Source organism: Perognathus longimembris, chromosome 11 (assembly GCF_023159225.1).
Source record: "Perognathus longimembris pacificus isolate PPM17 chromosome 11, ASM2315922v1, whole genome shotgun sequence".
NCBI classification, from domain to species: Eukaryota; Metazoa; Chordata; class Mammalia; order Rodentia; family Heteromyidae; genus Perognathus; species Perognathus longimembris.
Genome location: NC_063171.1, coordinates 8,584,115 through 8,656,203, shown reverse-complemented (window position 1 = coordinate 8,656,203; position 72,089 = coordinate 8,584,115). Strand labels below are relative to the sequence as shown.

The 72,089-nt window shown below is 36.5% G+C and overlaps 3 protein-coding genes and 3 pseudogenes across 3 annotated transcripts; 3 read left to right on the top strand and 3 right to left on the bottom strand.

Annotated features, from left to right (window-relative positions):
- Positions 1–3,190: 3,190 nt before the first annotated feature.
- Positions 3,191–4,137, bottom strand: LOC125359870 (annotated as a pseudogene).
- A 16,111-nt stretch (positions 4,138–20,248) lies between these two features.
- LOC125359869 lies at positions 20,249–21,162 on the bottom strand (annotated as a pseudogene).
- Positions 21,163–26,961: 5,799 nt separating this feature from the next.
- LOC125359867 (olfactory receptor 2G6) lies at positions 26,962–27,903 on the top strand. Its single transcript, XM_048357739.1, has one exon. It carries the CDS (start codon positions 26,965–26,967, stop codon positions 27,901–27,903), a length of 939 nt encoding a protein of 312 aa, XP_048213696.1. The 5' UTR covers positions 26,962–26,964.
- Positions 27,904–42,921: 15,018 nt separating this feature from the next.
- Positions 42,922–43,896, top strand: LOC125359866 (olfactory receptor 14K1-like). Its single transcript, XM_048357738.1, has one exon. It carries the CDS (start codon positions 42,922–42,924, stop codon positions 43,894–43,896), a length of 975 nt encoding a protein of 324 aa, XP_048213695.1.
- Positions 43,897–51,426: 7,530 nt separating this feature from the next.
- Positions 51,427–51,743, bottom strand: LOC125359865 (40S ribosomal protein S27-like; the record flags this gene model as incomplete). The annotated part of the gene is made up of 1 exon (XM_048357736.1): positions 51,427–51,743. A coding segment is annotated over one exon (288 nt), but the record flags the coding sequence as incomplete, so codon positions are not given.
- Positions 51,744–54,700: 2,957 nt separating this feature from the next.
- On the top strand, positions 54,701–55,496 carry LOC125359862 (annotated as a pseudogene).
- Positions 55,497–72,089: the final 16,593 nt, after the last annotated feature.

Here is a 72,089-nt window from a genome sequence, read left to right as displayed (position 1 = left end):
ATAACACTTTTAGAGTTGTTACAGTAAATGAGGTGCTGTATATAAAACTCCCATTATATGCCTGGCTTTGCTCTACCCCTTCCATCCATGTGGGGAGGGGTCCTGGGCTTATCTATCTCTTCCATGTGGGCTCCATACTCACTCCTAGACATGGAAGCTCGGTCCCGGGTTAGCCTCCATTAGCGTGTGGTTGCGAAACCCCATGCTCGCCAGCCCAAGGAAAGACACGAGCGCGCGGTGGTCTCGGAGATCGCCTCTAGGATGTCTGTTTATTCAAATGAGGAGCCCACAGATATACCCCCAATGGTGGGCACAAGAGAGGGATTACAGGTTGGCCACGAAGGCTGTCCATCAAGTGATGTCAGGGGGCTTCCTTTGTGGGCGAGGCCCAGCCCCCCAAGGACTGGATTTCTGGGATTCCCCCCCCCCCCCGCCATTGCACACGTGCTCGACCCAAGGGGTGGGGGCTTCTCTTCCTGTTAAAGGTGGAAGAAGAGGGGACAGGCTAAAGCCAGCTGTGGCCTCTTAAAGGCACAGCTGACTCCAATATAGTAGACATTTCAGTAGGCGTGCCTAAATTATTATTTTAATTGATTTATTGATTTGATTGGGCTGAATGGAAGCAGTATTTTGTGACTATTTTGGCAATATAAGTTTGGGTCTTGGACATGCACAATAAAGTTCTGAACCAGTGGATTTATAGAGGTTTCTTGTGCATTGTAGTAATGCCAAAGTCTTCACTGCCATATATCCCTCACTGAATGGTAGAAGTTAGAAGGACAGGATTGGGCAGTGGCTGTGACTGTCAGAAGTTCTAGCTATGTGATTAGAGACTTAAGACTACTTCTATTTGTGGATATCATTGGTAAATGTTACTGCTTGAGAAATCATTTTGTTGATATTTATTCCTAATTAAATAGTTTGCATTCTAATTCTTTTGCCCTTGTTTATCTTAGTATTTTGCTGGTCTGATTAGTTGACTGTGTTTGATTTATTGACACTGCTAGTGTTCATCTATTCCTGTCATAAATTTATTGTTTCCTGAGGTTTTGTTTTATGACTATATTGTTCATGTTGTGTAACATCCCTTCCCCAGTGCTAGCTCAGTGGTCATGAATTGCTCTGGTTTATGCTTATCTTGCAAGGTCTTTATTTCTTCATTATTTCTAAACAACAATTTCCCTGGATTTTAGAAATGATGGTTGGTAATTATTTTCTCTCAATACTTGCAATGTATCATTAAATGCAAATGCTTTCCTGGCTTTTAAAGCTTGTCTTGAAGGATGATTAATCTGATATGTTTGCCTTTCTTGGTATTTTTCATTTTTATCTTTCAATATTCCTTTTTTAAATTTTTGTCATTTTGTTGTGTATTGGAGAGATTGTTTTATAATTATGATTTTTGTGACATTCCCTTGTACTTGTGTGTCAGTGTCTTTCTCAAATTTGAGGAAAAAAACTGCTATAGTTTTACTGAATGAGGTTTTCTTTATCATATGTTTTAGATCTTTTATCCCATGGAATGTAGGTTTGGGTTTTTTATCTTGTTCTTTTCTTTTTCTTCTAATGTCTAAGTGTATTATTTCATTGATTTTGTGTTCAGTTCCTTGTCTCCTAGACAGTACTGTATCCTATTGTATTTTTAATTTAGTTTATTGAGCTTTTCCTAGCAAAAAATTCTAATTATTTATTTTTCACCATTTCCATTTTTTGTTGATGTTCTTATTGGTACTGTTGATTTTATTTTCTAGGTGTTAAATTCATTTTCTTTACCTGTTTGAATCATCTTTGAGATCATTTGTCACTTTAAAATAACAGATTTTAAATAATACATTTTGAAATTCCCCCAGTCACTTCCGCCTCTTTTTTTTTTTTTTTTTTTTTTTTGACAGTACAAGGGTTTGAACTCAGAGTCTTGCACTTATTAGGTTGGCACTCTACAACTTGCACCATGCCTTGTATCTGGCATTTTGCTGGTTATTTTGCAGACAGAATCCCGTGGACTTCTATAAATTGGCTGGTTTTAAACCAGAAATCTCCGAATCTTACTCTTCCTACTGAGCTAGGGTTACCTATATGAGTTGCCAGAAGCTGGCACTGCAGTAACTTTCTACTCAGGCTTTTGAAGTGTTCTGAGTATTTGTAGAGTTACATTGCCCTGAATTCTCATATTTATTTGGTTTCTATGTTGTGGTTTGTAAGTCTTCAAATTGGATGTTTTTCCTTGCCATTCAGAGGAGAGAAAGCAGGTGCAATAACAAAATCAGTATTTAAAAATCATATTAAATAATTATATTAAAAAGTTGTAAACATCAACTACTACCCCAATATGTTTACAAATGAAAGTTGTAATACTTAAGGATAAACTAGTAATTTAACAAGTTTTAGCAATATATGGCATTAGAAATTGAGTAATAAGGGAAAAGAAAAAAAACCACAACAATAACATTACATAAAATAGAAATAAAGAAACAATTCAGTTAATATTTCTTCCTTGTTGAACAGTAAATTGGATCTTCCTTCCTCCACAGTAGTTTACTGTTTTTTGGATTTTTTAATCTGAATTCATTAAAACAAAAGCTTGGAGAGGCATCTTAGTGGTACCAGAACATCTGCCAAGCATACAGAGGACCCTGAACATACCTTCATTACCACAAGAAGACACAGAAAATGTTCAAAAATTGATTGTGGATTGTATCACCTGGCCGTGATTTCTAGACCTGCACATGCCATCTGGCTTTTGACCTAATACCTGTCAACTCCTGACTGACTTCCAGCTCAATTTGAAGTAACTCCTGTTTTTCACAGGCTCGAAACAACTTCCAACTTGCTCCACACTCATCTCATCCTGTTCCCTAAGTTTCCCCAGCTCCCATCTTGATCCCTACTTTATTTACACGATTCCAGATGCTCTCAGATTCAGGCTGACTCACAATTCACTCTTCATTGGACTCTGGATTCTCAGTTCACACAACCTTGTAGTGACTCTCAACTCACTCAGCTCACAATCACTTTATACTAAGTTGAACTTGGAAACATACAGACACACTGCAGTTAATTCCAGAGTGGCATCTCTGACTTGGGCTTTTCCTTCTCCATCAAGGTAGTTTTGTGTTCATGAATTTGAGTCTTAGGCTCAACTAGTGTCCTGGCTCCACATGTATTTCCAAAGTTAAAAAATGATTATTTATTATCTGTGAGGCACTGTCACTGACAGACACTTGGAGGTGTTAAAGAAACTGAGCCTCTTGACCTGGAGTTTTTGTTGTAACCTGATCAGAGCCCATTTCATGTCACTGTTTCTAAGGCTGTAGATCACAGGATTAAATCACAGGCAAGACAGTATAAACCACACAAAGCAGCCTGTCAAGACTTGATGGTTCATCTGAAGGTGGTTTGAGATAAACAAAATATGCAGATGGGGGAGGCATGTACGGAAAGCTTTTGACTGACCTTTAGTGGTAAGAATCTTCAGCACAGTAGAGAAAATATAAACATAGGAGATCACAATGCAGATGAAGCAAGACATGCTCAGACAAGTACCAAATCCAATACTTACATATACTACAATGGGCATTTTAGAACCAGACATCCTTAGTAATGATGGAATATCACAGAAAAACTGTAATCACATTGGAGCCACAGAAAGGCATGGAGAATGCTCAAGCTGTGTACATATCTCCAAAGAGTACCCCACAGGCCCAGAAAGTACCTGCCATCAGTGCACAGGCCCTGCCATTCATGATGGCCTCATAGTGCAGGGGATGACAGATGCCACATAGCAGTCATAGGACATGGAAGTGAGGACAAAGGTCTCTCCTGCAGAGAGGGAAGTCATTAAAAGTATCTGGAATGCACATCACAGAATGGAAATGGAATTGTCTTCAGTGAGGCTGTTGACAATAACGTTTCGGGTTGGGACAGACACAAGGGAGACATCAGAGACAATTTCTTCAGGAAGAAGTACATGGGTGTCTGGAACTTCTGGTAAAGGGTGATGAGAGTGGTGACGAGGAGGTTACTCATCAGGGTTGCCAGGTACATCAGCAGGAAGAGAACTCTGTGCAAAGTCTGAAGATCCTGAACATCAGAAAAACCCAAGAGGAAGAATCCTGTCACCAAGGAGACATTGGCCATACTGGATTCTCTTTACTTTCTGTCAAGAGGGAAGATGTGAAATCCAATTACAAAGTCTACAGAGAGTCACATTCTATATTTAATTATTTAGTTGAGAGGAATAATGTAACTATGTTAAATTCCTCTGTAATTAATAAAACTATACACTGTTTCCTTCCTGCTTCCTCTTTCTCCTCTTTCTTTTTATCTGCCTCATCTCCTATCTCCATCTTCTATCTATATCAATATATTTTTGTAAGGGATTCAATTGAAGGCATTGCACATGCAATGAGGACAATTTTGAACTATAACCTCAAATTTCATTCCTTAGGTTTTTAATGTAAAGCAATTGATACGACTACTATGTGAAGTCAATTAGTCCTGTTTTTTCTTTTTCTTTATCTTTAATTAATTAAATTTTGTTGACAAGGTGTTGTGCAAAAGGGGTACAGTTACATAATAGGGCAGTGAGTACATATCTTACACCCTCGTTTTTCTTTCCCTTCCCTAGATCAGGTAGGCATATATACAATACCCAGTGTACCAAAATCATATACAGTAACCACGTGGCGTACACCAAAGGAAATTCATGTAGAACTTTAAATGTAATGTCAACAATAGAGTCCTTCTGTGTCCTTCTCTTGGAGTTGTTTTTGCTTATCCTTGTCTTCTATGATCATATGAACATAGCTGTTGAGCTATTGTGATTCACTGATAGGTCTATTCTAGACCTTTGCATGTTAAGTAGTTGTTTGGATTTAGATACATAATGTAAGGTCGCTAAGCCAAATCTGTGGAACTACCATTTGACTAGAAGTTTTTTGTTTCGCAGACCTGGTCTCTACACCCCTCCTCCCCCCCAAATAGCAAGTCATATAGCAAGGAGACCATGCCCCTTTGTTCTCTGTGTTCTAGGCTTGTCTCGCTCATCATTATTTGTTCAAGTTCTGACCATTTCCCTAAGAATACCAATATTTTATCATTTCTAATTGCTATGTAGTATTGCATTGTGTATAGGTACCGCATTTTTTGGATCCATTCATCTGTACAGGGGCATCTGGGTTGTTCGCATATTTTGGCTATTGTGAATTTTGCAGTGATAAACATGGAAGTGCAGATGTCTTTTTGATATCCTGAGACCTGTTGTTCAGGATAGATGCCTAAGAGTGTTATGGCTGGGTCATTGGGTATGTCTATGCTGAGCTTTTTGAGGAAACTCCAGATTGTTCTCTAAAGTGGTTGTGCTACTTTGCACTCCCACCAACAGTGGAGAATGGTTCCTCTTTCCCGCATCCCCTCCAGCATTTGTTGTTGGCTGAGTTCAGAGTATAGGCCATTCTAACTGGAATGAGGTAGTATCTCAGGTTTTTTTTTTTTTTTTTTGCCAGTCCTAGGCCATGAACTCAGGGCCTGAGCACTGTCCCTGGCTTCTTTTTTGCTCAAGGCTAGCACTCTGCCACTTGAGCCACAGCGCCACTTCTGGCCATTTTCTGTATATGTGGTGCTGAGGAATGTAACTCAGGGCCTCATGTATACGAGGCAAGCACTCTTGCCACTAGGCCATATTCCCTGCCCCTCAGGGTTGTTTTTATTAGCATTTCCTTTACTGCCAGGGATGTTGAACATTCCTCATATGTTTCTTTGCCATTTTTATCTCTTCTCCTGTGAAGTCTCTCTTTAGCTCCTTTGCCCATTTAATAATTGGCTTACTGGGTTTAGAGGGGGTTAGTTTTTTGAGTTCTCTGTAGTTGACGAATATTAGGCCTTTGTCTGTTGCTGTGCTGGTGAAGATTCTTTCCCATATGGTTGGCTGTTTTTCTAGTTGGGTGGCTAGGTCCTTAGCTGTGCAAAACCTTTTTATTTTGTAGTAGTCCCACTTGTCAAGTCTCTCCCCTATATGTTGTTCCCCTGGGACTCTATTCAGGAAGTTCCTTCCTGTGCCTATAAGTTCTAGTGTCTCTCCTACTCTGTCCTTCAGTAGTATCAAGGATTCAGGTGTGATGTTGAGGTCATTAATCCATTTTGAGTTGATCTTGGTCCATGTTGATAGGCTAGGTTCTACTTTGAGTTTTCTATATGTGGCTGCCCAGTTTTCCCAGCACCAGTAGTTGAAGAGGCTATATTTTTTCCATTGTATGTCTTTAGCTCCTTTGTGGAATACCAGCTGACTGTAAGAATGTGGCTTCATTTCTGGGTCTTCTATTCTATTCCATTGGTCTTCAGGACTGTTTTTATACCAATACTAGGCTGGTTTTGTTATGATGGCTCTATAATAGAGATTGAAGTCTGGTATTGTGATTCCTCCCGTGCTGCTTCTTTTGCCTAGAATTGCTTTGGCTATTCTACGTCTTTTGCTGTTCCACATGAATTTATGGGTTGTTTTCTCTATTTCAGATAAGAATGTAGCTGAGATCTTGATGGGGATTGCATTGAATTTGTATAACAATTTGGGCAATATGGCCATTTTCACTATATTAATTCTGCCTACCCATGAGCATGGGAGGTCTTTCCATCTCCTTGTGTCTTCTTTGATTTCCCTTTTTAGATTTTTATAGTTCTCATTAAATAGATCTGTCACGTCTTTAGTTAGGTTGATCCCTAGGTAATTTATTCTTCTTTTTAGCTACTGTAAATGGTATTATTTTCATAATTTCCTCTTCTGCTTGTACATTGCTGGTGTACAAAAAAGCTGCTGACTTTTGTGGATTGATTTTGTATCCTGCTACTTTCCCAAAAATGGTTTATTAGGTGTAGGAGTTTGGGGACTGAGTTGTTTGGGTCCTTCACATATAAGATCATGTCATCTGCTAATAGGGATAGTTTGATTTCTTGTTTGCCAATGTGGATCCCTTTGATGCCCTCCTCTTGCCTTATTGCTATTGATAGGGATTCCAGCACTATGTTCAATAGAAGTGGGGGGAGTGGGCTTCCTTGTCTTGTTCCTGAGTTTAGGGGAAATTGTTTTAGGTTCTCCACATTTAATATGATATTAGCAGTTGGTCTGTTGTATATGGCTTTTATTGTTTTAAAGAATGTTCCTTCCATTCCTGTTCCTTCCAGGGATTTTTTTAACATGTATGGGTGTTGTATTTTGTCAAAGGCTTTTTGGGCATTGACTGAGATGATGATGTGGTTCTGGGTCTTACCTCTGTTGATGTGGTGAATTATGTTTATTGATTTGCAGATGGTGAACCATCCTTGCATCTGTGGGATGAAGCCTACTTGATCATGATGTATAATTTTCTTGATCAGTTGGATCCTTTTAGCTAATACTTTGTTGAGGAGCTTTGTGTCTGTGTTCATTAGTGATATTGGTCTGTAATTCTTTTTTTTTGTTGGGTCTTTGCCTGGTTTGGGGATGAGTATAATATTAGTTTCGTAGAATGAGTTTGGGATTTCTCCGTCTGTTTCTATTTCATGGAAGATTTTGAGGAGTATTGGTATTAGCACCTCACTGAAGGTTTTATAGAATTCATTGGTGAATTCATCCGGGCCTGGGTTTTTCTTTGTTGGGAGGCTCTTGATTACCTCCTGCTTCTCATTGTAAGTTATTGGTTTATTTAGTTGATTTATTTCTTCTTGATTCAATTTGGGCAGTTTATACTTCTCTAAGAATTGTTCCATTTCTGTAAAATTTTCATTCTTTAGCGAGTAAACGTTCTGGAAATAGTTCCTTATGATTGAATATCCTGTGTATTTGTTGTAATTTTTCCGGTGGAGTCCCTGATCTTACGAATATAAGACTCTTCTCTTCTTTGTTTTGTAAGTCTTGCAAGGGTTCTCTCAATTTTATTTATTTTTTCAAAGAACCAGCTTTTAGTTTTATTTATTTGTTGAATGGTCTTACTATTCTCAATCAGATTTATCTCTTCTTTAATCTTTGTGATTTCTCTCCTCCTAGTCCTAATTTCCCCTTTTTCTCCAGACATTTTAGCTGCATCATGAGGTTATTTACCTGTTCTGATCCATTCTTTTAATGTGTGCACTGAGGGCAATGATCTTGCCCCTCAGGACTGCCTTTGCTGTATCCCATAGGTTTCTTTGTGATGTGTTTTCATTGTCTTTGTGGCTTATGAATTCATTAATTTCATCCTTAATTTGGTCTGTGGCCCAAGTGTTAGATAACAGTGAGGCGTTTAGCCTCCAAGTATTTGTATAGCCTCTGTGATATCCTTTGTTATTGAGGGTTACCTTGATTCCACTGTGGTCAGATATAATACATGGGATGACGTCAATACTTACCTCTCAGATTGAGTATTGTGGCTGAGGGGTGGCTCGCCTACCTGTGGGGAGTATTCCTGTCAGAGCAGGTGTTGCTGTTGAGGGGTGGCTTGCCCACCTGTGCAGAGTGTGCCTATTAGAGCAGGCGGTGCCGCTGAGGGGCAGCTTGCCCACTTTTGTGCTTCCATGTGGGAGTGGGTGTGGGATCCTCCTGCTGGAGGGTTAGAACGCTGACCCATGCGGGCCCTCTGGGGGGCGCGTGCGTGTGAGCTCTTGTGCTTCCTTTGGGGGTCTCAGTGCCTCAGATTGTTGGAGGGTGCTTGTGCCCTCTCGCAAATCTACTTTGGGGTGTATGTGTGGTCCCTAGCAGGTTGAAGTGTCTGGGCGTTGGTTGGTGCCCACGGACTCTCCGTGCCTCTGCTGTGAGGGGGGCATGTGCTCAGGCCCAGGTGACCCTGCTAGGCTGGTATTGCACACCAGCAAGCCTGTGACTGTTGTTCAAAAAGTCTGCAGTCTGCACAGACCAGGGCACCTCAAGTGTTGGTCAAATACTTACCAGATCCCGGGTCCCTGCTGGGGGGGTTGGTGCGGACTGATTCAGGCTCCCAATCTGGGGCTTTAGGGGACACTGGCCTAAGGTGTCTCCTGGCCACTTTGTTGGGTGCTGCTCTGCCCACTGCTAGCTCCTGTGTCCTCCCAGGAGCTGTAGGGTCCTAGAGCGGCCAGATTTGGGGCCTTTTGTTCCCTCAGGGCAGGGACGGGGAGGGAGGGAACTTTAGTTTCTTTGTCCCCTTGTGATGAGCTCTAAGTCCAGTTTTGGGTCTCTGCCAGCGCTAATCTCTCATTTGGGGGTGGGGGAAATGGGGGAACTTACTGGTCCTGGATTGTGTGTGTGTCCTGTGCTGCTGTGGGCTTTTCCGGGCTGGGGTGTGGTTATCGGTCTTTTGGCAGCGGTGGTCCCTGCTCTCCATGTCCGTGGCACCCAGTCCCCTGCTGTTGTCTGGTTCCGGCCTTTTGGTCCCGTGGCACTGGTCCTGTGCCACCATCTGGCTTGGTCTGGTCTGTGGCGCAGTCTGGGGCCTATGGAGTTCCTGCTGTCTGGTATCTGCACTCAAGGTGGGACTTTTCTGCTGTTGCTTCTCTGGTTGCTGAAGATCTGTGATCCTGTTCACTGGCACCGAGGCCCTTTTCCCAGTCTGGCCTTCTTTGGGCCAGGGTGGGGAGAGTACCCTGGAGATTTTCCGGCTCCGTGCAGATTATAGGGTTTTCTTTCTTTGTTCTTTTTTGTTTCCTGTGTTTCTCTGTTTGTTCCGGTTGTTGGGTTTACCAGTCTCATGGTGGGGCACTGGAGTTCCCAGCTCACTATTTGGTTGGAGCGAGGGGTGCCTCCCTATTGTGATGACACCATCTTCCTCTCCTGTTTTTACTTTTAGAATTTTTTTTTCACTTTTTGTCTCAGATTTACTCTTTTGTTTTTTTTTAAAGTTTTTATTATCAAACTGATGTACAGACAGGTTACAGTTTCATTCGTTAGGCATTGGATACATTTCTTGTACTGTTTGTTACCTTGTCCCTCATACCCCCCTCCCCCACCCCCTTACCCTTTCCCCACCTGAGGTGTTCAGTTCACTTACACCAAACAGTTTTGCAAGTATTGCTTTTGTAGTTGTTTCTCTTTTTTTACCCTGTGTCTCTCAATTTTGGTATTCCCTTTCAATTTCCTAGCTCTAATACCAGATTTACTCTTTTTTAAAATAACAATTACTTATTTATTGTCAAAGTGATGTACAGAGGGGTTACAGTTTTGTATGTAAGGCCATGGGTACATTTCTTGTACTATTTGTTACCTCCTCCCTAATTCCTCCTCCCCCCTCCCTCTTTCCCTCTCTCCCCATTAGTTGTTCAGTTGGTTTACACCAAATGGTTTTGCAAGGATTGTTTTTGGAGTCATTTGTCTTTTTATCTTTTCTCTCTCAATTTTGATACTCCCTTTCACTTCTCTAGTTCTAATACCAGTATGTAAAGTATCCAGAGTACATAGATGAGATACAGTGATAGCGGGTGCACAACCACAGGAAGGGAATACAAGAGGATTATCAACAAAAGAAGCTACAGTTTCACATGGCATGTTGAAAGTAATTAAAACAGTGATTTAACATTCTTTTCTATAACATGGAGTACATTTCACTTAGCATCATCTTATGTGTTCATAAGGGCATATCTATGGGCCCTTGTGATCCTCTGCGGTGACTAGCCTAAACCTGTGCTAATTATTCCCTATGATGGAGACCATAGAGTCCATGTTTCTTTGGGTCTGGCTCACTTCACTTAGTATAATTTTTTCCAAGTCCTTCCATTTCCTTATGAATGGGGCAATGCCATTCTTTCTGATAGAAGCATAAAATTCCATTGTATATATGTGCCATATTTTCCTGATCCATTCATCTACAAATTCAATGCAGTACCCACTAATATCCCAACACCATTTTTTAATGAAATAGAGGAAGCGACCCAGAAATTCATATGGAACAATAAGAATCCGAATAGTAAAAACAATCCTAAGAAGAAAGAGCAATGCTGGAGGAATTACAATACCAAACTTCAAGCTGTATTACAAAGCTATAGTAATAAAAATAGCTTGGTATTGGCACAGGAACAGGGCTGAAGACCAATGGAACAGAACTGAAGACCAAAAATGAACCCACAGAACTATGCCTACTTAACCTTTTAGAATTTTTTTCTTTTTTTTTTTTTTTTTTTTTGCCAGTCCTGGGCCTTGGACTCAGGGCCTGAGCACTGTCCCTGGCTTCTTCCCGCTCAAGGCTAGCACTCTGCCACTTGAGCCACAGCGCCGTTTCTGGCCGTTTTCTGTATATGTGGTGCTGGGGAATCGAACCTAGGGCCTCGTGTATCCGAGGCAGGCACTCTTGCCACTAGGCTGTATCCCCAGCCCCACCTTTTACAATTTTGACAGAGTAGATTTGGGATTTGTTTTCAGGATTTGATGATTGTGTAGTTTATTCTTAAGCTGTAAGTATTTTTTTTTTATTTGAATAGTGGGTATATTTTACATAGCAAAAATAGGATTCTGAATTTTCTTGCCACAATGGCATGATAACTGGTTAGTTTATAAGCTGAATTGATCTCTGGACATCACAAATATTTGGAAATGCTATATGGTCCCATTAATTTAGTATGGATATAATGTATCAATAGGAGTTAGGTAAAAAATAAAACAAAAATAAAATTATATCACGTAGTTTGTTAAAATTTCACCTGATCTTGTACTTTCAACTTTACCTTTATTAAAAGATTATGACTTTTCTCATAGAAGTTGACTGAGTGGACTGGGTCTTTACATCAACTTTCTATTATATATTGTTTTGTGACAACTGTGATTCTATAGGAAAAAGTATAGCAAGCACTGAAAGTATGCTTTTAATAAAATTCATTGACCTTTCATTCAGACTTTCAAGGTACCCAAAAGATATAACTACAAGCACAATAAAAGGATGACATCCATGTTTTCTTTTTGTGGCTGTCTTCATTGCCTGAAACCCTGAGTTAAATTCCTGATGGACTCTACACATAAGCATATTTATCATTTAGAATGTTCATCTGAAGCTGATAATCCTTTCCATACAAGATATCGGACAGTGAGATAAGGGTAGCTAAGATAATTTCAACAGATTGCAACTGCCAGCGATTACAAAATCCTGCTTCAGACACCTGAGCTGTTGCCTAGAAGGCTTCACTTATTTCCCTAAACCTTTCTGGAATTAGGGATCCTGGCACAAACATCCCTTCATGAGTTTGCCACCCATAAATAGGAGCAGTTAGCTCATGAGACCAAATTTCCCACCACTTGTACAATCACAAGGCTTGTAGAGAACATTCTGCAAAGCAAATGAAAATTGTCCTCTGAGCTGTGGCAATTTTCTCCACACTTAATGGAGTTCCCATACCTCATCCTTAGTAGCAGCAGCAATTACCTTGACATAATTAAGACATGATAAGACTAGGACAGAGATGGTGATCAGACCATACTTTCATCAAACCTGACTGATTATGCACAATCTTGTTCTCTTTCTCTATGCAATCTTGGAGGTCTTGTCAATTCTCCTAAAGATAGACTAGAATGCTTGAATCCTCTTGTCTATTCACTAAAACTCATTTGACTAAATCCTTATCTTGACTACAACCATTATTCTCTTGGATTGATTTGGGGAAGAGTAAGTTTTCAGACCCAATTTGAAATTTCCTTGAAGAAGACCTTACATGGCCTGAGAGCAATGAAACAATACATCCTCATGTATTTAGAAAATGTTATTATGTCCAGACTTCTATCCAGGAGCAAAATATTCTATATTGTTGCAATTGTGAACTCACACTTATGCTTGTATTAAATAACATAGACTAATAACTTTCTATGTATTAGTGGATACAAACAAGAAAAGGTAAACAAATATTTTATATAATGCTTATGTTATTTTCAGTCCATGCAGTGCTAACATATTGGACATCTTATAAGTAGAAGTAAAAACAAAAGTAAAATCATGGAAGTAGAAAAGTTTTTCTTTCAAATGCATACATGTGTAAAGGACTTGTCAGGGCTTCCTTCTGTTCGATTTGCTTATAAAGCAATTGAGAGTTTATCATAAAAAATATCTTCCCATTTGAAACATATTTACTCTTTTCCTGTCACATTGTAATTCACTTCATGTGCAATATTTTCTATGTGTCTAGTTACTTATTCTTCATTTAAAAATGTAATATCCCATATGTATCAGACAATGAACTAAATGATAGTGTCAAATAAGATTTTTATTTTCTGTAAGCTACCAGCACAACTATGTTTATTGCAGCACAATTTACCATCATCAAAATATGGAACCAACCTAGAGTCCCCTCAGTAGATGAATGGATCAAGAAAATATATGGTACATATATACAACAGAATTCTGTTGTTATTATTTTTTTTGCCAGTCCTGGGGCTTGGACTCAGGGCCTGAGCTCTGTCCCTGGCTTCTTTGCTCAAGGCTATCGCTCTACCACTTGAGCCATAGTGCCACTTCTGGCTTTTTCTATATATGTGGTGCTGAGGAATCGAATACAGGGTTTCATGCATGCTAGGCAAACACTCTACCACTAGGACACATTCCCAACCCCTATACAATGGAATTCTATGAATCTATTAGTAGGAATAATGTAGCCCCATTCCTGAAGAAATGGAAAGACTTGGAAAAAAAAATCATACTAAGTGAAGTGGGCCAGACCCAAAGAAACATAAACTCTATGGTTTCACTCATTGGAAATAATTAGTACTTGTCTAGAATAGTCCTAGCAGAGGAGCACAGTAGCTCAATAGCAATGCACATATGATCACATATGTTAGTCTTTGGTCTTTGCTGTTGTGTACCCTATGTAATTATGCCTTTTTCTTTTGTCATTCTTCCCCATGGTTTTACCCCCGAAGTCACTGTAACTGACTTTAGTACACTGGATATTGTATGTACACTTATTAGAACTAGGGAAGGAGAACTAGGGATAAATGATAAAAGGTGAACCAATGTTAGAGTAATACTTACAAGACAATATGCTGTAAACCAACTGTACATTTCAGGGGAGGGTGGGGAGGGAACTGGGGAGGAAAGTGGGAGAAAAATGAAGGAAGAGGTAACAAGTTCAAAAAGAATTGTACTCATTGTCTGACATATGTAAATGTAGTCCCCTTGTACATTACCTTGACAATAAAAAAAGTTAAGAAAAAGACAAAGGACAGTGCATACTTAAATCTAGAAAAGCACTGGCCATAGAAGACTATACAATTCACATCTGTTAGAAGGGTTGATTTCCTTGATAAGAATCAGGAGGACACCTTCATTGAGTACATTGTGTTTGTCATTTGTTTAGTGACAGCAAAAGGAAAATTGTACATGGAAGCTAGAGTAGAAAATTCTGATCTCAATTTGACTAGACTCTGCTAAAGGCAGATACTTGCAGCTGTGTCTGGATGTTCCCCTTAGAACAGTGATAACAGCAGCTCACATCACCACCTGGATGAGTTGATGCTCAATACCTTCTGTAGTGACTAAGGACAGAAGCTGAGTCTGCCTCCCATGCATGTATCATCTTAGTCTTCGTGTTTCATTATCCAAGATTTCATGAGTTTATGCTACATGCTTGCTTTCTTCTACCTCTCTGTCCAAGATACACTGCATATGCACTGTCTTCTTCCAATTAAATTTTTTTTTTTACTTAGTCTGCAAAGTCAAATATGGCCACACAAGAGATAATGATTTTTTCAAACAACCTTTAATTGTTAGCTTGGGTCATCTATCTTTATCTAAGAGTTTGTCAATTTTCTTTATCTTTTCAAAGCACCATTTTGTTTTGATTAATAAATATTCCTTTAATCTTTAAAATGCCAGTCTCATTTATTTATTTTTCTTGTCTACCATATTAGGTTTGGTTTATTCTTATTTTTCTAAGGGTTTGAATTACATCATTTGGAGTCTCTTATTTTTGTACAGATAACAATAAGTTATAGTATCTTCTCAGTACTGATTTTGTTATGTTCAGGTGGTTTTGTTAACCAATTATTTTCATTTGATTTTAGGATTATTTTAATTTCTTATTTATTCAATAATTTACTGATCATTTAGTCTGTATTTGTTTAAAGTCTATTGTTATTGATTTATTTTATTCCACTATGCTCTTATAAAATCCAGGCAATTATCACTTCCTTGTATTAAGATGTGTTTTATGTCCTAAGATATGACCTATTTTGGAGAGTTTTTCCTGGCATGCATTTGGGTTAAATATTCTTTGGATAACGATTAACTCCATTTCATCTATAGTGTTCATCTATAGTGTTCATCTATAGTGTTCCTTGTTGAAATTTTGTTCATGTGATGTACTGATTGATGATCATGGACTCTTAATATAATCCATTATTTTCATGTTGGTATCTATGTTGTTATTTCCATCAGTGCTTACTTTATGAGACTGGACCCACTTTTGTTTGGTATGTGTGTTTATGCTATATTGCTCCAATAGAATATTTGCAGTTAAAACTGACATTTTTTTTCCTTTCTAACAAATTTTGATTTGAAGTTTACTTCCTCAGACATAAAGATAAATATTCTCCCTTGACTTAGGGCTCTGTTAGCTTGAAAGGTCTTTTTTACCCTTTCATCATAAGCCTATGTTGCATTTGACAGGGAGGTATATTTTTGTAGGCAACAGTCTAGATCTTGACTTTTAAATAGAAATTTCTAGTATGTTGATTAGGGAATTGGTACCATTTAGGTTTACAGTTCTCATTGAAAAATATATAGTAATCTTGCCATATTATTTGTTTTGTAGTGTTTGATTCTCCTCATTTGCTTACCTAATTACATAGACATTACTCTTTTCCATAATTTCTTAAGTACATTTGATTTCTTCTCTGTGTAGGAATCCTTTAAGTATCTTTTCCAGTGATGGCCTGGTTACATAAATTGTTTTAGGATTGTTTACTGTGGAAAGTTTTAATATCTACTTTAACTATGAAGAGTAGCATTACTGGATACTGTAATGTAGGTTGGTGGTTATTTTATTCTAAAGTTTGATCTACATAATTCCATTCCTTTAAAAACTTCTTTTTCTCTGAAAGGATTTTTCTTTACTTGGGACTTAGTCATTCTCTATGTAGCTTCCAATGTTCTTACGTTTGCATGCATGATTTTTAAAATTATGACATAAATGTTCCTTTCTGATTTTGTCTAATATTTGGAATCCTGAAATAGTCTCATATCTCATTAACTATGTCTTTCTTAATGTTTTGTGTATTTTCTGCTATAATTTTATTGAATATATTTTCTACTTTAGTCTACAGCACTAAGCTTAGTCTTTAAGTGAAGTCATATAGTTGTATATGTTCCATTTGTACTTTAGATTTGTATGTTCATCTGAATGTTCTAATATGTGTGTAAGTCTTGATATTCTCTGTCTTCATTTGATTCAGTCTATAGAAGAGACTTTACGTTTTTGATTTGTTATTGTCCATTTCATTTCTGGAATTTCAGTTAGATTTTTTTTCAGAATTTCTATCTCAACTACATTGATCTTCAAATTCTTCAATATCTTCTTTGTTCAGTTCATTTTTTTTCTGGGTTTGAGTTTGCATCACTGGTCCTTATAACTTCTCTCATAGGTGGTACTCTCAATAAAGCCAGGCCTCAAGTCTCTCAGCTCTTTGGGTGCTCTAAATTTTTTACAAGTATTTATTTGTCTTTTATAATTTCATTGATAATCCTCATGATAATTTCTATGACTTTTGCCTGGAATTTCATCTATATCATTAGCAATAGGCTTTTTATCATGGAATTGTTGATCTTGTGATTCAGAGTTAGGATTTGCTCATCAGAGGCCAGACTTGATTTGAAGTTTTAGTTGTCTATAATCTTTTATTTGTCTTATTCTTAGTGATCTCTTAGTTCAGCATAGCATTTACATTCAGTTGGTATTCTTCAGCACTATGTGGATGAATAGTCAAGTGTTTATTCACTTGCTTAGAGAAAGGGGAATGATCCAAGCACTGCTCCTGATACATGATCTCACATCTTTTGCAGAAGTATGCTTTATCTGCTTCCGGGTTGCTTTTCAGATAAAAATATCCGTTTTCTGTGTACTAGGAGCTACTCCTGCTGGTAAGGAACTTTACAGTTCTATGCCAGGTAGGCTTCCATGGCAACAATTATCCAAGTTAAGAGGTAACTCAGTGCGTCATGGACTGGGAGAGGTAAGCAGAGAACTTGTGCTGGTGGGATAAGAGGGACTTAGTCACTGTGTTCACTGGCCTCCATGTTTGCAGACCTCCTCTTCCAATACTACTAATTACTGTGGTGAGGAGGAAGTCTGGTGATGCAGGTCTGGTGATGAGGTCTGGACTCTGGGCCTTAAGTTTCATGAAGCAAACACATGTCAGAGTTCAGTTCCCAGAGGTGCTTCAGTGTTTTCAGACACTACTTATTGTCTTATTGAGGTTTGAAAACCCAGGTAACTATATGATTGTGAGGTTCTAAGCTCAAGGCCTTCACACCCACAAATGCATGAATGGATCTTATTGATTTCAGTACACAAAATTTATCTGTGTGATGGAGAAAGGTCTGTGTGATTCAGAAGATCTAGGCTTTGGGCCCTTTCATTCACTTGGCTCTATCAGACCCTGCTCAGTCATTTTCTTCCTCAAATATATATGTGTGCAAAGATAGGTATGGGAGAGGGGTAAAGCTGTAGCTACCAAATAATTGGTGTCAGGCACCACAACTCTCTTGTCAGCCAAATACAGTTGAGAGTATGGCCTAGGTGCCTGAATACTCTGCTTGCCACTGGCTTGCTGCTTTATTTCTGCTGTGACCTTCTCTCTATGAGAGCTTGCTTCTTAACTGCAAGACAGGACTTCAAACCACAGCATTCTACATCAGAGCTCTCCACTGGTTGTACTTCAATTACTTCTGGTGACAATCTCCTGAAGTATCATTGTGGATTATCTCACTATTCTTTTAGAAATTAATTTTTTTCAAGCCCTCAGTTTAATTAAGAAAAGATCTCTCACAACATGGGTTCTTTCTGTACTTCTCTGGGCTAAGGAGTGTGACTATCTTCACTGAGTTTGCCTTCCCACACTGGCACTGTCACCATCTCACCTAGTTGTCACAATGGATTTAAACTTGTAGAGGGAGTTTGTTTATCATGAATCTAAAACTGCCATTCTTTTCACTAGGGACATCTGTGTTCCCACGTGATGGCTGCTTCAGCTTGTCTGCTCACTCAAGTGGATGTGTGGATGGGGCATGGAACACTTTGCTTCCCCCCCCCCCCCCTATTTTTCAATGTCTTGCTAATTCTTTTGTGGTTCCCAAGGCTTTTCTTGTTCTCTTCAGGACATGGTCTGTCCTATGTCACCTGACTCTTCTCATTTATTGAGTCAAATGTTTGGTTGCTATCTGGCCTTATCTTCTAGCAAGTGATTTTCATTAATATCTAAACCCTTGTGTCAGTCATCAGGTTTTTGAATTCCCTGACTAATCTCAGGTAATTGCCCCCTCAAAGATTATGAACTCTTACTATATTCTTATAAGGGAAGAAGGCTGTAGATCTCTTCTTATATTAGATCATGTGGGTACATTTTTCATGGATGTGATTAATGCCTTTACTGAACAAAACAAAACAAAACAAAACAAAATAAAACCTATCTCTCTGTCCTTCATATGAGATACAATGAAGTTTCAGCTGTTTGCAAAACAGAAGAGTGTCTTCATCATCACTAGATTATACTTCACCTGGGCCAGTACCAGATGGCCACCATCCAGATTGGGGTAAAATGCTATTGGTTCTGAGATGCCTTAGTTTATTTAAAATTGTAACATCAAAAATGGAACAGGGAAAGGGAATATCAAGATCAAAATCAAGAGACAAAGGATGAAAAGATAAATGATTCCAAAAGCAATACTTATACAACCATTTGGTGTAAACCAACTGTACAACTCATGGGAGGGAGGGGAGAGGGAAAAAGTGAGGTGGGAGGCAGGGGGAAAACAAAGGAGGAGGTAACAAGTTGAACAAGAAATTTACTCACTGCCTTATATATGAAACTGTAACCCCTCTGTACTTCACTTTGACAATAAAGGAAAAAGTTTAAAAAAACAAAAATAAAATAAAATACACCCCCCCCCAGTGGAACAAGAAACACCACTAGCCTTATTGTATTTTCATCCTTCTTCAAATAATAATTTTTTCCTTGCATTGTAGAATAATATGAACCATAAAGCTCCAAGGATGGAGACATGGATAGACACTCTTTGTCCTGTTCTGGAGCATGTTTTAGGCATTGCTTTGCTCCCTACAATGCACTCCTTGAAGAGCTGGCCACAGTTTTCAATGCTTCAACACAGGAATGAAAAACTTCCAATTAATTTCCAGTTATTGTTTTTTTACTGGAAACGCTTCTAGTTTATAATCTTAAATACCTGAAAGAAACAGCATAAATAATACTAAAAGCACATATATTGTGTTATGTCATTTATTTGTAATGTGATTTAATACATTATGAAGTACACAAGTTATAATTTTTTTTACTATGTTGAGGGAATTTTTGACTCATATTTGTTCTTTTTTACATTCATCACCTTTTAAAACCAACTTTGTTATCTACCTGCTCACACCAGAAATTCTGACTTGAAAATCACTTATAGTCTAAGCTTTTTATGTAATTGTTTATATTGCTATTGTCATAACCTATTCTTTGTCTTAAATGTATATTACTTTCCAGTTCTCTAATTTAGAATGTGGCACACATACTATGCTTATGTCCTGGATAGCTGGTAGGCTTGCATCCTTTTAGGAGTTTCTAGTGGAGAGTATTTCTTACCTCTTTTAGGCCTAGAGGTTCTTTTGTACCTTATGATAATTATTATACTTCAATGCCAGCAGTGTAAGTCCACACTCCTATAGATGCAAAGTCTTCTCATTCTTTAAGGGTTGATATAAGATATATATTGTGATCACTTGGATAATTTACCTATCATAAACACTTCATTATCATTATACTTGTAAATTCTCTTTGAATGTGAAGCAATGTATTCCTAGGCTCCAAAAATTTGGACAGTTTTCTTGTATGAGAGTCTTCTATATGGCTCTTGAAGTCTGTATTGTATGGACCACTCATGACACTCATGTAATAATTGTTGCATAATGGTGCAAATGTAAATCTCATTCTAGTTTTTTAAAATAAAATATTTACTTAAAATAACAATAAACAATTTACATCATCCAAAAACATATGTAAGTATAAGCAACAGCCACAAATTCAACACTGACATATTCAGCCTTTCTAGATAGGAGAATATTGTTTCACTCGTAACACTTATAACGATGCAGCTTCCACAGAAGGTTCCAAGAGAAGCTTTGATTTCCTGTTTCTCAGACTGTATATTATAGGGTTCAATGATGGAGGCATCACAGAGTACAAAACAGACACTAAAAATCCTATAAGATGTGGAGAATCAGGGATTGGCATCAAATAGGCAGTGGCACCTGTCACCAAAAATGTGGTGACAACTATGAGATGGGGCAAGCAGGTAGAGAAGGCTTTTGATCACCCTTTTAGTGATGGAATTCTCAGGACTATATTGAAGATGTGACCATATGAAATCCCAACGCACACCAAGCAGAAAAGTCACCATATAATCCCTGTGGTCATGCTAACATCAGTGGTGACGTGCTGCTTAGAGCAAGAAATCTTTAGTAGAGAGGGCACATCACAGAAAAACTGTGGGAGTTTTCTGGAGCCACAAAAAGATAAAGAAAAGGTCCCAGAAGAGTAAAGGACCCCAAAGATAACCCCAAATATCCAATCTGTAGCTACCATCTGCACACAAATCCCCTTATTCATGATGACACCATAGTGTAGTGGGTGACAGATGGCCACATAGTGGTCATAAGACATGCCTTGTCAGTATGAAAAGCTCAGACCCAACAAAATGTATTACCAATAAGACCTGGGAAAGAGATGATGCTCATGTGTATAAAAGAGTTCAGAATGAGGTTAGGGGCTGTGACTGAAATGAGGCCTGCATCAAGGAAAGACAAGTTCTTCAGGAAGAAGTACATGAGGGTGTGAAGACTACAGTCCACAGTGACAAGGATGAGGATGAGATGATTCCCCATAAAAGCCTCCAAGTAGATCAGCAGGAACAGAAAACCATGGTAGACCTGGAGCTGCTTGCTGTCAGAGAGCTGCATGAGAAGGAAGTTCACTTTCACTGAGTAGTTGAACATGAAATTCGCTGTGTTCCTGTTGTAGGCAAAGGAAGAAAGATCACACCCTTGGGCTGATGATCAGCATTCCTCTTCTCTAGCAGAACATTTTAATCTAGGCATGTGGTATTTATAAAATTTTCATACTTCAAAAATGTATGTAACTTAAAAAATATTAAGGTGCCATTTTCACATGTGTTAGAATAACCCATGGTGAATATGTGCGTTAGAATATTTGAAAAATTATTTTATGATAAAATAAATCCACATGAAAGAATTAAAGGCAAATATGGAGCCCAAATGGTGTAATTGCAATCAAATTTAATACCATCTTTCAGAAACATTAATGTTTTCTAACAGTAAGTGATTTCCTTTTATTCTCTGATTCTAATGAAATGAAGAGCTTAGATCCTATAATTTCCAAGATATTTCTCTCTCTAAAAAGGCTCATTGTTTCATATATATTATAATATTGATCCATTTTTATGCTTATACAAAGTACTTTCTGATTTTTTGTGCTTCAGTACCTTTAAAACCCATAGCAAATCCTTCTGGTAATACTAAAATTATTGATATGTGTCATAAATGAAGTTGAGCCGGATTTTTAAAAGTCATCTGTACATAAATAATATGAAAATATGGCACTTTCATATGTTTCCATTTTATTTCGTTATGAAGTTATTCTATATGAAAGTGCTAAAGATATTTAATGAGCTTTTCTTTGTCAATACAATTTAATTTATTTCTGTTATATTAAAACATAATGCACACCATCATTCCTAAAGTCACCTATTCAGCTTTTAATTAAAAGTAGACAAATTTAACAACATGACATTGAGTCTTTTTTTTTCCTTTTTGTAATTTTTTTTATTGTCAAACCGATGTACAGAGAGGTTACAGTTTCGTAAGTTAGGTATTGGATACATTTCTTGTACTGTCCCTACCCCCCCCCTCCCCCCTCCCCCTCCCCCTCCCCCTCCCCTCCCCCTCCCCCTCTCCCCTCGTTGAAAAGATTCATTTGGATCTGTTTTGGAGGTTCTTATCTACAAGTAATTGTCTTTATTGTTTTGGGCCAGGTGTGGCCCAATACATAATTATGGGAGCACATAGCACAGGAATCTTATTATCCTTGTATCTGCGTGAAGGAAAAAAAAAAGTGTGAGGCTACGTTCCATAATTTATTTCCAAGGCGCACACTCGGTGGCTTAGAATGTCCCACTAACCCACATCTCTAAAGATCCCACCATGTAGCTGTCAGTGGCTTATACCTATAATCCTAGCTACTCAGGAGGGTAAGATGGGAGGATCATATCTGAAGCCAGGCCAAGCAGGAAATTCCATGAGATTCTTATTTCCAATTAACCAGCAAAAAGCCAGAGGCAGAATTGTGGCTTAAGTGGTCAAGCTCTAGCCTTGAGTGAGGGGAAAGAAATAACCTAAGTGCCAGAACCAAGGCCTTATGTTCAAGCTTCAGTATTGACACACAAAAAAAGAAAATATAATTAAAAGATTCCACTATGTCCAATAACATAAAAACAGGATCAAGCCATCAACACATGGATGGTTTGGGATATATCAGCTCTAACCTATAGCAATGGTGGATACTGAGCAAAACACTTAATACATTTATATATATTGAATACATTTTTATAGGACTGAGGTATGAAATTATGTTTATTGTTAAAAAATTAGTACCATTTGGCAACAGCAATTCATTCATATATTATGAATATTCATATGTTATAAATACATGATTATGGAAAAATAAGATATCTTTAATGAAAATTTGGAGATAAATTGAAGATATATTTTGGATTAAATCTAATTAATAAAGTGTTATGCATCCTATCTTAATTTCACTTAATAGGGGCATGCTTGTTAGTTAAAATATCACTCTTAATTTCAGTGTTTTCTGACAAAACCACACTACTCAATGTGCATTATTCTTTATGTATATTAGCAACTTAATTTGGGATATGAGAGGTTCTAAAACAGAAATATAAATCTTGATCTCTGGATTAAAATATAGGCTCAGGAAATCACTACTGATGTAGCATATTACTTTTTCTATTCATCAAACTTTTGACTTTTATATTCTCATATTAAAATGAGATCATAGAACAGGTGATCTGAATCCACGGTAATCTTAGATCAAGATCTCCATGACTATCCAACCACTATGCAGTTGATTTTTTTTATTTTGTAAAGTTGCAATAGAAATAATTGAGTACATAGGAATTCAGTAAAGATAAATAGTTTTTAGACATTTTGTTGGCTTGGAAAAAATTTAAATTACATTTCAATCTGTGGTAAAATAATTACTTTTAGATTCTGACATGATCAGTTGTTTTCAAAGTTCTTTCTTCTGAAATTTATACTTCTTATCATTTCCAAATTTCCTTTGCATTTATATTTTAGTGTATTTGTACATAAATTTCAGTTTTTAATTTTCAACAGTTTGTTTAAATAATTAACAGATAACTATGTATCAATTATTAAACATATAATAATGATATTCAACAACGTATTTTTTATTTATTCTATTTCTTCTGTGAGCATAGGTCAATTAGAAGACTTGTTTCCCAAGAAGTTCTAAAGACCATAAATCTCTGCATCTCTTTTGTCTCTAAAAGTTTAATTAGTGAGTTGGGATTGTAATCCCTGAGGAGTTATAAATTATAAATAAATCACACTCTCAATGTAGGCCTTTTACCTCTGTATGGAGGCTTTGTTCTCCATCTCAGAATTACTAATTATTTCAGAGAGCCTAAAAATATGCATGTGGCCATTCAGTGGATTTTGTTTTCTAATTTCCCGTATACAACAATACACAATCAGCTGGCCATTCACCATGTCTCCTGAACATCACTAAGCAAGTATCTGCTTCTTTCCCTTTCTCATTAGAAGTTTTATTGGATTTTCTATTTTTATTAAGGCTTTTATTTATATTTTCTGAGATTTATCACTGGATTTCCAAAAAAAGTTCTTAACAAGACAGAGAACATCAAGGAAAAAGTTTGCATTGCCAATACTATCAGGTACTCTCAAACATTTTGATTTGAATTTTAGTGTATTTAAAATTTAAAACACAAGTTCCAGTCATAGAAACATACACAGTTACATTAATTTCTGTGAGGACTCTAAAAGTGAAAAGTGCTGATAGTTTACCACCAAAAATTTAACATGTCCTTAGAGTAGATCCATTTCCAATCTAAGAAAATTCCACACTGTCATTGTATAGATTTGAAAAGAACAAAGTCACATTCTTCTTCAAATATTAGTTAGATGGCCTGATTAACTATGGTGATGTCACAAAGGATTAACTGAGTGTAAAATGCTGATGGCAGAAATGGGTATGTTTTGTAGAACTGATGGATTTCTCTAAATGACAAGGAAGGAAATACACATTCAAAGCAGCTTTTACTCTTTTTCACATTGGCAGATATAACAAAACACTTTCATTTCACTGGCTCTTTTGTCTTTGTTGTTGTTGTTGATGATGATGGGGACTGACTCAGGTCCTAGGCCCTGTCCTTGAGCTCTTTTGCTCCACCACTTTTTGCTACAGCACTGCTACTAGTGGTTAATTGGAGATAAGAGTTTCAAGGACTTTTCTTCCCCTACTGGCTTGGAACAGCCTCAGATCTTGGTTTCTGACTTGCTAGGATTACAGGCATGAGCCACCACCTCCTGGTATTTTGTCATTTTAAAAAGTATTTTGCACCACACCATTAAAACTGATTTCAATAGATCACAGTTAATTTTGTTTTATGTGCCAGTCCTGGGATTTGAACTCAGGGCCTGGGCATTCTCCCTGAGCTTTTGTGCTTAAGGCTAGAACTTTAGCATTTGAGTCACAGCGCCACTTCTGGCCTTTTGTAGTTAACTAGAGATATAAATCTCATAGACTCTCCTGCCTAAGCTGCTTTGGAACCTGTATCCTCAGATCTTAGTCTTCTGAATCTCTAGGCTTATAGACATGGGCCACCAGTGAGCACATGCATGCGCGCGTGCTCGTGCGCGCGCGCGCGCACACACACACACACACACACACACACACACACACACTTCTTGTAATAAGAACAGAACACAAGATCTAATTTTATAATGTATTTTTAAGTGTGGCCTATGGTATATCAGATATAGCTGATCTGCACTCCTTACACAACTGATACTCTGTAATTGTTGGACATTGGTTAAGACAACCTGTCATAAGAACTCTAGGACAGGCAGAGAGTACCAACTTTGGCAGTGGGAAATTTGTTTCTCTTCTGAGTTTGGCCATTATATTTCCCACCTTGGACCACGGTACTTACGGGAAGCTGGCTTCACATAAAGTAGTTTTCTCTGAACTTGGAGACTTTAAGGATCATGGATACAGAAAACACAGCTTCCTAGAATTTTTCCATTCCCTCTTAATCCATGATCACAATTCAATAAAATTTTTCTTTGAATCCAAATAAATAACAGAAATTTCAGGGATCTGACAGCATCTAAATAATTGGAAAGAGAAAGAAGTTCTAAGAAGGTTTAGAAGTAGATTATTTAGGTTTGCTTTTTAAAAATTTTCTTGTCAAATGACATATGCTTGATGTCATACAAAACACAAAATAGGTATAATCCAAAGGTTTATCCTTGAGAAATTAAAAACTCAAAATAGAAAATATATGTATCTGAATGAAACTGGAAATTGATGCCATAAATGAAGTAATATTGTTTACAAAACAGGTGTAAAATCCAAGATGCATAAACATATACATGTTTATTTAACATTTCATAATTTGTTGCATTTTATCATTTTGGATTTTTTTGTGTATATGCTGTCCTTGAGTTTTTGTTTGTTTGTTTGTCTTTTTTTAACTTATGGTTGCACTCTACTACTTGAGCTTTTTAGTGGTTAATTGGAGTTAAGAATCTCACAGACTTCCTGCACAGGCTGGCTTTTAACCACAATCCTCAGATCTTAGCTGCCTGAGTAGCTAGAATTACAGTAATGAATCACTAGCAAAACCAGCTAGCACTTAAGATTTTTTTGCAATAGTAAGATTGACCATACCAAATCATATTGCTCATTTCCATTTTATCATCTTCTCTTACTTATCTTTAATTAGTTGTACAAAGGAGTTTCAATTTAATATGCAAGATTGTGATTACAATGCATCATGACCAGTATCATCCCTTACATCATCTTTTCTTTCAGGCTAAGGAAGTGTATGTTTAATACATGTTATACTACTGATTCACATTAGATAATGACTCTATATGTGTAATTTTCCTTATCTATCTGCTTTGTAATATATATCATTAATTTAATTTATATTTGGTTTCTTATACAATTTGCTTTATACATATGTAGTTACCTTCCATTTTACACAGGATGCATCATATTTTGACTTGGTAAAAATTGTTTTGACAAGATCAGATTGGTAATAACATTTATACATTTGTCAAGATTTTTGTAATTACAAAATAAAACTTTTGCATAAAAAACATTAATAAACAGTTTTACTACATAAATACATAATTTTGATGTACAAATACATAAATGAGAAATATACAATAGGTGAAGAATGAGTAAATATAATAGAATTTTTTAAAAGATTTAAAGTCTTTATATTTTTGAGATCATATTAGTTAAAATAGAAGGGGAAAATTTCATGTGAATGGATATATATTCAGGAAGCTATTATAAATCTTTTGATATTGCCAATGGGATATTTAAGGACAAAGAGCCTCAATAGACAATATGGAAGATTATCAATGTTTTCCTCATTAGCTTCTTTGCCAGAAATATTAATCATATGGTGAACGAAGCTGCAGAGAATGGAAGAAATCAACAACAGCACTGAAAAGGGATTTCTTCTCCTGGGATTTTCAGATCAGCCTTTGCTTGAGAGCTTCCTTTTTGTTATCATTTTGCATTTTTACATCCTGAACATCCTGGGGAATTCTGCCATCATATTAGTGTCTCTCCTGGATCCTAAACTTCACACTCCTATGTATTTTTTTCTCAGTAATCTCTCCTGCGTGGACATCTGTTTTACCACTAGTGTGGCCCCACAGTTATTGGTTACCATGAACAGAAAAGACAAGACCATGAGCTACAGTGGCTGTGTAGCCCAGCTCTATGTAGCCATGGGGTTAGGTTCGTCTGAATGTGTTCTTCTGGCGGTTATGGCTTTTGATCGCTATGCTGCGGTTTGCCAACCATTGCGCTACACATCCATTATGCACCCCAAGCTCTGTACAGCCCTGGCCAGCACAGCCTGGCTCAGTGGGCTGGTAACCTCCCTCATTCAATGCTCTCTCACTGTGCAGCTTCCTCTTTGTGGTCATCGCAAACTGGACCATATTTTCTGTGAAGTTCCAGTACTTATCAAACTGGCCTGTGTGGACACAACTTTCAATGAGGCAGAGCTCTTTGTGGCCAGTGTAGTCTTTCTAATTGTCCCTGTGTCACTCATCCTAGTGTCCTACGGCTTTATAACTCAAGCTGTGCTGAGGATCAAATCAGCTGCAGGGCGCATAAAGGCCTTTCGAACGTGTTCATCTCATTTAGTTGTTGTCATTATTTTCTATGGGACCATCATCTTCATGTACCTTCAACCAGCCAAAAGTAGGTCCAAAAACCAGGGAAAGTTTGTTTCTCTTTTCTACACCATAGTCACTCCACTTTTAAACCCTATTATCTATACTCTGAGAAACAAAGATGTGAAAGGGGCCTTGAGGGCAGTGGTAAAAGGCAATGTTTGGGGGCCATAAAGTTTATGAGTTGTTACCATCACTTTCAACAAAAATCCTAGATTATTTGCACTATCTGTTTTGCACAATATCATTAAGTTTATTAAAAGAACTCAGTATTCTAAACCACTGAAGTCACAATGATAGTTTTTGTTCCCAAATATTTTTTTTCCTCATTCTCTAGATTCTATGCTGTATCTATAGGCATCCATTTGCTCTTTCTCAACAATGCCATTGGCTTTTATGTTCTTGTATCACTGTCTAATGCCTGGTCCATTTGACAAACTTCCCATCAATTACTGAAAAAGTAGAATGCATATTTCAAAATATATTCATTAATAAATTTCTGATGCTGTTTGTCTTTTTGGGGTTCAACATTTCGCTTCAATTTGAATATATTAATCGACACATTATATACTAGAGTATTTTCCCTTATCATTGCTGTTAAATATTTTCTTTTCTCTCTTTCTCTCAAGTTTGATATGGTATATTACTATAACTATATCATTTTTATTTTTTTTGGCCTTTTAGTTTTGTCCATTTACATTTGTATTTAAATGGCATCTATCTTACATGCAAATGATTGCACATTGAATTTTGTTAAGTTTAATTTTTATTTGCAGTCTTCACTTCATTAATATATTTAATTTTTAATTTAAATATTTTGTCGCACATTAAAATAAAAAAATATGAGGTATAAAATATGAGGTGTATGTTGATTTTTGATACATATATACAACTTAACATAGCTGATTTTAATTTTATGTATGATTATTATTATGTATGATTATTGAATACTAATAATATGTAATATGTATATTGTATATATATATAACAATGTTTATATGTGTATGACCATATGGTATAAGTATATGCATATATACATACACACATACACAATATTAGAGAACTTATTATCAAATTTATATCATATAAATATATCAAATAAATATATAAATCTTCATTGCAATGGTACATTTGAGTCACACAGAATCCTAGATGGAGAGGTCTTAGTTGAAGGAAATTATTATTGTCTGTTGCTTTTACATCATTGCTTCCTAAGAGAATTAAGGGTTCCTGTAAACAATAAACCTGTGTTCTCTGGCTGATTATTTATTGTTATGTATTTATTCAATTTAAACATGACATAACCTAGAATGAATCTCTCTCTGCATTTCATTGTTAAGCTTTCAGCTTCCTGGAACTGAAGATTTTTATTTGAATCTGATTTTGAAAATTTATAACAATTCCATTACCATGGTTCTAGCTACTCAAATGACAAAGTCATTTCATCGGTTATTGAGGTTCTCTCTTTTTTAAAGAATATTTTCCTCATTAGTTTTTATTTTTTGACTTAATTGTATGGTGATATTTCCTTAAATGTATATTAATAATTATTTAAAATTAATATTGAAATTATCAATTCCAGATTTCTAGTCTTTTGTTTTTAATTTCCTTACAACTTCTTATTGCTTTTATATTCCAACCAAAGTCTTTAAACAAAGTTAATCCAGCCAGTTTATGTTGCTATCTTCCATTTTTATTATCTCTGTCATTTGTATATTCATTTATTCGAACTGAAATTCCTTTTCTGCATATGATGGACATCTGCAGTATGAAAGCCCATATGTCCATAAAGTGATAAGTTGCAAACACAGTATGGAATATTTATAAAACTGAATTCTACTCTGCAATAAAAAGAAATGTAATATCAAGGCATGCTACAGCATGGGAAGTATGAAAACAAGTGAAATAAAACCAACAGTAAAATTCCAACCTTATAATCTTTTAACATATATAAACTTTCTAGCATATTCAATTTCAGTAATGTAAAATAGATTAATAGTTACTTAGTGTCCTACTGGTGAGTTTAGAAACCTTCCTCTAAGCAATATAACTTTAACAGAACTTCTGACTGTGTTAAAAAATCATGGAAGTCGGTTCCCAAATTAAATTTGGTCTGTGGTTAAACTTTGATTTTCAATCAATGCCCTATATTGTTATGGATCTTAATGGCATGATGGAAAGTAAGTACAGATACTCTGTGAATCACAGTTGTTGTTTTCTCAACAAGCCAGACAACCACTCTATGGGAAAGGATACAAATTTATGGAAGGAATAACTATGGGGAGTTGTGAAATACATAGATCATAGGACATGTATAGAATCAGGAGAAAGATATTTTGTTCAGCCAGTGACAAGGATCCCACAAACTTCATGCTTTGAAACACAACTAATCAACATCAAAAACTCACTTATATCCATTATAACAAAATTAAAAGCAGAACTAAATGCATTACCCATTCAGGAAGTAACCTAACTACCAACTACAAATAAGCATCAGTACTCTACTAAGAATACTAATTTCAAACTTAATAATATAGTATTGCAAATGATTATGATAATCATCATGTGATTATGAAAATTAATTAAAGTTACATTGTTAAAAATTTTTTTATTTTTTTTGGCCAGTCCTGGGGCTTGGACTCAGGGCCTGAGCACTGTCCCTGGCTTCTTTTTGCTCAAGGCTAGCACTCTGCTACTTCAGCCACCGCACCACTTCTGGCCATTTTCTGCATATGTGGTGTTGGGGAATCGAACCAGGGCCTCATGTATACAAGGCAGGCACTCTTGTCACTAGGCCATATCCCCAGCCCATCATTGTTAAAATTTTTTAAAGACTTAGTTGGCATATTTTATGTTTTACTTCAGTAAGATTCTGTATCTATGGAGTCATGCAATGAATGAATCTTCTCTTTTCTAAGGTTGCTGTTTTCACTTTTCCCCTCATTTATCTTCATAGAACTAAGAATACAATGTTGAAGAGAAATAATTAAAAATGGGATAGTTGTCTTCTTCATGAGCTTAGAGAGAAATTATGATTCTTTAACCATAATGATACCCATGTAATTTTCACAAATATATGTTTTCTAGTAGAATAAATTCCATTTTTCCTAATTTTAATGTTTCTCTATATATGGTTATTAGAAATTTCATTTGACACACTAATATCTTGTTTCTATCCTCATTTTAGTTACAAAAACAGTTGACTTCTGTATAACAAATATATGTCCTTACATTCTACTACAATCATGTATTAGTAACGAGGGGTTTTTGCAGCTCTTTTGAATTATTTACTAATATATCCATGAATATACTAATATATTCAGCCTTTCTAATATGTCGATCATTTGTTTTCCTCTCTTCTCACTGCACTAGATTGGATTTCCAGTGTAACACAGATTATAATGATTGACAGGAGCACCTTTGCCTTTTCTTTTATTTAAGGATGATCTAATTTCACAAACTGTTAGGTTGACTATGGAATTATTTTGTAGCTATTCTTCAGTGCTGTCATGTGTATTCCTCTTACTCCAAGTTTGCTAAAGAAGATTTTAAAGTCATGGATTGTTGGGAGCCAAGCCAGCAGCTAATCTCATCCTGACCTCTGGCTGTGTTGTTATCATCAAGGATATGCTAAGTGCAAGGACATTTGCCTACTAGTAACTCAGCACTAACCCAGAATTGCTTTACTATGTCCGCCAGAGTCCATTCTTATGTTAATCAATCTCATCCTGTCTTTACTGCCATCAGATGTTGTGAACTTCAAAACCTTTTTGTGTTCTTGAATTTCAGAAACCCTATTAGCATCGGTTGCCTGGTTCCTAAACTGCATATAAACTGGAAGTTAAGAATAAACAGGGCTGCAGTCTTGAGCTACAGTCTTGAGCTGCAAACCTCCTGGACCCCATCTTTTGTCTCTTGTCTTTTTTCTCGTCTTTTATTTTTCTTTTTCTTTAATCCTCACCCCCTCAATCAAGATTCCCTTTTGCTGCGGCTGGCTCCGGCAATGAATGAATTATAACATAAGTTTACCTATCACGATACTATTTATATCTATACTAACTTAATTCAAGTGCAACATAGAAACTTTACTACTGTATAAATCCATTTGCTACTCATTTCTTTTGATAATGTAATAAAGATCATATTATATATGTTATAAATTAACATGTTATATCATATTTATGTTTCACATGTAATTATATATTAACAAATATGAAGATAAATACATTTATAAAGCTTGTTATATAATCTGTTCAGTTTGTCATATACAGATTTTTAGGTATGATCTTGTCATATTTTCTTTTCTTTACATTCTTTGTTTTGTTGGCTGTGGGTCATGAACTCAGGCTCTGGGCACTGTCCCTGAGCTTTTTTGCGCTACAACTTTATTAAGTACTTATTTTCAACTACTATAAACTTGGTTCTAATTTTGTAATGGATACCATTAAAGCTGATATTAAAAATAGCCAAGAGACTAATAAAACACAGTTCTTTCTAGCTCTGCAAATTGTGTCAGACCCCAAGCTTAATACAGTTAAAACAATACAGATTCAAGGTCTCAGCTTTATAGTCTATGATCACAGGATCTTTATTTCTTGGGGTCTGTAGGGTACTATACCTTTACAAAAGACATAAGTATGTAACAAAAGGTAAATTTATCTAGGTTATATTTTTACTCCCTATGTAAGTAACTTTTGACCCTTAAATTAAAGGCATTCTTTTTTTTCTTTTTGCTAGCACTCTGCCATTTGAGCTACAGTGCCACTTCTGTCTGTTTTCTATATATGTAGTGCTGGGGAATCGAACCCAGGGCTTCATGTATGCAAGGCAAGCACTTTTGCCACTATGCCATATTCCCAGCCCCATAAAAGGCATTCTTTTTCTAAAATTTTATTTTATTTTCAAGGTGATGTACAGAGGAGTTACAGTTACATACATAAGGTAGTGAGTTCAAACTTGTTACCCCCTCCTTCATTTGTCTCCTACTTACCCTCCCTTCAATCCCCCTACCCCAAGTTGTACAGTTAATTTCCAACAAACTGTCTTGTATCGCTATTGCATTGGTTTGCCCTTGATCCTTTGTCTCACCATCTTGATGTTCTCCTTCCCTTCCCTAATTCAGATAAATGTATACACAATACCCAGGGTACCAAAATAAAATACAGTGACAAGAGGGTATAAACCATAGGAAAAATGAAAGAAAAAAGAATAACTTCACATAGGAGATTAAAAACAACAGAAAAAACCATGAACAACCTCTTGTTTCTGTATCTTGGAGATCATTTTGCTTATCATCATCTTATATGATCATATATGCATGGCTATTCAGCTATTGTGATTGTCTGCTACAACTATCCTAGAAATATACTAATTATTACAAATGAGGGAAACCATGCAATCTATGTTTCTTTTTTTTATGACTTTCTTTTCATATCTTTCCATTTCCTTACAAATATAGTGATGTCATTCTTTCTGATTGAGGCATAGAATTCCATTGTGTATATATACCACATTTTCTTGATCCATTCATCTATTGAGGAGCATCTGGGTTGCTTCCATATTTTAACTATGGTAAATAATTCTGCAATGAACATGGTTGTGCTGGTAGCTCCTGCCTTGAAGTATTAACACCTTCCCTTTTTGAAGTAATTGATTTCTCTTCTTGGAATAAATTAGAAAACAAGAAAAGGCTTCAATAATGTAATGTCATCTATCCTGACCAAGAGAATTGAGATTTAAGTAAGTTTTTTTTTGTGTGTATATATATATATATGTGTGTGTGTGTGTGTATGTGTATAGTGTGTGTGTATATATATACATATATATATATATATCACTACAAGGCAGAGTATGATGGTAAAAGTTTTTTATTAAAATGTAAAGAAACATTCTGCCAAAAATTTCTGCTTTTTTCAAAACCATTAGATGCTATCACTAGGATTCACATTTTAAATTTAAAACCTATTTCTCTTAAGTTCTTACAACAGAAACAGCCATAATGATCCAGGAGTGAATAAATTTGTACTTATGAGTCATTAAAGGATTCAAAATCAACCTCTTTGAGATGTATTCACTAGGAAAGTTAAACCTGAGTTAATACCTGAGAAGTATTCAGTACTAAAGTTAAACCTCATCCATAAAGCACAGTTGTGAACCAACAATTCCCATCCAAATTAGAAGACAGCCAGATAGAGGCTGCCATCTTAATAGTTGATGTCAAACTAATGGGTTGTTTGTGCATGGTGGGTACATATTAAAACTACAGACTTTGAAATTCTGTTAATATTTTATTATTTCAATCAAATCTAATTCAGTATCCATAAAGGAAACATTGTTTACTTTTCACTAGTGCCTCTTTGACTTCTCTCTTAATTAATAGTATAACTTGATGTCTTCTGATCCTGAGCATCTTCTGGTCCTGGTAGTGGCAACCTGCCAACTGAATTTCCTTACAACTATATTTTTCATATCACCTCCTAAATTAAGTAGGGAAATAACTTCAGGACTGGATCAACATTCCACTCTTGCATGAAACAGCTGTGAAAGTGCACCCTCCCCAACCCCCCCCCCCCCCATCTTCTGTACTACTCTTTTTTTTTAGATTAAATGGAGCCAATATGATTTAGGGAGGAAATCATGCAGGATAGGTTGATTTGAGGAGGTAGGGAAATACTGTTTTCCATAAATATCAAAAGGGCCTGAAGTTGGGCCTTATTGGCTCACACCTGTAGTCCTAGCTACTCAGAAGGCTGAAAATGAGGATTGTAGTTTGAAGCCAGCTCTGACTACCTGAGACTCATCTCCAGTTAACTAACAAAAAGCCAGAAGTGGAGCTGTGATTTAATTGGTAAAACCCTAGATGTGAGAACAAAACTCAAGGACAGTGCCCAGGCTGAGTACAAGATCCAGAACAGGCGCAAATTAATTTTTTAAAGGTAATTAAGGAAATTTTAGAATTTTTCAGAGTAATGACTTGGGAAACAAAGAGATTGAGAAAAATAGGAAATAATATTCCTTGTTTATATTTATTTATACTTATGAAATAAAAATATATATCATATAGATTTGCTTTACCTATTTCATGAAACAACAAACCTAAATTTATAATTCCAATACATTATCACCATAAGACATGGTTTACTTACTTGTAGCCTATTGAGTACAATACAGAAAATAGCTTAAAACCATCAAACTCAACAAGAAGTTCAGATATGTTTGGTCAAGTATTACCATAGCTTTAAGCAAACAAGAGAATAACAAAGACATATTTGGCAGTAAGGTATTTATACCAGAAGTGATGCAGAAATCCAGAAGTGGTGCTGTGGCTCAAATGGTAGAGCACTGGCCTTGAGCTCAAGAACTCAGGGACAGCGCCCCGACCCAGAATTGAAGCCCAACAAACCACCAAAAAACAAACAACAATAACAACAACAATCCTGGAAAACATCAAAGTTTTGTGTACACATATTTATAATGGTTGTTTAGAAATGGAATACACAAGTAATATAATTTCATATGAAAAATATTCGAAGAGAAAATGATCATGCTGATAAAATTCACTTTTATAAAATTTAACATTTATAATGGTGAGAATAAAAAGAAATAATGGTTGAAACAGTAGCTTGCAAAAACAAAAGTATTTCTAAGGAAAAATAGAGTGAATACTTCACTTAGTATAATTTTTTCCAAGTCCTTCCATTTCCTTATGAATGGGGCAATGTCATTCTTTCTGATAGAGGCATAAAATTCCATTGTGTATATGTACCACATTTTCCTGATCCATTCATCTATGGAGGGGCATCTGGGTTGGTTCCAGATTCTAGCTATGACAAATTGCGCTGCGCTGAACATTATTGTGCTGGTGGCTTTACTGTGAATTTGTCTGTGGTCTTTTGGATAGATACCCAAAAGTGGGACTGCTGGATCATAGGGGAGTTCTATATTTAGCCTTCTGAGGAATCTCCATACTGCTTGCCAGAGTGGCTGAACCAGTTTACATTCCCACCAACAATGAAGTAGGGTTCCCTTTTGGCCACATCCCCTCCAACAATTGTTATTGTTAGTTTTCTTGATATAGGACATTCTTACTGGGGTGATATGGAATCTCAATGTTGTTTTGATTTGCATTTCCTTTATGGCCAGTGATGTAGAGCACTTTTTCATATGTCTCTTGGCCATTCTCATTTCCTCATCAGAGAAGTCTCTTTGTAGGTCTTTAGCCCACTTGAAGAGTGGGCTATTAGTTCTTTGCGGTTTTGTTTTGGAGGAAGGTAATTTTTTTAGTTCTGCATATATTTTAGATATGAGGCCTTTTTCCGTTGACTGGCCGGTAAAGATCTTCTCCCAGTCTGTGGGCTTTCTGTTTATCTTGCGAGCTATGTCCTTTGCCCTGCAGAAGCTCTGCAGTTTGATGCAGTCCCATTTATCCAACCTTTCTTTGTAGCCTTTCTGGGTCTTTGTTAAGGAAGTTCTGTCCTGCACCAAGGAGCCCAAGTGTTTCTCCTACTCCTTCCTTTAGTGTTTTCAGGGTGTCTGTTTTGATTTCGAGGTCTTTAATCCATTTGGAGTTGATTTTGGTGCAAGGTGATATATAAGGATCTAGTTTTAGTTTGTTGCATGTGTTGAGCCAGCTTTGCCAGCACCATTTGTTAAAGAGGCTATCTTTCTTCCAAGCTATTGTTTTAGCTCCTTTATCAAAGATTAAGTAGGCATAGTTCTGTGGGTTCATTTCTGGGGCTTCAATTCTGTTCTATTGGTCTTCAGGTCTGTTACGGTGCCAATACCAGGCTGTTTTTATTACTATAGCTTTATAATACAGCTTGAAGTTGGGTATTGTAATTCCTCCAGCACTGTTCTTTCTGTTTAGGATTGTTTTTGCTATTCTAGGTCTTTTATTGTTCCATATGAATTTCTGGATTGCTTCCTCTATTTCATTAAAAAATGGTGTTGGGATATTAATGGGTACTGCATTGAATTTGTAGATAGCCTTTGGCAATATTGCCATTTTGATTATATTAATCCTCCCAATCCAGGAGCATGGGAGGTTTTTCCATTTCCTTAGTTCTGCCTTAATTTCATTTTTCAAGCTTTTGAAGTTCTCATCAAAGAGGTCTTTCACTTCTTTTGTTAAGGTTATTCCTAGGTATTTTATATTTTGGGGGCTATTACAAAAGGAGTTGCTTTCTTGATTTCCACCTTGGTCTTCGGGTCATTAGCATAGAGAAAGGCCGTTGATTTTTGAGGGTTTATTTTATATCCTGCAACTTTGCCAAATTTTAGGATCAGCTCTAGTAGCTTGGGAGTAGAGTCTATGGGATTCTTTAGGTTTAGGATCATGTCATCTGCGAAGAGAGAAAGTTTAACTTCATCTTTTCCTATTTGGATCCCCTTTATATTTTCCTCTAAGTGAAGTGAGCCAGACCCAAAGAAACATGGACTCTATGGGATCCCTTATTGGGCGTAATTAGTACAGGTTTAGGCAAGTTACAGCAGAGGATCACAAGAGCCCATTAGCTATACCCTTATGAACACATAAGATGATGCTAAGTGAAATGAACTCCATGTTATGGAAACGATTGTTGTATCACAGTTGTAATTACTTTCAACGTATCATGTGTATTTGTAGCTTCTATTATTGATGATGTTCTTGTATCACCTTCCTGTGGTTGTACCTACACTTTCTCTGTAACATTAACTGAGTATATTGGAAACCCTGTATACTGGTATTAGAACTAGGAAATTGAAAGGAAATACCAAAATTGAGAGACTCAGGGTAAAAAAAGAAAAACAACTCCAAAAGCAATACTGGCAAAACTGTTTGGTCTAAGTGAATGGAACACCTCATGGGGGGAAAGGGAAAGAGGGTGGGAGCAGGGGGGGTTTGATGGACGAGGTAACAAACAGTACAAGTAATGTATCCAATGCCTAATGTATGAAACTGTAACCTCTCTGTACATCAGTTTGATAATAAAAATTTGAAAAAAAAAAGAAAATAGAGTGATTATTATAGTTTTCAGGAAGTTTTTATTTTATTCTGTCTGAGTTTGGGCCAAAGATTTTCATTAACAATGAACACATATTGTCATAGAAACTCAAATGTGTATTTCATGTTTAATTTATTGCTTTTTGTGAGGAATCGTACATTTCATGGCTGTTCCTCTCCCCAGTTATGTTTTCCTTTCATAATGAGTTAAACATACAAGTACTAACATTTCAGTTTTGAGCATGTTATTATTTGCTTAAGGATATTGAGCTCTTACTTTACAGAAATATTTTTTATTTTACATTATAAATAGTAAAATATGTCATTTTTAATACAAGAATTTTATTTCTTCCCAAATGCTATTATTAGTTGTTTGGAATTTAATCTGAATTTCTATCCTTATGGTAACTCACTTATTTCATGCCTAGCTAGGAGTAATGTCAGTGAACTTATTTGGTTTCAGCCTTTGCTCTCCAGACTACTGCTTGCTATCTGTAAGAATGTTTGATACTATAGATCCTATATATAAATTATGTAATGTTTTTCCTTCCATATGTTGTATAGCTTCATTTATAATTTGTATTGAATTTATATTGATATGAAAAATGTAAATTTTATTTTTCATATTTTATGCAATCTGCAAATAAAAGCATTAGACATAATTTACATATGTGTAAATATTTTTTCTAAAATATATCTTGGAAAGTAGATAGTAACTAATGCACTTTTGTTCATATCATCAGAGATTTAAAAAATGTGTATGTGCATATCTTTTTCACATACTTACCTATATAGAAAGTTTTGTTGGAGATTTGAGCAAAAATTATACAATTGTTCATGTAGTTGTTAGGTGCACTGTTACTATGGAAAGAGTGTGGAGTTTAAAAATAGAAAATGATATGCATTTGACAGTAACAGGACCAGGTAGGAGGGCCAAACACAAGAAGTGACAACAAGTGGGCTCTGATGGCTCACACCTGTAATCCTACTATTCAGGATTGCTATTTAGTAGGAAGTGCTATTATTCAGCTCTGAGGATTGTGTTTTGAAGCCAGCCTAGGAAAGGATGTCCATGAGACTCTTTTCTCCAATTATCCACCAAAAAACCAGAAGTGGAGCTGTGGCTCAAAATGGTAGAGCACTAGCCTTGATCAAAAAAAGCTCAGGGACAGTGCCCAGGCTGTGAGTTCAAGGCCCACAACCAACCAAAATAAAAAATAGATGATGAAAACCATTATCTAAACACATTTGTTTCCTCAAGCAGTTTTAAAAAGGTGTTTCAATTCTTTATAAATTTCTTGAACTATCAACTGAAATATATGAACTGAAAATATGAACTGAAATTGAATTGTCACAAAGTTAAAATCTAAGAATAAATTCTTTAAAGTACAGTAGAAATCAAAATGCACTGGCACTGCATGGCCTTTTCCTGGTCAGGAGGCAGGTGAACTCTCAATGATCCTATAGGAAAAGCCATAGCAGGAGCATAAGGTGAGAAGTATGAGGGTCAGGGGGCAGGCTGCACACACTCATCATCCTAGTGAATGAGGCTCCAGGAGGAACTGCCTCATGGTCCCCGTGAGATCTTTGTTTGTTCTCAGTCCATTGTTTCCCTGAGGAGGGTGCAGAGTGAAATGAAAATTAGTTCAACCTCATTAAAAAGAGGACTTCAGTGAACCTAAAACTCCTTGACTTTCTCTCAAACCTTATGGTTACTATAGGAGCCCTATAGAAAAAGAGAATCTTAGCATTTAGAATCTGTCAGATGTGCCTGAATACTGAGACTTCATGAGATTGCAGGAAAGTACAATCTTATGAACATGCAAAGAAGTCTTTCATGTTAGGACATTCCAGCAAGAAGTTGATCCAGGTAAAATCTAAATTTCCTTGGATTCTTCTTTTTTTTTTTTTTCTTTTTTTTGGAAAGTTCCGGGGCTTGGACTCAGGGCCTGAGCACTGTCCCTGGCATCTTTTTGCTCAAGGCTAGCACTCTGCCACTTGAGCCACAGGGCTGCTTCTGGCCGTTTTCTGTATATGTGGTGCTGGGGAATTGAACCCAGGGCCTCATGTATAGGAGGCAAGCACTCTTGCCACTAGGCCATATCCCCAGCCCCCATTTTTTTTTTTTTTTTTTTTTTTTGGCCAGTCCTGGGCCTTGGACTCAGGGCCTGAGCACTGTCCCTGGCTTCTTTTTGCTCAAGGCTAGCACTCTGCCACTTGAGCCACAGCGCCACTTCTGGCCATTTTCTATATATGTGATGCTGGGGTATTGAACCCAGGGCTTCATGTATATGGGACAAGCACCCTTGCCACTAGGCTGTATTCCCAGCCCCTGCCATTTCTTTCTTTTCTTTTTTCTTTTGCCAGTCCTGGGCCTTGGACTCAGGGCCTGAGCACTGTCCCTGGCTTCTCTTTGCTCAAGGCTAGCACTCTGCCACACAGCGACACTTCTGGCCTTTTCGTATACATGTGGTGCTGGGGAATCGAACCCAGGGCTTCTTCATGTATATGAGGCAAACACTCTTGCCACTAGGCCATATTCCCAGCCCCCTGTCATTTCTTTTTGTAAGAAGCTTTTCAGACTATTTTCTTTTCCCTTCGAGTTTGCCACACTAAAACTGGTAACCATGTTGGAAGATTAATTTATGATATTTGATCCAGTGCTCTGTAGGAATGATGGTGTATACTATATTTTAATATGACTTGAAGCTAAATTTAAAAATATTTAAAATAAAGAAGATAAAAGTCACTTGTAAAATACTACTAAAATTGGACTTAACATTAAATAATCAGTCTTTTGTAGAGAATAGTAACTTTATACCAGAAAGTAATTGAAGATAGCCAAAGGCAATCTTCACCCATCAGTTATGGGTGTGCAGGAGGGTTAATTTTAAGATGGTTAAACCTCATTTACCATGCGTACTATGGGAATGATGCCAGTATTTGTAATAGGACTGTTATGGCGTTTTAAAGGGAGTGAAACACAATACTAAAATCATTCATGGAAGTGCCTTGTGTAGACACTGAATTTGATAGATTAAAAAAAATAAAAAAAAATTCAGCACAGTATAAATTGTTCAGTTAGGATTCAGGTGCCAGTGAGAGTGAGGAGAGCCAAAGGAGAAGGTGAGAGAAGGTGAATGTGATCAAAGCCATTCAAATGCATTCATGGAAATGGACCAGTTAAGTCTGTTAAGTGTTTTTAAAAATGTAGAAGGAAGCCAAGGTGCTGGTGGCTCACACTTGTAATCCTAGTTACTCAGGAGGTTGAGATCTGAGGATTGCCGTTTGAAGCCAGCCAGAGAAGTCAAGACTCTTATCTCCAATAAACTATTCAGAAAAAAAACAGTGGTGCTTTGGCACTAGTGTTGAACAAAAAGCTCAGGGACAGAGCTCAGACCCTGAGTTCAAGTCCCAGGAACAACACACACACACACACACACACACGGGATAAAGGAGAGAGATGGAGATGAGTTTTAGGTCAAGTTGTAGGTAAATATGGAAATCACACTGAATTCTCCTAACACAACTAATATATACTAATATTTTTATATAATGCATTATATCTTACTGTACATTCTGCAGGGATTTCTTTACAGTCTGGACCAGGGATGCTCTTCTACCTGAACAGCTGGCCTCTCACCCACTCTAGGAAATCAGCAATTAACCCCTTCAGACCTTTCAAACGTGTGTGTGTGTGTGTGTGTGTGTGTGTGTGTGTGTGTGCGCTTGAACTCAGTACCTGGGCACCCTCCTTGATGGTTTTTTGCTTGCTTGTTTGTTTCATTTTGATTTTCTCAGCGCCAATGCTCTAACACTGGAGCCACAGATCCTCTTTTGGCGGCTTTTGGTGGCTTATTGGATGTAAGAGTCTCTTGGCCTCAGATCCTCAGATCTTAGCCTCCTGAGTACCTAAGATTACAGGAGTGATCTTCAAGCACCAAGCTACACTATTTTATTCTTCAGAAAAATTCATATGTTCAAAATGTCCACTTGGTGAGCCTTTTAATGACTAGATATGTAATCAATTTTCTTGCTAGATTCTATACTATTGATGGTAGAAGTAATTTTTCACTTTGATATGTGTGCCCTCCCTTGAAATCTAGGAGTACTGAAGGTTTTGCTTCCTCACCCAGAGCTCGTGTGAATTCCTCTCTTCCATACCTAAGAAGGCTTGGAAAATTTGATAAATTTCAATTGAGGTAATTAGCAAATTATAAGTTTAAAAAATAAAATCTAAGGGAAAATGCCTAATTTATTATAAGAAAAACTTGTTTCACTAAAACTGTTCTGTATTATCTACATGAAAGAATTCTAATGTGCCATTTTTTCTCACTCATATATGATTCATCTATATCCATGGATGAATGTTTTGTCAGGGATACAGCTCACCAGTTCTGTAATTCTCTTAATATAAATAACTTGTAATTCTGCTTACTATAATTAATTTTTTCAGCACCTAGGACTTTGTACTATGTGCTTTTGTGTTCATGCTAAGCACACTGGATACCCAGGTTGTGATTGTGAAGGAGAGAGGGGAGAGAGAGGAAAGAGAAAGAGAGACACAGAGACACACAGAGAGAGACAGCGAAGGGAAGAGGGAATGTACATTATAATTTGTAAATGTACATTAGTACATTTATAAACAGACTTTTGGTTACGAATGGTTAGTCTGATTTATATAAGCTCTGTATTTATATACTGTTCATCATCCATAAATGTTATTATACAGATAGTCACATAATTATAAATCTTGTTTTCAACTTTTTTTTTACATTTTTATATCTGCTTTTTACCATTGTTATGCATTTTTATAATTTGAAATAGACAATATTTTTATTCTTGGTGAAAAGAAGAACACTGACTTGCTTTACAAATTCAGTATGCTGTAGCAATAATTTTTTAAAATCAGTTAACAATCAGGGTAAGGTTAATGGTGATTCAGACATAATTAGTAAGTAGTAGATTCAATAAAAGTTTTTTCAATTTTTACAGTATCTAATTGACATCCCTGTGATATGCTGTTCTAACACATATTGGAAATGGCACTTTAAGGTCATAAATCCTAACTGGGTATTTAAGAAAGGAAAGGTGTTTGTATTTCACAAGTACAAAATAGTTGAATTCTTACAGGAGTGAAGATGTTCTGTTAGACAAGAGGAAGAATTGGTATGTGCTTGTCCTTAAATGAGATAAATGCAGTGCATTCCATGGCCAACCTCACATTGGAGATGGACTTCTTCCTCACCCAATTTGCTGACAGCAAGGAGCTCCAGGTCTTCCAGGGATTTCTGTTCCTGCTGATCTACTTGGAGGCTCTCATGGGCAATCTTCTCATCTTCATCCTTGTCACTGTGGACCAGTGTCTTCACACCCCCATGTACTTCTTCCTGAAGAACTTGTCCTTCCTTGATGCTGGCCTCATTTCAGTCACGGTCCCTAACCTCATTCTTAACTCTTTTACCCACAGGAGCATCATCTCTTTCCCAGGATGCATATGTCAGCTTTTCTTTGTGATACACTTTGTTAGTTCTGAGCTTTTCATTCTGACAGCCATGTCCTATGACCGCTATGTGGCCATCTGTCACCCCCTACGCTACAATGTCATTTTGAACAGGGGAGTCTGTTTGCAGATGGTAGCTACTTCTTGGATGTTTGGGAGTCTTTTTGGGGTCTTATACTCAGCTGGAACTTTCTCTTTATTTTTTTGTGGCTCCAGAAAACTCCCACAGTTTTTCTGCGATGTCCCCTCTCTACTGAAGATTTCTTGTTCTAAAGTACATATCACTATTGATGTTAGTGTGGCTATTGCAATTGTATGGGGACTATTCTGCTTGGTGTGCATTGGGATTTCATATGTTTGCATCTTCAGTACAGTGCTGAGAATGCCATCCTTACAAGGCCGGTCAAAAGCCTTCTCCACCTGCGTGCCTCATCTCATAGTTGTAGTTACATTTTTGGTGACAGGTGCCATTGCTTATTTGAAGCCAGTTCCTGACTTGCCATATCTTGAAGACGTTTTGGTATCCATTTTCTACTCTGTGATGCCTCCATCTTTGAACCCAATAATATATAGTCTGAGAAATAAGGAAATCAAAGTGTCTATGCAGAAGCTCCTGTGGAAGCTGCATCATTATAAGTGTTATGGGGAAAACAATAGATTAGTATCTAGAAAGGCTGGCTGACATGTTTATTGCATTATTTCTAGGCATGGTTTTATATTCACATAGGTTTTGTGGTACACTATAAATAGTTCAATTTGTTATTTTAAGCAAATATTTTGTTTGAAAATTCTAGAATAACTATGTTGAAAATGAACTATATAACTTGGGGGGGGGTGGTGGATGGGAGGGAAAAATTGGTAAAAAGTGAAGGAAAGGATGACATTGTCCAAAAAGAAATATACTCATTACCTGATGTATGTACTGGAACTGTAACCCCTCTGTATATCACCTTTATAATAACAATAAAAATTAAAAAAAAATTGTAGAATAAGGCTAGATTGAAATAATTGTCATCTCTTCACAGGCTTCAAGGCAGACTTAACTGCAAGAAAACTAGTCTAAGATCCTTAAAATCTGGGAACACATTCTAAAGCATTGGATTTGTGATTACAGTAAGGAGTTTGTGAGACATTAAAAGTTGAGAAAAGTTTAAAACTATTCTGAGGGAGAGAAAGAGAGAGAGAGAGAGAAAGGTTTCTGGAAGAAGATGATCTTATATAGTTAATATTGAAAGAGGAATAATTGCCACAAGCTACAGAGTGAGAGTAGTAGAAAATTCCAGAAATTATGCAAACTTTTAGCTACTCATACATTTCTTGCACTATCACCTATGCTAAAATTCTAAAGAGCACCCCTAGAAAATAATGTACATGTTTTCTTTTACTTTTAGGAGATTATAACTGAAAAATCCTTCAGTATAGTAAAATACCTTCCATTGCTATCTTCTCATAACTTATTAACTCATATTACAAATAATTTAATATCTAATACATTTGCTTTATTTACATTTGTATTACTTTAGCTTAATTTTTGTGAATTCAGATTTTCAAATCATACTTTAAAGAACACTCTAATTCCAACAAGCCAAAATAAAAAAAATTACATAAGCAAAAATAATAAATATGAAGGCTGCTAACATGTTTAGAAATTGAAGACTAAAAGATCAATAGAGGGGCTGGGGATATACCTAGTGGCAAGAGTGCCTGCCTCGGATACACGAGGCCCTAGGTTCAATTCCCCAGCACCACATATACAGAAAACGGCCAGAAGCGGCGCTGTGGCTCAAGTGGCAGAGTGCTAGCCTTGAGCGGGAAGAAGCCAGGGACAGTGCTCAGGCCCTGAGTCCAAGGCCCAGGACTGGCCAAAAAAAAAAAAAAAAAAAAAAGATCAATAGAAAGGATCCATGAAAGAAATAGGTTGTTCTTGGAAAAGATCAACAGGACTGACAAAAAGGGGAGAAGATCCAAATTTATGAAATTAAATATGAGAAAAAGAATATCTTAATACATTTTTAGTGAAATTTAGAGAATCTTTGGGATTCTCTACTAAATATCTACAATATCTAGAAAAAATGCATAGATAATAGATACATAAGACCTGACTAAATTTGAACAAAAGAAAGAAAAGTCACCAAAATACATCAACAACACAATTGAAACAGTAACTGGAAGTCTCTGAACAAAGAAAAGAACAGAATGGGATAGATTTACTGCTACATTTTTACCAGATTTTTAAAGGACTAACATTGTTCCCCAAACAATTCCATATAATAGAAACTAAAGGAAGAGTATCAGATTGATGTTACAAAGCATTATTGGACTTACAGACATACATAGACCCAACACAATGATACTAGAAGATTTCAATGTTCCCCTCTCAGCGGTTGATAGGTCATCAAGGTACAACAAAGAAAATCAGCAAAGAAACACCAAAAATAATGACACCACAGAAGAGATGGACTTGACAGATATTCATAATATATTTCTACCAACAGATATTGAATACACATTCTCAGAATCCTAGGAACTTTCCCCCAAGTTGATCATTCACTCAGACACAAAACAATTCTAGCAAATATAATTCTATCAGTTCAAAATGTAATAAAGCTAGAGCTCAAGAGTAGAATAACAACAGAAATGTTCAAAGTCACAGAAACTAAAGAATATCTTATAAAACTATAAATGGCTTATTGGAGAAATTAGACAGGAAAGCCATAAATACCTAGATACAAGCAGAGCAGTCAATCAAAGACATAGAAGAGAACCCTCAAAATGCTCTACAAAGTCTACTGATAAAAATGACAAATGAAAAGTTTGAATTTCTTCAGTCAACTATTCTAGAGCATGAGGCAAAGCAAAAACTAATGGAGAATTTCATGGCCTCCACAAATAGAAAGATAAATGAACTTCAAGAGTCAAATGAAAAGATAGCTACCCAGCTAAAAGATTTGAGAGACAGCACTCAAAACCAAATTAATGAAGTAAAGAAGTCCATGCAGGACCTAAGAGATAATTATAGCAAAGACATGGAAAACATCAGAAAAGACCAGTCAGAAGGAAAAGAGATTCGAAATCAAGTAACAAGCCTACAGTCCTGACTAGCTGAAGCAGAGGATCAAATCTCAGGAGCTGAAGATTCCCTAGAATCTATGGAGAAATCAAAAATCAATACAAAACCAATCCAATCGACAAAACAGATCACTCCAGGAGCTGTAAGACACAACCAGGAGCTCAATTTAAGGCTAATAGGTACTGAGGAAAATCTAGAGAAAGAAGTTAATGGAATAGGCAACCTATTTAACAGAATAATAGCCGAGAACTTCCCAAATATCCAGAAGGATAGGCCTATACAGATACAAAAAGCATTTAGAACCCCAAACAGACCAGACCAGAACAGGACATCTCACCGACACATTGTGATCAAAACAGGATCAACAGAGTCCAAGGAAAGAATCCTTAAAGCTTGTTAGGGAGAAGAAAATAATCACATATAAAGGAAAAGCATTCAGAATTACCTAGACTTCTTGGCAGAACCCATGAAAGCAAGGAGAGCATGGAATGAGGTATACCGAACCCTAAATAAAAATAACTACCAACCAAGAATACTATACAGAGCTAAAGTCTCATTCATAGCCGAAGGTCAAATAAAAGTCTTCCACAGTAAGGAAAAACTGAAACAATATATATATATCCACCAAAGCAGCTTTACAGAAAATCCTCAAAGATGTACTATACAGGGAAAATAATGAAGATCACAATACAGACAGAGAAATGAACCCTAAATAGAAAACCACAATATTAGATCAAGAAATGGGAAGACACAGCTTTTAACAAGATAGATATAATGAAAGGAACAAACTATCATCTCTTAATCCTAACTCTCAACATTAATGGACTTAATTCCCCCAATCAAATGACATAGGCTCATAAGTTGGATCAAAAATCAAGATCTGTCTTTCTGCTGCCTCCAAGAGACACATCTATCCAGCAAAAGTAAACATCTTCTAAAAGTGAAAGGCTGGAATAAAATCTAGCAAGCAAATGGCCCCTATAAGCGGGCTGGTGTTGCAATCCTAATATCACATAAAATTGACTTCAAATTAAAAACGGTAAGAAGAGAAAAAGAAGGTGACTACATTCTAATAAACGGATCTCTCCTACAGGAGGATATAACCATCCTAAATATCTACATACCAAATACAGGAGCACCCAACTTCATCAAAGAAACACTACTGACTCTAAAAACACTCATAGACCCAAACACATTGATAGTTGGGGACTTTAACACTCCACTGTCACCTCTGGACAGATCAACACGCCAAAGTCTGAATAAAGAAACCACAGAACTAAACAACTGCATAGACCAACTAGACTTAACCGACATCTACAGAATATTCCATCCAGCAACAACAGAATACACATTCTTTTCAGCAGCACATGGATCATTCTCCAAAATAGATCACATCTTAGGGCACAAAAAAAAAATCTGTACAAATTCAGAAGTATCAAAACCATTCCCTGCATTCTCTCAGACCACAATGGAAAAAAATTAAAGCTTAACTCAAACAGCCACCACAGAAAATCCTACAATACATGGAGACTAAACAACACACTGCTGAACCATCAGTAGGTCATTGAAGAAATTAAAACAGAAATTCAAATGTTTACGGAATTCAACCAAGATGAGTACACAAAGTACCAGCTCCTTTGGGACACAGCAAAGGCAGTACTCAGAGGAAAATTTATATCTCTGAATGCCTACACCAACAAACTGGCAAAACAGCAACTCAACAACTTAAGGAAGGACCTTAATCTCCTCGAAAGAGAACAACAAGCCAAACCCCAAGTCAATAGATGGAAGGAAATAATTAAAATCAAATCAGAATTAAATGAATTAGAGATAAAAAAACGAAAGAATCAAGAAAACAAAGAGTTGGTTCTTAGAAAAAATCAACAAGATAGACAGACCCCTAGCAAACTTGACCAAAAAACGAAGGCAGCACATCCAAATAAGATCAGAGATGAAACAGGTAACATCACCACAGACACAACCAAGATTCAGAACACAATAAGGGACTCTTTTGGAAACCTTCATGCCAACAAATTCGAGAACCTGGAAGGAATGGATGATTTCCTAGAAAAAATTGATATCCCCTAACTCAAAAATGAAGATTTAAACCTTCTGAACAGACCCATATCCAGCATTGAAATAGAAACGGCAGTAAGTGATCTCACATCCAAGAAAATCCCAGGTCCAGATGGATTCACTGCAGAATTCGTCAAGGCCTTCAAAACAGAACTCACACCAATATTTCTCAAACTCTTCAATGAAATTGAAAGAGAAAGTTCACTACCAGACACATTTTATGAAGACAGTATAACCCTCATCCCAAAACCAGGCAGGGACTCATCATGAAAAGAGAACTATATACTGATTTATCTGATGAACATGGATGCAAAAATTCTCAACAAAATTCTGGCCAATTGAGTTCAACATGTCATCAAAAAAATCATACACCATGATCAAACTGGATTCATCCCAGGGATGCAAAGTTGGCTCAATATACACAAGTAAATTAATGTAATCCACCACACCAACCGGAACAAGGTAAAGAACCACATGGTTATATCTCTGAATGCGTTAAAGGCATTCGACAAAATCTGGCATCCATTTATGCTAAAAGCCCTGGAAAAAATAGGATTCGAGAGAACATTCCTGAATATAATAAAGACAGTTTATGACAAACCAACAGCAAGCATAATTCTAAATGGCGAAAAACTAAAGGCTTTCCCTTTAAAATCAAGACAGGGATTTCCACTCTCTCCCCTTCTCTACAACATAGTACTAGAATTCCTAGCCAGAGCAATTAGGCAAGAAAAAATATAAAGGGGATGCAAATATGAAAAGATGAAGTTATACTTTCTCTCTTCGCACATGACATGATCCTATACCTAAAGAACATCATAGACTCTACTCCCAAGCTACTAGAGCTGATCCAAAACTTTGGCAAAGTTGCAGTATATAAAATAAACCCTCAAAAATCAATGGCATTTCTATATGCTAATGACCTGAACGCTGAGGCTGATATCAGGAAAGCAACTCCTTTTGCAATAGCCTCAAAAAACATAAAATACCTAGGAATAACCTTAACAAAAGAAGTGAAAGACCTCTATGATGAGAACTTTAAAAAGATGAAAAACAAAATTAAGTCAGAACTAAGGAAATGGAAAAACCTCCCATGCTCCTGGATTGGGAGGATTAATACAATCAAAATGGCAATATTGCCAAAGGCTATCTACAAATTCAATGCAGTACCCATTAATATCCCAACACCATTTTTTAATGAAATAGAGGAAGCAATCCAGAAATTCATATGGAAAAATAAAAGACCTAGAATAGCAAAAACAATCCTAAACAGAAAGAACAGTGCTGGAGGAATTACAAGACCAAACTTCAAGTTGTATTATAAAGCTATAGTAATAAAAACAGCTTGGTATTGGCACCGGAACAGGCCTGCAGACCAATGGAACAGAATTGAAGACCTAGAAATGAACCCACAGAACTATGCCTACTTAATCTTTGATAAAGGAGCTAAAAAATAGTCTTGAAGAAAGATAGCCTCTTTAACAAATGGTGCTGGCAAAACTGGTTCAACACATACAACAAACTAAAACTAGTTCCCTATATATCACCCTGTACCAAAATCAATTCCTAATGGATCAAAACCCTTGAAATTAAAACAGATACCCTGAAAACACTAAAGGATGGAGTAAGAGTAACACGTGGGCTCCTTGGCACAGGATAGAACTTCCTTAACAAAGACCCAGAAATGCTACAAATCAAAGAAAGGATGGACAAATGGGACTGCATCAAACTGCAGAGCTTCTGCAGTACAAAGGACTCGCAAAGTTCGCAAAATAAACAGAATGCCCACAGATTGGGAAAAGATCTTTACTGCCCATAAAATGGACAAAGGCCTCATATCTAAAATATATGCAGAACTAAAAAAGAATACATTCCTCCAAAACAAAATTGCAAAGAACCAATAGCCCCCTCAACAAGTGGGCTAAAGACTTAAAAAGAGGCTTCTCTGATGAGGAAATGAGAATGGCCAAGAGACATATGAAAAAGTGCTCTACATCACTGGCCATAAAAGAAATGTAAATCAAAACAACATTGAGATTCCATCTCACCCCAATAAGAATGTCCTCTATCAAGGAAACTAACAATAACAAATGTTGGAGGGGATGTGGCCAAAAGGGAACCCTACTTCATTGTTGGTGGGAATGTACGCTGGTTCAGCCACTCTGGAAAGCGGTATGGAGATTCCTCAGAAGGCTAAACATAGAGCTCCCCTATGAACCAGCAGTCCCACTTTTGGGCATCTACCCAAAAGACCACAAACAAGAACACAATAAAGCTGCCAGCACAACAATGTTCATCACAGCACAATTTGTCATAGCTAGCATATGGAACCAATCCAGATGTCCCCTAGTAGACGAATGGATCAGGAAAAAATGTAGTACATATACACAATGGAATTTTTTTTACATGTAATCCAGAAAGCTTTAATGGGAAATTTTTAAGTCAGTGATATGAATAAGCTACAAATTATGTCATATTAAGTTTCTGGGTTGGTGTTATTTTGGTGGGCTTTAACTCAAGGTATTGGTGCTGTCCCTTAGCATTTTCTGCAAGGCTCATGGCTCCACCACTTAAACCACAGCTTAACATTGGTGATTAAGTGGCAAGCTCATGGACTCTCTGGCCAGGCTGGCTTCGAACCAAGAACTTCTCATCTCAGCTTCCTGAAAATTATAGACATGAGCCATTGGCACTCAGTTTACTCTTACAAACATCTTCTCAAATGCAGCATCTGCTTTGTGTTATAGAATAACTACTTTTTGTTATGTCCAATGCGTAGATCAGTGTGAAAATTCAGGTGTCTTCAAGCGGTTCATTGGTTCTTACAAGATCCTCCTCTTTACCCTCTTTGTGGTGCTGGCATCAACAGCTTTCATCTTTCCAGGTAAGGAGTCTTTATATCTGCACCGTGGACTTTGACTTGGAAACTGCCTTCATTTTACTTCACAAACTCAAAAGACTAGCATTCTTCTCTTCTGGTTGCCCCTGAATACTTGAGGCAGGAAGTTCCTAGCAGTTAAACAAAACAACGAACACGATATATCCAAAATGTGTTTATTGGGATGGTTTCCCACTCATCTTGGTTCTCGGTTCTTTTAGTGCTGCTTCCTTCTGAAGGAACATCTTTCTGTAAGCCTTGCTTTCCCTCTTGTAGGCTGGCAGAGGACAGTGGAGCAACCAACACACAAAACTACTGTCTGTGCATGGCTAAAGACCATGGTGATTTTATAGCATCCTGGGTATTTCACATCCATGATGTAGGAGTTGGGGCTCTGCACCAGGCGCTTCTTCTTGTGTTTCCTCTTCTCCTGTTCAGGAGAGGGATGGAGAAGATCCTTTGCGAGCTGAGAGGCAGAAACGCAGAGATTTAGAAACCAACGAAGAAAGGAGGGCAATTTTTAAAATACCACAGTCACACAAGGGGGAAACTCGGCCCCAGGGATATGCGCAGCCGGGCCGCCATCTTATCTCCTCTCTGCTCCCGTCAAAGCGGACAGCCCTGGGGCCACAGCAGCAGCTCCTGCAGTTAAAGGCCCTTCTACACAATGGAATTTTATGCCTCTATCAGAAAGAATGACATTGCCCCATTCCTAAGGAAATGGAAGGACTTGGAAAAAATTACACTAAGTGAAGTGAGCCAGACCCAAAGAAACATGGACTCTATGGTCTCCTTCATAGGGAATAATTAGCACAGGTTTAGGCTATTCACAGTAGAGGATCACAAGAGCCCACTAGCTATACCCTTATGAACACATACGATGATGCTAAGTGAAATGAACTCCATGTTATGGAAACATTGTTTCCATATCACTGTTGTATATCACTGTTGTAATTTCTTTCAACATGCTATGTGAAACTATAGCTTCTATTATTGATGATCCTCTTGTATCCCCTTTCTGTGGTTGTACCTGCACTATCTCTGTATTTTATCTGAGTACATTGGAAACTGTGAATACTGGTGTTAGAACTAGGAAACTGAAAGGGAATAAATCAACTGAACAACTCAAGGTGGGGAAAGGAAAAGGGGAAAGGGAGGGGGGAATGAGGGAGGAGGTAACAAACAGTACAAAAAATGTACCCAATGCCTAATGAATGAAATTGTAACCTCTCTGTACATCAGCTTGACAATAAAAATTAAAAAAGAACAGCTATAGTAAGAACTGTAAATGAAATATAATATAAATAAAATTGGATAAATATGGCTTTTTATTTTTTTTTATAATTTACTAATTGCCATGCTTAATGCTCACATTCTGTAAAAAAATTATTGCATAGGAGTTATATGCAAATTATTTTAAAAATTGCTAAAATCAGTAGCCTTGAATTACTTGACATTTAACCATTTGAGTGCATGTATTTCAGTTATTGGAGCGCTGTAAAGTTTTGGAGAAATCATATTGCTTTGTACTTTTGTATTTGTTATCCTATGTTACAGTTTGAACGTTTGGATAAATACCTGCTCTGGTTTTATTTATTCATTTATTTAGTAAGCATTCTCTCTTCTCCACCCCCCCCCCCCCCTAATCTGGTGCTGTGGATTGAAAGCAGGGCCTGGGCTTTGTTTCCGGGCTGCTCTGTGTTCAAGGCTAGCACTCTACCATTTGGGCCACAATATCACTTCTACCTTTTTCTGTTTTGGAGATGAGAGTCTCAAGGACTTTGTTGCCTGAGATGGCTCTGAACTATGATCCTTCGATCAGAGCTTGTTGAGTCAGATAAGATTACAGGCATGAACCACCAGCACCCTGCAAGCACTTTCAACTTGAAGGTTCAATCCACAGAGAGGATATTTGACAGAATCAATATGACAGAACTAACGTCATTCTTCAGCCCTGTGCTGGAGGTGGGTTAGGCCTATCAAAGATCTGTTGTTAACTTTCAGGACTTCAGAACCTTCCCTTGTTTGTGTACCAAAGCCACTGTTGGCTTCAATTAACTTTGAAGCCCCTGGGCCAGGCAGGGTCTAGATTCCTTCAGGCCCCTCAGGTTGTGCATCTACAAGTGGCAAACCTTGAATCCTAAGGGTGTTCTCTGTGTTAGTGTGAAAACAGAGCACTGAATTCTGCACTAGGTGGGAAAACTGAGGGAACCTGGTATAATTGCTTGCTGATTTCGGCACTATGAAATGTCAAGCACCAAGTAATATGTTTTGCTTTAGTCTTGACATATTTGCCCATATGCTTGATTTGATGACAAGATCTCACTATGCAGCCCTGGTTGGCTTCAAATCTATGATTTTCTTGCCAAGTACTAGAATTGTTGGAATGAATATACCATTACATTCAACTCCAATTTATTTTAAGGTTTTTGATCAAATTATTGTTTAAAACCTTGGCATATAATTTCCATGCATTTGTATATTTTCCTACTTTTCTTTTGTCTTTGGTTTGTTCTTAGTCCTTTGAGTTCTACTTTTTTTTCTTATTGGGGTTGGGAAAGAGAATTTAATGTCTATCATTAACAGTTTAATGCTTAGTTGCATGGGTTGAATTCACATGACTCTAAGATAGTTATTTAACCAAATGTAATATAAATGTTACTATGGAGGTTTTAATAGAGTTAGTTACTATACATAAACACTTAATATTAAGAAATCCAGATATGATTAAATATGAATAAAAATATGATAAAGCATAGTCTTCATCTAATATATTTTAGACCTCAAGGCAAAGGCCAAGTTTCTGACAAAATAAGAAATTCTGCTTCTAGCATGTTTCATTAATGTAGCCTGAGTTTCCAGGTTGCTTACCTATTCTTCCCGCTCTTTCTGTTTGCCTCTCTGTCATTCTCTCTGTCTCTCATAAAGGCACCTTGTCTATATACTATATCTATATAAATAACTCAATTTAACATGATTATGTAGTAAGGTAAGTGTATTTGTAATATAGAAACAATCATTAAATGGCATATGTAGTAAGTATAAACTATATGCATAATACATAAACACAAACATATGTTTTAAATAGTTTACTAGAGATTATTGGCTTATTCAAAAAAATCACTCTGTAAATACCTTAAAGACTACCATTTTAATCTTCATTAATATAATTCATGAACTATCATTTTAGAAAATAAGTAATAGTGCTTAACAGTATACCCTAAAATTATAGTGTAGCATCATGTCACTATTAGATCTTTACATGCTGACTATTTAGATATGGTTTAAAAAATCCATGAAATTCAGAGGAACAAAGTCCTACCTTTTGAATCATGAAGGCCAGATATTTAAAATGAAAACAATCATTGTCAAATAGAAGATTGAGTCATTTTTTAATGAATTATTTTGTAGTTCCAAAATTTTTCTGATTTTATTTTTCAGATAAACTAGCATTTTCAGAGCATGGGCAATTTCAGCACAGTGACTGAGTTTCTCCTGGAAGGCTTTTGTTGAGGTGTGGGAGCTCAGGCTCCTGCTCTCTGTGTTGTTCCAAATGATGTACCTGACCACCCTGTTAGTGAATCTGATCATCATCACTGTCACCACCATTGACCAGAACCTGCACACGCCCATGTACTTCTTCCTCAGGAATCTGTCCATTGTGGACATGTGCTACAATTCTATCACTGCCCCCAGTGCCTATATCAACTCTCTCATTGGCAACAGGGCCATTCCAGTAGCTGAATGTGCATCTCAGGTCTTTCTGTTTGGTTGCTGTATAGCTGTGGAACTGTTGTTCCTCACTGTAATGTCCTGGGACCACGATGTGGCCATTTGCTAGCCTCTGCAATATCCTGTCATTATGAACCTCCAATTTTGCATATGAATAACTCTGCTTTGTCTGCTCAGTGGTTTCCTCTATGCAGCTCTGCACACTGGAAGCACATTCCGACTGTCTTTTTGTTAGTCCAATGTGATACATCAGTTTCTCTGTGATATCCCCTCTCTGCTGAGGCTTTCCTGCTCAGAAATTTTTAGTAACAACCTCTTGAATATTTTGTCTGCCATAGGGTTAGGTGGTGGCTGCTCTGTCTTCATTGCCATGTCCTATGTTCACATATTTTCTACCATACTCAAGTTTCCAGTCAAAGAAGAGCGAGGGAAGGCCTTTTCTACCTGTGTGCCTCACATTGTTGTGGTGTAGGTGTTTCTTATCTTTGCATGCTATATGTCCTTAAGACCCCCAGAAATCTTTTAGTAATTGATCTTGCAATTATTTTGCATTTCCCTGTTGTTTTATCATCTGAAAATTGGATAAACACTGTAACATGTATTTTACTAAATATATTTATCACAATTAATTAAAATACTATGTTTTGGTTTATCAAATATTTAGCAATGTTAGAAAACTTCAGTAAATTCAATATGAAGTGACTTCTTGAAAAGATTAGATAAATCATCCATATAAATTAAAATAGCTATAAAATAATTTGATAAATCAATCTACATACTTGGGAATTTAAAAACTCAAAACAAGTAATACACTAAAATACATATTGAGGAGCTGGGAATATGGCCTAGTGGCAAGAGTGCTCACCTTGTATAATGAAGCCCTGGGTTCAATTCCCCAGCACCACATATATAGAAAATGGCCAGAAGTGGCGGTGTGGCTTAAGTGGCAGAGTGCTAGCCTTGAGCAAAAAGAAGCCAGAGACAGTGCTCAGGCCCTGAGTCCAAACCCAGGACTGGCAAAAACAAAACAAAACAAAAAATGAAAATAAATATTGAGTCAGAACTATTAACAATTAATTTAAAAAAGAGGAAAAATTAAAATACATGCCCACAAAATAACTAAGAAAATTGTGATTTTTTTTTATTTTGTTGATAAGAGGACCCTACGGTTCCCTGAGAACATTCTTCTACTTCCTGAGTGGATCATTACTTAAACCAAAAAATGCTGAAGGGCCTATTATTTTAAAGAATAAAGCCTCACTGCTACGCTATAAGATTTTATTCATTTTTCTTTTTATTTCTAATACATTTATCATGTATTTCCTGAATAAATTGTCCTATGAAAAAGTGGTTCCCTCATTGTCTAATATAAGTGGGAGATTTTGTGAACTCCTTTATTCCAGTATTTCTTTTGATTCTATATTGCAGAAGTCTGCTAACCACTTTCCACCGCAGTGACAAAATTACCTGAGATAATCAACTTACTGGAGGAAAGTGTATATTGCCTCCTATTTCAGAGGTTTCAGTTCATGGCCAATTGACCTTGTTGCTTTAGACGTACTGTATGAGAGAACTTAGTGGTGAAGAGCAAAGCATGGAGCAAAGCTGGTCACTACATAGCTACCAGGAGGCAGGGAGAAAAAGAATAAGGAATGGACAAGAATAAAAAAAAAATATTTAGAGTGTATATCTCAGTGATTTTTCCCCTTCATCTAGACTCCACTATTTTAATGTTTCCCCCTCCCTCTCTCTCAATATGTCATTAGTTTAGGAATGAATCAAGATAATTCCAATAATTGTATTATACCCTACAAGAACCACTCATCTCCAAAAGGCTAATTTCTGAGCACTTCTCTTCTGGGGACAAGCCTTTAGCACTTGAGTTTTGGGGATCTTCTCATATCTAAACTATAGCTATTTCTCAGTACTTGTAATCCAAACAATTATGTATATTTTCCCTTCACAGTGAATAAATAAATAAGATCTTACTCAACTGTTTGCATTCCCATTTGGCCTAAACTTTTGTCTCATAACAATTCTAACATATACTGACAATGATATTTTGATATTACAAATGTTACAAATAAACTATTTTTATACTCAGAGGGATCCAGAAAAAGAGAATATCAATAAATAAATTATTATGTGAATTATTTAAAAAATAAGGAAGTATGCCAGGCACTGTAATCCTAGCTACTCAGGAGGTTGAGATCTGAGGACTGCATTTCAAAGCCAGTCTGGAAAGGAAAGCCTGTGAGATGCTTATTCCCAATAAACTACCAAACAAACAAACAAACAAATAAAAAGTTGGAAGTGAAGTTGTGGCTCAAGTGCTAGAGTGCTAGCCTTGAGCCACAAAAAGCTAAGGAATAGCATCTGGGCCCTGAGTTCAAGACTCAGGACTGGCACATGAGAGGAGGTGGGAGGCGGGGAGAAAGTGCCTGACAGATTTAATACTTGAAAAAAGGCAAAATCCCATTCATATATGAATACTTATTCACGCAAATGAATATTTATGTATACTTTAAGCCTCATCGGACAAAGATCATATGTAATAGAAGGTAAATGTAAACAGTAATAGAATGGTAAAAGAGAATATTAAGAAATGCTTTAATTTTGAAAAATTGTTCAAGATACATAACATGATTCTCCAGACACCTCTCCCCTTAGAGACAATAAATCAAGCAACTTTTTATGCGCCACCCTGTGAATGGAAGAGCTAAAGAAATCAGATGGGAAACAATGGTGCCCACTTGTAATTTAAGAAAATGAGAAACCTTGAAGAATGCAGGAAAGACAGCAGTTTGCATCTTCTCTCTTCTCCAATTCTAAGAAATGGAACAAGAAAATTCCTTTACCTTGGAAAAGGGGAAGAAAATTAAGTTAAAGCCCTAGATTTTAAACCCAGTAGAAACCTTGTGATTGACAAAGGTCTCTGCCACTAGCCTGTATAGTGAACCTTTAAAATAAAAGGGGCCTCTTGGCAAAGACATTCCTTTCATCACAGCTCCTCTAACAGAAAAAGAAACAGTCAACAACAGATTGTAGACACAACCTACATAATAGTAAAAAAATAGTAAAAAGTTATGCATATATGTACGTATATATATATATATATATAGCATATATGACAAGAATTTGGTATACAGAACATATGTAAAAAAGTCAGTACCAAAAATAAAAAATATTTGATTTTAAATTAGATAATAGATTGACATATATAATTCTCAAAAGAAGACATACAAGTGTACAACCACTTTATGAAAAATGATTATCACTAATTATCAAAGATATAAATCAAGGGGCTGGGGATATGGCCTAGTGGCAAGAGTGCTTGCCTCATATACATGAGGCCCTGGGTTCAATTCCCCAGCACCACATATACAGAAAACGGCCAGAAGTGGTGCTGTGATGTGGCTCAAGTGGCAGAGTGCTAGCCTTGAGCACAAAGAAGCCAGGGACAGTGCTAAGGCCCTGAGTCCAAGCCCCAGGACTGGCCAAAAAAAAAAAAAAAAAAAGATATAAATCAAAACTACAGTTATAAAATACACAATAAAACAAATAGTATCATTTTTCAATGAAAGGTTCTGGTGATTATGCAGAAAAAGTAAAACATTTGCGTAGTATTAATATAAATTAATACAATTATTCTGGACAAGGTTCTCCCCCGCAAATTAAAAGAGCATTTACCCATCATTCAGAAATTCTCCTGTAGGTATATAATACAATGGAAATAAAATCAGTATATCAAAGAGACATTTACACTGCTATCAACACTACAACTCTATTCCCACTAGGTAAGAAATGTAAACAACATGTACGCATTAACAAATGGTTGAATAAAGAAACTATAGCACGCATACAAAATGAAAAGTATTCACCCATGGAAGAATGAAATCTTGTCACCTGTGGCAACATGGAACTAGATATCATTATGTTAACTGAAATAAGTAGGCAGATAAAGGTAAATATCACACGATCTCATTCAGATATGGAATCTAAAAACTTCCTCTCCTAAAAGCAGCAAACTCAATAGAGGCTATGGTGGGCTAATGATAACAATAGTGGAGATGATGACAATTTAATCAATGGGTACTGGTACACTACTAGAGGAAGTAGCTTTGGGATTCAATTGCACTGTTTGTTGGTTTTATGCTAGAAATACATTGAAAGTATTCATAACAAAACAACAATAAATGTTTGAGGAAATTAATATATTTAACTTGTCTTAAACATTTTATAATATACATATAAATTGCCTAGTTCCCTCTAATTATACATCATATTTATGTTTATATGTTATACATGTATATTTTGTGTTTGGGGTTCATATTTTTAGAAAAAGAAGAAATGAGTTGTTTATGGTGGATCATATTAACTAATTAGCACTCTAGAGAATATTAATAAAATGCAGGAAATCACTAATATTTGATTTAAAAATTGAGTCTTTTAGGTAAGAGTTTTCAATGAACTCATGTAAAATATAAGGTCTTTGAGAAATCTCATGATCTCTCATCTACTTCAATTGGTAAAAAAACTGCCCCAAAATATAATATCAAGTTAATTTCTATATAAATCTTACAAGAGATTGTTTTTTTCATTTCAAACCTTCCTGTAGTCTCCATGATTCATAGCTGATGTTGGTGGCAAGATCAACTTTTCAGATGAATGTGATAGTCTTGCCTTTATATGACATTCTCATGGATTTTCATTTATGGTTTTTCTAATGGCTGAGAATTTAAAGTAAGTATTCCTAGATATATTGGGTTATTGAATTTTATGAATGAAGCCATAAAGTTATTTCTTGTTTTGCATTCTTATCTTTCTGTGCAAGAATTTCTTGAATAAGCTCTTATGTTGATACAGGAATTCTCCTTTCTCCCTATCAGCCTTGTTGGAGTGAAAACTATACCTGTCAATCCCATCAACTCAGATCTCATCAGTGTTTCCTGTATCACTGTTGTTTATCAAGTTTCTTTTAATGATCATATCACCCTCTACAAGTATCAGAAATTACATTAATATTTTATTTTACTGTCTAAAGTATGGATTCTAACATTAAGATCTGTTTTTATTCTCCTTTGTGACTGGGACTTGGTGGACCATAATGAACCCTGAATGTTCAAGGGGAATATCCTAAAAGCAGGCACAGATTTTCTTTAAAAAAATTCAGTTTGTACCTGCAGCAAATGCCAGTCTTTCTTTGGGAAAGGAGAGACATTACAATGATAGTGCTACAATCTAGATAGGGTTATCCTATCTTCTGCACATTATGCAGTAGAACCTTTAAGTGTTAAGGAGGACATTTAGAAGGAATCAGTATGGCCTCTTGGGAAGATTGTTTTAAAAGGAACAGCACTGGTTTTTCTCCACCATTCTGACTTATATCTGTAATACCTAGTAACAAAAGCATGAAAATTCATGTGGACTAGGGAAACAAGACCCTTTACAAAATATAAGACATAAAATCTTGAGACTACTAAAGAAATACTTCAAAATAAAGGCATAAGCAATGACTATGCCTTCAACAGCTTAAGAAATAATAGCAATAATTAACAAAAGAGGTTGTATTAAATTAAAATCTGTCCAGAAAAGGAAACAATATACAAAATGAAAGATAGCCTCTCGAATGGGAGAAAATTTTTTGTCAGATATTCAAATGACAGGAGGCTAATATTTAGGACATATAAAACTCAAAACATAAGCAACAAAAGAGAAAGGAATTGAATAGATAACAAATGAAAGCATTAGCCACTTTGCAAATAAAGAACTGCAAAATGTCAGTAATTACATGAAAATTATTCAACACTGTGAGCCATCAGGGATATGCAAATATAAACTGAATAGAAGCTGGATAGGCCCATTAGTTGTATATATATATATATATATATATATATATATATATATATATATATATATATACATATATATTCCTTCATCTCTTCCTAGAGTTTTTAATTATTCTATTTTTGCCTATTGGTTAATTTTCTCTGACATAAATACACCTATTATTACATTTTTCTACTTTCATGAAATACTTCATGAAATACTTATTTGTACCCTTTCAGTGTAAATTGATAAAATTGCTGTGGTAAGTGACTAATTGGAAATTTATTGTTATGTCTTATCTTTTATCCACTTGGTGTCTCATGTTTTTCAATGGAAGAATTTAGCCCATTGCCATTTGAGGTAACTAATTATAAATAAGAACTGGCAACTGCTATTTTGATTGCTGATTTGTTTTCTTGCACTCTACTTCTGTGGTTGTGATATTTTTCTAGTAGTATGTCTTGATTCCTAATTATTTAATTCTAGTGTGTGTATTGTAAGTTTTTGCTTTGTGTTTTTACTTATTGTAGGTTTTTGTTAATACAGAAATGTTATAATTTTAAAAAGCTACTTGAACAGCTAACAGATTCATTTTATTCTCATATAAATACAAAATGAAACTGAATAACAATTAAGACTTTAATTCTACCATGCTACCATTTGAAATTCAGTGTCACACCTCCTGTAATTCTCCCACATCTCTCCCAACTTCACCTATCACCTCATTACATGGTTCAGTTTTCACATATGTACATCGAATATTATAACTATGTTCACCCACCCTTCCCCTTTCCATTTGTTTTTGCCTCCCTCCTGAAGACCTGTCTCCCCTCCACCCCCTTCCACATTTCAACTTCTTGGTATTAGTCTTATTAAACTGTAATTTGGTTGCTTCAAGGAGTTATACTGTTGGAATTCTCCCTTGTATGCATATGCCCCTGTGTATGATTTCATATATGTTTATAATTAAGATCTAACTTTCATATATGAGAGAAAATAAGCTCTCTTTGTCTGAACCTGACCTACTTTTCCCAAGTGCACTATTTTCCTGCAAATGACATGATATTATTTTTCTAGATAGATGAGTAAAATTCCATTGTCTATAGTCATCCATTGTAGGGTATCTGGGCAGTTTTTGTAGCTTGGCCATGGTAAATAGTGAAGCAATGAATATTCATGTGCAAGTGCCTTTACTGTATCCTAGCTTACAATATTTTGGATAAATTTCCAAGTGTGGTAGAGTTGAATCATAGAGTAGTTCCATGTTTAGATTTGTGAGGAATCTCCAACCTGCATTTCTTATTATTTGCACTAGTTTATCTTCCCAACAAAAGTATAACAGAGTTAGGATCCATTTTAATGACTGTCTTTTAAACCTTCAGATTAAAGAGAGAAGTGCACTCTGCATCAGGTTACAATACTGGAACACTGTAAATTTCTTGCCATACATACTTTCAGCAGTAGGTTATACATTTCAGATGTTCCCAGATTGGTCTCCAGTAGTACTTTCTTTGCTTAGCTGGAGAAAGTCATTATTTCTCCTTTATTTTTGAAAGTTACATTTTTTTGCTTACAGTCTTCAGGGTTAATAGGAGTTTTCATTGAAGCTTACTTTATGAATCTGAATATAGCAAATCATTGTCTCTGCTGACATTTTTTTCTACTGAGAAATCTGAAGCAAGGAAAATTGGATGACCTTATATATACTATTTGTTTCTCTTCTGTGCTTAGAATCCTCTTTGTAATTTACACTGAGTATGATTATAATACATTGAGTTGTAGTAATTTTTTGTTGTTTTTGTTTTTTGGTGCTGGTCCTGGGCACTACCCTTAGTCATTGTTCAAGGCTAGTGTTCTACACTTGAGGCATAGCTCTTCTTCCAGCTTTTTTCAATGGGCAGTTAGATATGAGTTTCTTGGACTTTTCTGACCAGGCTGGCTTCAAACCTTGATCCTTAGAGTAGGTAGGAGTGAAGGTGTGAACTACAGGCAACTGGCCATAGTAATGTTTTGATGTTTATCTTCAATATCTTTGGTTATCTATGAACTTTCTACCCAGATACTTTCATTTTTCTCCAGGTTTGGAAAGTTTTCTCCTATTACTTGAACAGATTTTCTATCCCTTTATTATCTTACCTCTGCTAAGGCCTAATATGTAAGCTAAAGACTTAGACTTTAGGCTTACTTTTTGGGTGCTATGCAGTACAAACATGATGTTACCTAGATTCCTTTTTAGGCTTTCTTTATTCCCTTTTCCTTTCAATCTGGAATTCACTTATTCTTTTTTTCTATTTAATCAGATAAGTTGATAAGGCTGTCTACTGTGTTACAAAGTTCATTCACTTCAAGTTCTATCTATCTATCTATCTATTTATCTTTCTGTCTGTCTACCTACCTACTGACCCACCTATCATCTATCAGTAATCTTTGTTAAATGTCTCCGATATATTGTTTTTGTGTATTTTCTTGGTAATTTTCTCCTAAGAGCCATTTTGAATTCTTGTTCTCAAGGTCACCCACCTGCATATGATAAAGACCAGTTACTTCTATCTCTTTTGTTCCATTTGGTGAGGTCAGGATTCTCCCTTTGCTCTTGATTATTATAGAAGCATGAATCCATCTTCCCATTAAAGAACTTGGAATTTGTTTTAGCATTCACCATCTAAGTTGGCTTTTTTGCTTGTTTATTTTTGGGGAGTTTTGTGGGTTTTTTTTGAAAATTACAGATTGTTCAATTTCCTACCCAGGTGCTGATGGCTAATGTCTGTATTCCTAACTATTCAGGAAGCAGAGATCTGATGATCACATTTGAAGCCAACTGGTCAGAAAAATCTGTGAGACTTTTACCTCTCATTAACCACTCAAAACCTAGAAGTGGAGCTGTGGCTCAAAGTGGTACAGAAGTAGCCTTGGACAAAGAGCTCAGGTACAGGAACCAAGCCCTAAGTTGAAGCCCTACAACTAACAACAAAAAAGAAAGAAAGAAAGAAAGAAAGAAAGAAAGAAAGAAAGAAAGAAAGAAAGAAAGAAAGAAAGAAAGAAAAGAAAAAAAGGAATTTTCTTTACTTAGAGACAGGGCATACTGCAACCACAAGATGGCTCAAGAAGTCCAGTTTTGAAATGGAACTTAGGAGGCTTTTCCAAATTTGGCAGAAATTTCTGTTTGGCAGGGTGAACAGAACAATATTTTTTAAAACAATAAAATTACAGTCTCAAATAGAAAGAAAACAATTCTTTACAGATATGTATCTCTCTGTTTTAAATTAGGAAAAAATTAGGAGGTTATATTTAAAATAAGAGCAAAACTACTTCAAATTCTGTTATTAGGGTAAAATACTGCCAACAATAAATGATAAACAGTGATATTCCCAAAAGTTTAAAGTCCTGAAAATATGTTCACAATGACAGTAACGAGATGAACAGAACTATAAACAACATGATTCTATTCTAAATCTTGTATTTTTATGTACATTTGCCTCTATCTATAATGTATACTTAAAATATAATGTTCTTACCACAAAGAATGGGTTAGTATTTGAGGTAATCATGTTAATTAGCTGGATATGGTTATTCTAAAATAAATACATACATTGCAACATCATATTGTATGAACTATATGTCTTTATTATTTCATAATTAAAAATAAATTATTCTTTAAAAAAACAAGAAAATAGGGCTGGGAATATGGCCTAGTGGCAAGAGTGCTTGCCTCCTATACATGAAGCCCTGGGTTCAATTCCCCAGCACCACATATATAGAAAATGGCCAGAAGTGGTGCTGTGGCTCAAGTGGCAGAGTGTTAGCCTTGGGCAAAGAGAAGCCAGGGACAGTGCTCAGGCCCTGAGTCCCAAGCCCAGGACTGGCAAAAAAACAAAAGCAAAAACAAAACAAAAAACAAGAAAATAATATATTTGATGATAGACTTAAGGATGTGTTTAATAACCAGGAAAATACAGGCATGGATCAAGTAGTAGAACACTATCTGTGCAAAGAATTTAGTAAAGGCCAAATGAATGTTATTGCCCAAATACCAGTTTTATGTGGTACTGTATCATGAGCTTAGTGAAGCTAAGAACCTGAAGTAAAATTCCATGGAAACAGAATGGAAAATCACTGCATCTGATGAAAAATTACCTTCTATCATTGACTCAGATTCTTAGCAGACCAGGGGGACTCAAAGTGCTGAACATTAATGGACTTGCCTGAAACTATCCTCTTACAGTGTTTGCGCTGTCCAGTGTTGTCCTTAGTTACAATAGGACCAAATCTCTTTACATAGAGTCTGTTTTTTAGATAATGTCTTACTGAATTTCACCCAGATAGAGTTGAACCACCAGGACTGTCCTATCCAAACCTATTGGATAGCCAGGATTACATATATGCACATCACAGTTGGCTTGATATTTTTCTTTTATTATGGGAGAGTGTTAAAACTCAGATACCAATTTTCTAGCTGGAGGTTTCAGTAATAGAATGTTATCATTAGATAGTATTTTTTTCAGGTTTTTTTTTTTTTTAAATCAGTTCTACAGATTCAACTCACAGCCCACTTGGATGCTATATGACATTAAGCTACTATTGAGCTACATTATCAGCACTTGCATCTTTTTTCATTTGTCACACTAAGATTTGAAACAGGGTTTTTCTGCTTTCTGGGCTTGTACTCTACAAGTGAGACATGTTTTTTTTGCCTTTGTCATGCTTTTTTTCTATTCTTAAGTTAGCATCTCTCTTCCTGTCTAGGTGATACCCTGTTTAAAGCTTTTGATTACAGGTAGGATACATGCCGTGATGCCTACCTCTTGGATATGAAGTGATTTCATGAACATTTCTTCCTAGATTGGCCTTAAAGTATGATCATATCAATCATATTCTCACAAGTAGCTAGAATTATGGGTGTGAACAATAGTGCTTGGTTTCCTTTATAAATTATTTTTAAATTATTATATATTCAAGCTAAATGTTGTAGACTAAAAGTTTTGACTCCCCAAGTTTCTAGGTTGAAGCCTGATTTCCCAAGTGAAAGACTATTGAAGGGTAGTAGAAATTAGTGCCACTGAAAAGAGACCTCAAAGTCACCTCACATTTTCTGCCCAAATAGATCATCATGAAAAGACAGTGGGCCAAAAGTTGACCTCACTAGACAATGAACCTGCTGGGATCTTGCTCTCCTGTATGGATCACCATTCCCAGCCTTATTGCAATCAATCATATTAATAGAACTTGTCATCTGAAGCAGCTGAGTGCATTTGGCTTGCGTACTCACCTCGTTAGTGGCTGTTCCTCTCTCCCATTGACCTGTAAGCTCTGTAATGCAGAGGTTTCTTTTCTCTCCCTCATAGTCACTCCACATACATGGCACAGAGCCTGGGACAGTGAATCAATGAATATAAAATTATCAGCAAACAGAAACCATGTCCTGTGATATCTGTCAAAGTTTCCCATAATTTTGTCACTGTTAAAATTTATTTTTCAGCTTTTGCAAAGTAGTGGTATATAAAAGCAACCCATAAAATCAGTAGCATTCCCATATGCCAACAATGAGAAGAATGATTCTGAAATCAGTAAAGCAATTTCATTTGTAATAGCCTCAAAATATACTTAGGAATTAATCAAAGATGTGAAGGACCTCTATTGTGAAAACTTTAAAACTCTGAAAAAAGTAATTGAAGAAGTCCTAAAGAAATTGCAAAACATCACATGTTCCTGGTTGGAAGATTTAAGATAGTAAAAATGTCAGTCCTGTCCAGAGCAATAGACACATTCAACCCAATACCCATCAAAATGAGAACAACTTTCCTTGAAGAAACAAAGAAATCAATCCAAAAATTAATAAAAAAAAAAAGGACTATGAATAGCAAAAAACAATTCTTAGGAGGAAGAACACTGCTGAAGTAATAATAATACCAAACTTCAAGCTTTATTACAAAGCCATAGTAATAAAAAAATCTTGATACTAGCACAAGAACAGGTTTGCGGACCAATGTAACAGAACAGAAGACTCAGAAATAAGCCCCCAAACATATAACTACCTAATATTTGATAAGGGAGCCAAAAACACAGGTTGGAAGAAAGACAGCCTCTTCAACAAATGGTGCTGACAAATTGGCTATCTACATGCAGAAAACTGAAGCTAGGTACTCCTATATAACCTTGCACCACAATTAACCCTAAATGGATCAAAGACATCAATGCAAAGCTAGAAAGATAAATAGAAGTTCCACAAAATGGGAGAAAATATTCACTAGCTATACGTCAAGCGAAGGCTTCCTCATATCTAACATACAACTAGAGCTCAAAAAGTAATACCTGCCCACAATATAGCCTGTAAAGCTCAACCCAACCAGTAAATGGGCTAAAGACTGGAAGAGAAACTTTTCAGAGAAAGAAAAAAGAATGGCCAAAAGACACATGAAGAAGTGTTCAACATCCTGGCCATAAAAGAATTATAAATCAAAACAACATTGAGATTCCAATTCATTCCAGTTAAAATAACTATTATCAGGAGAACTAACTGTAACAAATGCTGGCCAGCGATCCTCTTGTATCCCCTTCCTGTGGTTGTACCTGCACTATCACTCTATCTTATCTGAGTACATTGGAAACCTTGTATACTGGTATTAGAACTAGGAAACTGAAAGGGAATACCAAAATTGAGAGACACAGGGTAAAAAGACAAAGGACTACAAAAGCAATGCTTGCAAAACTGTTTAGTGTAAATCGACTGAACAACTGATGGGGGAAAAGGGAAAGGGGAAGGGGGAGGGGGAATGAGGGAGGAGGTAACAAACAGTACAAGAAATGTATGCATTGCCTAATGTATGAAACTGTAACCTCTCTGTACATGAGTTTGACAATAAAAATTAAAAAAAAAAAAAAAAGGAATGCTATTACACTGTTGGTGGGAATGTAACTTGTTCAACCACTCTGGAAAGCAGTATGTAGGTTCTCTAAAAAAACAAAACATAGAGCTTTCCATAATTGAGCAATTCCAGTCCTGAACATTTACCCAAATGATTGCAGACAGACTAGCACTGAAGCCACAGCACAACCATGTTCATTGCAGCATTGTTCCAAAGCCAAGATATGGAATCAACCCAGATGCCCCTCAGTGGATGAATCAATCAAGAAAATGTGGTGAACTTCTGATCCTTATTGGCTGTTACAACTGTCACTCAGAGAATCCTGTTATCCATTGGTTGTTTCCTACACATTCTCCTCTTTTCCCTAGTACTCTGCCTCAGTAGCCTCTACCCGCCTCCTGGACCCAGTTTTGTTTCTTCTTTTGGACATCTGGAATGTCATTTATTATGAGGACACACTGTGATTGGATCTTCGTGTCAGAGCTCACTGTGCAGTTACTGGGATAGACTGAGGCTAGGTATCACTGAGCTGATAGGCAGGGTACTGGCTCTGCTGCATGTCAGGGCCGATTCAACCCCCCCAGCTGTGATCCCCCACTCCAACTTCAGCATCAACTTCCAGAAAATCGGCTTCTCCCATCTGCCATCAAAGCCAAGAGAGCCACTGGGAGATGTCTCCGGGGCCGAAGCTCGATAAGACCAGAGGCTGCCAGTTCTGGGACTAGGCCCCGCCATTTTGGATCTACTGACCGGTCAGCCAAGCCTCTTCCTACAGTTCCAGTGTCAAGAAAGCTGTCCTGAGTGACTTGGGTGGGTTAGGGGCTCATGGCTCTGTAATCAAATGAAGGGAGGATTGTGGGAGGTACCTAGGAGGTGTGCAGGGGGCAAACGTCAGGCTGCTGCTTCTGGGGGATGGGGAAAGCAAGAAAAAAAATAGAAAAGGTGGTACATATACACAATGGAATTCTAGGCTTCCATCAGAAAGAATATTATACCATTCATAAGGAAATGGAGGGGCTGGGGATATAGCCTAGTGGCAAGAGTGCCTGCCTCGGATACACGAGGCCCTAGGTTCGATTCCCCAGCACCACATATACAGAAAACGGCCAGAAGCGGCGCTGTGGCTCAAGTGGCAGAGTGCTAGCCTTGAGCGGGAAGAAGCCAGGGATAGTGCTCAGGCCCTGAGTCCAAGGCCCAGGACTGGCCAAAAAAAAAAAAAAAAAAAAAAAAAAAAAGGAAATGGAAATACTTGGAAAAAAATATATTAAGTGAAGTAAGCCAGAGCTAAAGAAGTATAGGTGGCATGGTTTCCTTCATTTGTAGTAACTAGCACATATACATGTGCACACACACATATACACACACATGAGTGGCAGACAAAGGCTCAATAACTATGTATAGATGATATTATAAAAATATTCCTGGAAATGAACTAGAAGAAAAGGAAACAAGAAGCATTTTTAGTTACCATTATTGCTGTTTTTATTTTATTTTCCTTTTTCTTATTTGTTTGTATTTTGGAGGGCAAGGGAGGGCACATAATAGGTGGAACAAAGATGAACAAACACAACAGTGATACTTACTAGACACTATGTGGAAAATGAACTGGATATCCTGTGGGTGGAGACAGGAGTGAAAGACTGGGAAATAGCAACAGAAGGGGAGACATGGTTCAAAAAGAATTGTAGTCATCACTCATTATCTAATTCATGTAACTGTAGACCCTCTGTATATCAACTCTACAATAACAATTAAATTTTTTTCAAAATAAACATTTCAGTGCCCTTGAAGCTTTTCTCAGGCTCTTCATATCCTCTGAAATATGCTAGAATCCTGAAAGCTAGAAAATTAATGATTGAGAAAAATGTATCCCAAATCCAATGTCCAGGTTAGTATACTTATTGCTATCTCTTATATTTTCCATATCCATGAGGTAAAGATTTAAAATAATCATACATTTCTTAATCTTTGTTCCTCTGTTTTCCCCTTCCCCTTTGTCTCTCCTTCTAGGTCTTGGAGCTTGAACTAAAGACTAAGGGCTAAGCTTAGTGGTCTTTCCACTTGATCCACAGCTCACTTCTGGCTTTCTGCAAGTTAATTGGAGATAAGTCTCTTGGACTTTCCTTCCCTGGATGACTCTAAACCAAAACCCTCATATCTTAGCCTCCTGAGTAGCTATTACAGGTGTGAGTTACTAGTGCCAAGCTGATCATTTTTTCCAGCTGTTTTTTTTTATAGTAACAGAAATGGACATCTAGTGGGCAATAAACAATTTGTGGACCCTTCTTTTCACTAGTTTTATTATGTTTCTTGATTCTTACCTAAAGTATCAGACACCATTATACCATTACCTCTTAATGTAGACATGAGTGTTTATGTAGTGTTTATGTTAATGTAGACATGAATGCTTATAAGCATTTTGCAGATAAAAACAATAATTCAAAATCTTTAATTACTTAAAATAATTTAAATTACTTAGTTGAAAGACTCAGGTATTTTCCATTTGCCACACCCATGTACCAGTGTATCTCCTTGGCCAAGTGCTCCTTCAGACACTCAAAGAGTAGTCCTGTGGTCAGTATCTCCTTGCTAAGAATCTATATTGAGAGTAGATAAACTTTGTTGTACACTAATTTCCTCTTTCTTTACTTCTATTACTGTTTCCAACCAATGCAATTAGTACCATGCTCCTTTATGGAGACAGTCATGTACATAAATGAAATCTAAAAGGATTTGCTCAACATCTCATTCCAAGTATATAGATTGCTACAATAACCTGAGTAGAGCACAGGGATGACCTGAGATGGTTGTACTGTGGTGTTCCCATAGCAATGATTCCCAAAGTTCACATTTTGCAAATATCCTTTCCCGTTGGTCTAAACAGCTTCCCACAGAGAGAGTTGTGTATTTATTGGTCAGCATTGCACACATTCACGTCTCTGACCTCAGGAACTCCTTGAAAATCTGTGGTTGTTTTCTCCAAATAAGAGAGTGTGGTGCTTTTTTACTATTACTTCTAAACATTGAAGAAATGTCCACAGAAACCAATTGCCAGTTTGTTTGTTTTTTTAGCACACATTCTCTTCTGGATCATTATCATGTTCTGCATCATAACTGTACTCACCCATCACCCGCTCTGCTCCTCTGTACAGACCCTTGTCTCTAGGCCCCCATCTACCTCCTCCATTGCAAACTCTTTATTGGCTTGTAGCTCTGCTTCACCACAGTCCCTGGACTTCCATTGTTGCTACACATGGGACCAGACTAGAGCACTGCCCATACCAGCCATGTCATCCAGCACTGTGGGCTCATCTGCGTGCATGCCATGGAATATACCTTTGTGTATGATGTCTGATTCCCACAGTGCTGCAGTCTGTACATCACTATGTGTGCCCTCCATGTGTTGGAAGACTGTCAGAACTGATATAGTCTCTGGTTACATTTTCTTGACATTGCAGATGTCCTTGCATGGTCCCCACTACCCAGAACAGTTTCTATGTGAATTCACCTTTGAATACAATCCTTTTCACCAGGGCACAGTCCAGGTTGATGTAATTTCTCATTGGACAAGCTCTTGCACTGTGATACCTACCCTCTGTCATTTTATGACATCCCATGAGGTCCTTGGGTGTCTTGTACTTTTCAGACTCCAATACTGAGAAACAAAATGGGCCACTTTTTCTCAAAATCAATGACTTTCTTATATTATGCTTCAAAACACAGCTGCTTAAGTTGGTGGTTATAGGAGAGAAGTCTTCACTTTTAACTGTGAATGCTACTAAGGTTCTCAGATTTGTGACTATATCTAGAATTTCATCCAGGAAATGGAACATACCAATATAAACTGAGCAGGAAATAAAATCCCAATGAGGTTTCCAAATGGAGTAAAACATTGAGATCTTGGTTCAGGGAAACATCAATTATTGACAGTTGGTCCTACCCAGAGATACCACTAGGAGAAAAAGAGAACAATCACAAGACTTTTGAGGAAACTTACCTAAATAAAAGGCAAATGCCATACAAATAAATATGAAAAAGGAGAAAATGTAAGAAAGAAAATCTTTCATTGAAAAGGACTACAACAAATTTCAGAAGGTTAGGAATATAAGAATAGATATTAAATTGGAAGTAAGTAGTTTCTAATTTTTGGTTGAGGATCTGAGTCTTAGTATGTACATAGGCTAACCTCAAACTCTCAATCCTCCCACTTGAACCTCCCCAAGGCTGGAACTTTGTCATCCTGGATGAGCAGAACACCAAACTAAGAAGATCTTAGAGAGAGAAAAGAAAACTTTTCAACATTTAAAGTAAAATATTGGAAATCATGAAATAGGACAATAATTACAGAGATGTAAAAACAAGTGGAAAATATAATAAAATTAAAATTGATATTTGTGAGAGTCATAAGAGGCATTCCAGTATGCATG

Coding starts and splice junctions, on each gene's coding strand:
- LOC125359867 (XM_048357739.1), top strand. CDS start 26,965: ATGGAAGAAATCAACAACAGCACTGAAAAGGGATTTCTTCTCCTGGGA.
- LOC125359866 (XM_048357738.1), top strand. CDS start 42,922: ATGGCCAACCTCACATTGGAGATGGACTTCTTCCTCACCCAATTTGCT.